The sequence below is a fragment of the Ciconia boyciana genome, chromosome 14 (assembly GCF_034638445.1).
Source record: "Ciconia boyciana chromosome 14, ASM3463844v1, whole genome shotgun sequence".
In the NCBI taxonomy this organism is placed as follows: domain Eukaryota; kingdom Metazoa; phylum Chordata; class Aves; order Ciconiiformes; family Ciconiidae; genus Ciconia; species Ciconia boyciana.
In genome coordinates, this window is record NC_132947.1 from 5,605,515 (window position 1) to 5,677,603 (window position 72,089).

Here is a 72,089-nt window from a genome sequence, read left to right on the forward strand (position 1 = left end):
AGACTGATGCCATAAGTTATTTTCCTACAAATTGTTAAAGAATCTCAATCGATAGCAGGTGTACACCACATGGAACTTCTGGAGACCCATAAAAGTTCCTGTGTTGTTGAGGGGTGAGCTAAGCAACCCACAAATCCACAAACTCTAAAAATCTGAAAAGAATCTCATGTTCAAAAGCAAGAAAGGAGGAGGGGAGGAAAAAAAAAGGCGGGGAGAGGAAGTAAGAATAGATCTTAGAAGAGTTACAGAAAGGTTACAAAACAAAGCCTGAATAATCAGTCTGGAACCACTAACTTCACATAGTTGTACTTCTTTCATTTGCTTTCATAAAAACATCATTAGGCTATTAATTGGAAAGCTGCAAATTTTCCATTTCACCACACTCATGGTGGGCTGAAAGGTTCAGAAACATTATTTTCCTCATCTCTGCAATAATTTGTGATGTAACATCAGTACAGTTGATGCAAATAATTTATTCAAACCTCTGCACTTATAGTACATATGAGCTTCTAACAGTGCATCTCACCTTTCACAGCCTGAACCAGAGCACACCTATTATATATAGCTTTATCATAAAATTATACTGAAAGATAGAAAATCACAAGCAGTATTTCTGTGTCAGAGACCATGAGATGATCTTTCTCCAGCAGATGGTGGTCTGCCTCGCCTATATGCAGAAACTGTTGCATATTTTCACTAGTTCCTTCATTCTATGGCTATGCCTAGACACTGGGAGAGACCAAGAATATGCATACTAGTCTTAAAAGACTTTAGGACTTGACTTTGGCCCCCCTTCTCAGTCATTTAAAAAGCTTTTTGCTGTCTTCAGGATTAGGGGTGAGTCCCATTTTATAATGAAAGAGTATAAATAATTCTATACTGCCATCTACTTTAGAATAATGAATGATAAATGGCTAATGCAGGTAACTTCTGACATAAATAATTGCTGTATAGTCATACTTTTTGATACGTTCATGGTTTTTTATGAAGTAATGGCTGGTATTTAGAGACAGGAACGGGAGGAAGTTCCTGTATTTTTACAAGTGGCAAACTCTCCATGAAAACTGTCTGGTAAAATTCTGTTATTCAACTTCCTGCTCAGATTTAGGCTGAAATGAAATGATGAATTTTGCTTGGTCTAGCTAAACATGAAATCCCTATTTCATGGCAGATAGCTTGCCAGGGGACAAAGAAGCTTTGCACAGCTTTTGCAGATGTCATCCCACATTGTGCTAACAAGACATAAAATACTGTAGTATGTTATTCTCATCATTTAAAGTGGTTCCTTGTTAAAAAGTCCACTTTTCCAAAATACAATACTGTTTTCTCTTAATCTAATTCTCTAAATTGGAATCACTGTGGGCCTGAGCTGCAGTTTGCCTTGCAGTTTGCCATGTGTCAGAGATTCTGCCTGAATAGCCAGAAAGGAAGAAGGGCATGTGTTTTATTCCTTAGTTGCCACAGTTTGCAAATTAATGGAACAACTAGAATTGTCATCAACTTCAATTTTATCTTAATACATCAGTATGTACATACAATGATTGAGGAATGGGCCCATTACCAGTCTGCTGTCTTTCCTAAGAGAGAGTAAATTCCAGCAAACAGGCAGGGGTAGAGAATATAGTATAATTACAAGTGATAAGAACCATGAATCACAGCCCTAAGCAAAGGAGGAGACTGATATTTTAGATAGTGCTTCTGATCTTTCTAATGAAGTGCCTTATGTTCTTTCTATGAAACTTATAATGCTTGTAAGAGTATGCTTCATAGCTTGGAAAATGTATTCAAGACCACTTCATTCTCAGTGGTTCAGAAACACATGCCAATGCAATGACATTTTCAAGTGCAAGAACTTTAACTAGAAGCAAAAGGGTTTATGTAAGCTAATGTGCAGACCTGCTAATCAGAGATGGAAATATAATTCTCACAATATGCCTGGTTTTGATTTCTAATCCAAAAATTCAAACCCAAAACAGATAAACTTCAATAGCAATCCAGAGTCTTTCCAACAGTATTCAGAAAGAGCTAAAAAATATAGCAGATGTTTTCTTGCCTGTCAGTTACTCTGATGCAACTCATAAATCACAACATTTATGCAAATGTTAGTGTGTGTATGGTTATCATTCCAGCAGCTGAAAATGTCAGTATTTCAAGTTAGTTCATGCCTTTCTCAGCACTTCAGAAGTGAGAGGAAATGCCAAAGAGATTCAGTTGAACAAGTATCAGAAGCATCTGCCTAGCAGCATGCTTAATCTTAGATTGTTACATGTGATTAACAAATGCTGCTTTTTATTATTATTTATTATTACTGTTATTTATTTATGGTGCTGCAATGCTCAGGTTCAAAAGGAAGTAAGTAGAATCACAATTTCTACATGCTGAATGGGAATTATTGTCAACACGTAACTGTCACCAAGCATTTGTGTTGCTAAGAAGTCTCTTTGCTTTCCATTTCAGGTGAGGCATCTGTTTTCTTTAGTCAAAGCTTGATGACTTTAGTATACACAGAGCAGTTTGTGTCCCCCAGTGAAGATGAGGAACAGCTGAACTAGGCAGAGGCAGATTTGTTGCCTAGTCATCTGCTAGGCTTCCAGGGATCCTGAACAACCAGTTCCCTTATACCATGTTCCTTACCATTATGACCATTATGGCCAAAGTCCTGGCTAAGAGTAATTTACAGACTTTTTGGAAATTTCTATGCAAAATCCAAAGATTTTTAAAATTTCTTAACATTTATATTTCACAAGAAATTTTTAATTTCCGACCTTTAACTCAGTATGCATCGTTTCTTCCTTTAGGAGAACAAAATTCTCCTGAAGCAGTGAAATGGGTTTCCACATATTTCAGAGCTGATGTGTACTGCGTGTCCTTTATGCCTCTCTCCTCTACAAAGTGGAGAACAAGCAAACCTATGCAATTCTGGATCAGCCTTTCCAAGGTACGACTTTGAACTACTATCTGTGTGGCAACATACAAACCTGAGATTTGTGTGGAAGTGACCCTCTTTTGTAGAGTTCAGTTACCAGTATGATTACTGCAGCCAGGGAGTGGGTGCCTAAAAGTCTGCATGCTCAGTTTTAAAGCATTTTCTAAATTACAGAAGATCTGAGTTTAAGGAAATAGTTTCTTCTTCAGTGTAAGCTATTTGTTCTTTTTCTGTATGCAAAAAAAGAAGATGCTAACACAACTCTCCAGTACCTGGAATTATTCCCTATGGTGAAATTATGATTAGTCAGTGCAACAGATCTGTTACCTGAAGATAATTCCATGTATAATACAGAGCAGCACAAAGCTAATCAAAGCACAGTGTGCTCTTGTCACTTGAAACATACTTTTGATTTCTGCAATGGAAGGAACACACAGCAATCTTTAGGTCAGCCAGTGTTTCTCCCAGAATTTTAAAAGAAAAAAAGTGTAGATCTGCGGATTGGATACTCAGATACTGAAATAGCCTAGATTATTTATGTACTTTGTGTCCACAAAACTACAATCATAAAAGCTCTCCCCCTAAAAGTCGTCTAACTCTTGAAGCAAGTTTTTGCCATTAAATTAACAGAGATAGGCATTTGTTTGTTGAAAAAGACACGAAGTACCAAGTAATCATGAAACAGCCATTCTGAACCAGTGATATCAGTGAAACTTTCCCACAGAAAAAAACTGCCCATTGAATGACTACTACCTTCGAGTCTAACTGGATAGTATGATTTGCCTAAGTCCTGCTGTTCCTCATTTATACTATAGTGAATGTTCAGAATTCAGGCAGACAAATCCAATTGGTTTATTTTAATTTTTATAACATGTGGCCGAGTTTCTCATGCTACGTTATAACTGACCTATGAGCTGCTATTATTTTCTACTTTCCCAGCCACTTAAACACAGTAGATACCTCCAGGGCACTTGAGAGTTTCAGCCAAAACAAAGGGATGAGGGGGTTGCAGCAATCATCTTAGATGCTGTGATTTCAGTATTCAGCAATGTATTTTCTGGCATGCATCCAGGCCGGCAAGGCTCCCAGCAGTCTCCAGTGTTTTCAGACAATCTTAAACTGTATGAGATCCCTGTAAGGACCACTGAGAACAAAGAACATGGAAAGGAAGCAAAATTTAACATCCTCCAAGTGAAACAAAATGTCTCCAGAAGGAAAGATGCTTGGGGGAAATAACAGATATTTCTGTGTATACTTTCATATAAAGCTACTGCAGTAATACTGTGTAGCTCTGTAGATGAAGAGATCATTGGCTGCTCTGAAAGTTGGCTACAACTCTTTCTGTAACAGGCGTATTTTTTAACAGAATAGTTCACAAAAGGTGTACCTCCCATATTATCCCTTCCTTCTCATCCTCATCATTTAAGAAGTAAAACACCTTCTTCAAAGAAGTGCCTGACTTGTTGGTGTTCTGTCATCCTAACCACATGCTCCCTTCACAGAAGCTGTACTTCTTCTGAGTAGCTTTTTGCAGTTAAAATTATTTTCAGAGGAAACAAACTGTTATACTTTATAACCACACCTTTATTTTCCACATCCTCAATTTAGTAGTAGTCCGTGTTTCTAGATACCTAACAGGCTACTGTTATCCAAAAAGAGGTACCTCCATGATCTTGCTAGATCTGGTTTAACCTTCACTTCCCCCCCCACCCCCCAGTCTTATTCTTTAAGTAATACTTGCTAATTTGTGAGGTCCCCAAATTAGTTATAGTTAATTAGTTGTAGCTAAATTAGATAATAAGCTAAGGATTGCACACATCTGCTTCATCATGCAGTTTCACTGACCACATGAGTTCTTTGATTTCTCCCCTACTGGGACTTCATGGTACCCAAGTTAAGTACTGTGAGAGAATCTGACGGCTTTTCATCACTAGTCATCCTCTTCCTGTAGCTGTCAAAAGGACGTTACATGTTTTCTGTTTCCAATATGATCAGAAAAATATCTGAGTTGTTGAGTGAAAAGCTGGGGTACACTTCTTGAGGTAAGCAATATGAAGCAAGCGGAGGGGGGGTATTTTTCCATTAACACCCCAAATACCCAGAGAAGCTGTGTAGAGCTCACCTGTCCTAATAAACTGAGCCCTTGTTTCACAGAAATACCTCTCAAAACAACACTGCTCATGTCCTTCAGTACCTCATACCAATCCTAATCTGCTCCCAGTTTTGTGCCAAGATATATGATTGTTAGTTTAAATAAAGAAATAAAATCCTGTGCAGCATTTTCTGTCTGTGAGGCTCAAACTCCCATAATTCGTTTTTCTTCTTCTGACTGGCAGGGAGTATTATTAGTAAGTGGGCTGGTTCTAACGCAAATACACTGAGGTAAATCGCAAAAGGCAGAGCAGCTGGAAAATATGGATGAAAGGAATCAAATTAAGTGTCAAACTGTAGCTTTTTCAAACTAAAATTCAGAGTACTTATTGCTAGCGTCTGAAGCCACCATACCGGTGCACACAAAGAACACACACTCTAATGCGTCTTTCTACTGCTCCCCACAGTGTGTATAGTTCAAAATCCACTGCTGGTTTAAAAACAAATGAAACAAAAACCTGGGGGAAAATAAACACATGGTGTTACAATTTAAGACTGATGAAAGTGACTGTGGTTTGACAGCCCTCGAGACTGTTTATTCTTAGAATTAGACCAACGTGAGCAGCAGTAGTGAAATTTCAAGGCACTAGCTACTAGTGTGTCTCATCCCTGACCCCGTCTTTCCAGGGCCAGCTCCTGCAGTGACATGGGATTTTAGTCTGCAGAGCCAACTTATTTCAAGTCTTTCTGAAAATACTGCTGTTAAAACATCAATACTGTGAGTACTGTAAATAAGCTTTACAGGAAGACTAAGAGGATGTATTCTACTTTTAGACTGTGGAGGGCATGCAAGCTGTGCACGTTTCAGACAGTAAGACACTGAAAGTGTGAAGTCAGTACACGATTTAAATGTGCAAGAAGAAGAACTATGTTTGAATAACAGGCCTAAAAATCAAATCAGTTTGTCCATGATAAAACATAACAATAACAGCAGAAGCCTGTTACTATGTTCAATAAATCTATTTGAAATACTCTCCATTTGATGTGAAGATTTGTGCAGCTTTTTAACACCAAAGATCCTCCAATTTTTAGGATTAGAGATATTTACAATGTCATTTAAATTTCCATAAAATTTGTAACTAAAAAAAAAAAGGAAAAAGTTAAAAGGAATTGATGGAGATAAGTAAGATTATCTGCTTTATACTACTTTTTTTGACCAGCGAGTATGACCATAGATTCCATAGCTTTAGTTATTTCAATTGTTACTAGCTTGTTAAGATGATTCTTTTTATCCTTCAACAGTCAGGCTGCCTTAGGACATGCAGTGCATACACATAGTCTAATCTTGGTAGCATCCACACATGTAAGACAAATAGATTTCAGTGAACACGTGGATAGTAAAGTCTGCAAAATGCAGGGCAAACTTCATTCAGAAAAAGAAAATCAACTCAACAGACTATTCATTACTTCACTTTTGGCACTTGGTTCTGATGGTTAACCATGCGCACTGTTTAACCGACAGATCAGCTTCCTTAGTTGAACTGCCTGGCTTGCAGCCAATGTTTTATCATCATGCCTTTGGCTACCAGGTATTTTCAGTCTGATCTATTAAGATTATAAGCACATGCTTAATTGTTTTGCCAAACAAGAGATCTTTAGCTGTGTACTTTTATTTCCAGTAATACACGGGACATCATCTATACTTAACTAATGATGAAAATAATTCTCAAAAAATGGGATAACTGTAATACTTTATAATACCACTTAATATCCATAAGGATGAAAAGCACTTTAAATTACATTATGTGGGCTTCTGTTCAACAAAATTCAATCATCAGTGAGATGCAGGTAACAAAAAGATGTTATGAAGGAAAAGTTAGCCAGCAGAGCATACAGTTAAACAAGAGTATCCAATTGGCTGTCTTAAGTCTTTTTCTTTTGTAACAACATCCCAAGGCATCACTTCCTCTCTATATACGAGCAAAACTATGAGTGAAGCGATGATAGGGTACAAACTGTTTCCATTCTAAATTGACTTTCTGATGGTGACATAAGCCAGTAGTGAGCAAAGATCATTAACTGAACATTAACATTAACTGTTAGAGAAGTTATTGTATGTGGAATCAGCTGCTGTTGTCTGTTTAGCTTCCGACAAGTCCTGGACCCCTAACAGACCCACTTGTCAGCACTTTCAGGAAAGACCAAAAAAAAGAAAGTGTATGAAAAGCCTTTCTCACGCCAACAGGTGGTCACATTAGGTCAGGAAAATGGATTTCTACAGGGGAACTCTCTGGAGTCAACCTCGTGCTAAATTTTTATGGCCACTTAGGAACATCTGACTTGCATATGTTACAGAAACAAATTCCTTCTTTAATAAAGTGACAAAACACTACATCCTTGCAGTGTCATCATGTAACCACACACTGTGAAACACACCATATCCTCTACCAATATATCCCACAGAGCAAAGCAACAGACTACAAGTCAGTGCATGCCCTTGTCCTTCCACTGAGGACACAGAACTTGTGCAAGTAGAGAGGATCAGAGCCACAAACACAAAGATCTTAGATCAAATTCTTCCTTTCACTTTGTCCATCCAGTTCTACTAATTCAGAAATTCATGTAATTGGTGGATCATCCTGTAAGCTGGTCTTTATAACATGGTCACAGAAATTCACTTAGTTACTCCTCTTTTGAGCATAATAGCTGATACTGAAATAAGACATATCACCTAGAAAAAAAACCACTTTTGCTTTGATTTGGACACTTCAAGAAATTATTATTTTTGGTGCTTGGTTTGAGTGAGGAAATAACTTTACCATTGTGGATCTATGCTAATTCTCCTTTGAAAGTGTCTGGGTTATTGCTATAAACTCTCATTATACTTTTTTTCATAATTAAAGACCACTTGAGTATCTGATATTGTGTCCTCATGATAGTATCACTTTCTTATAGTTGTCACTTTTTAATCTTTTACTAATCATTCTGAGCATCTCTAAAGCTTCACATGGCAACATTACTGTCATTAATTGAACCGCATTTTGCTGTCGGATGCACAAGCTCAGTTCATACTGAAATACAGGACCCCTTTGAAGAAGTGCAGATCTAAAAGTAGTCTTGCCTATATTTTCTTCTTTAACTTACAGAATTAAGCATCAAGTTGTGGCTGTATTACCTCAGCGGGTACTGTTTAAAAGACAATTCATTCTTTCTTCTTTAAAATGTATCTGTAGCTATAGATCACGAAAAGCATAATTAATGACTTGACAAAAAAAATATATTGCAAACTAATTCCTGAGTAATAAACCTTATCAGTGAGAACAATTTACCATCTTTTAATTATCTTTGTTATGCAACCTTTGTCTACACCACATAATTGCATTATTCTATTCTGACTTACCTGACTTGCTTTAGGTTGTCGTCTCTTCCACTTAAGGCTCTCACTGTTCCCAGCATAAAAGACTCACTATGTCAAAATAACACTGCTGTGCTTAGTGGTCTGGACTAACAGCAGTGGTTCATGGACAAGTATAAAGCAATACTCAAACATGTGTGGAGAGATAATTTATCATGTAACAGTCAGAGGCTGCATGTTCGGCAATTTCGTGCTTTTCTACAGCTGTCACCCAGCTGATCCAAGTGTTTTCTCAGCAAGGATAGGAATAGATCCTCTATCGTCACTCTGCCTCCAACAGTTTCAATAAAAACTTTAACCACTTTTCCAGAAGCGGAGGAGAAATCTTGGCCATGGCCAAGATTTGTTTTGAATATATTACAACAATGCTTAACAGCATCTTCTGTTGGGAAAAGCAGGGAGAAGAAACCAGAGGAGGAAGTAAAGTTTGACTTTGAAGTATGGAGGAGAGAGTAACCTGGAAACAGAAAATATTAAGGAATTGTGATGGGAATAACAAATGATAAAGTGAAGGATGTAAGTCAGGGGAAATAAGAAAGAAAAAAAATAATAAAAAGCAATTGTAGTGTTTGATGTAGGAAATAAAACCAAAAAAGATGTGATGAGTAAATAAGCAGGAAAAAGATCAGAATCAACAGACGTCAGGAAAACTTCTATCTTTAACACCATCTTTCTGGACTCCCATTGTGTGTATGGTCCTCAAAGTTGCATTTGAGCCAAATTTTTTGTAAATATAAAAACTTTCAACAAAATGCGTGCAGCAGCAACATAAAAGCCCTGTTTACAAACAGCCAGGCTGTACAGACCCAGTGGTTACTTCCATTTAAAAGAAGTAGTATAACTTTCTTGGGATATTAAATTGCACAAGCAGTCCTGATTTCTCTCATTTACGTCCAGAAGTCCCTTTTGACTTACTGAGACATTGTTCCAGGTAGGACACTAGGCCAGAATTAGTGCCTGTTCATTCAGATGTGTGACACAAAATCTTAATCCTGCTTCTGTTGCACTGAACATGGTCCTAAATGTCTAATATCTCCATACATACTTATTTCAGTGACTACCTCTGCCCTCATATATAGAAGCATTCTGAAGAAGAATCCTACGATTTTTGAAAATCGAGACTGCGCTCTTTCAACTTAGAGGCAGATTCGTATACCCACCACACCTGTAAACAGAGCTTTTCCTTTCATTGCTCGCCTTGCTGGCTCAGACCAGGCAAGTCTCAAGAAACAGCCAGAGGAGCAGGACAGCAAGGCAGCCCAGATCAGACACCGGGCTCTTCCAGCCAAAGTGCACCACTCTCTAGGCACCGCAGCCAGCTAACTTTGAGAGGACCCCCTTTCTCCAATTCTAATGAGCACTTACAGATTCCAGAAAATGCAGTTCCTACTGGATTAATTCCCCTACTTTCCACCATTATCCACTCACTATTTATCAACCCCAGAGGGCCCGCAGCATCCTGATTCACCTAGTTCCAACAGCATTATTAGGTTATACAGGTTCAAGTCTTTGGAGCACAGTAGCTAAAATGTATCATTCTATGTGAATATTTAATATTCAGATTGAATATTGAAATTTAATATATTCATTCTGTAGCTTGCATAGAAATGTCCACTCAAATGGCATAAAAATTATGTGTGATAAGAATCAGAATCTCCTAGAACTCATGTTGAATCGTCACAGGCTAACCTATACACTGGGCAGTGGGGGTAGACTTTACATATCTAAGAGCTTTGCTGTTATTTTATGTACAACTGACTTCAGTTAAGAAAGCAGAGACTTACAGCCCTAACTGTTTAATACTTGTATTATTATACATACTTCATTGCTAATACTACAGGTATCACGCAAATATCATATATCTTTAATCTCTATTTTTTGTTCTTTCTTTGGTGATGTTTGCACAAAAGTTTCAGGTAGGAAAAAATTCTCAGGATATCCTAAAAAAAAAAAGGGGGGGGGGGGTGTGTTTAAAATTAGCAGAATTCTATTATTCAGTGTGTAGAGGAAAAGGAATGTCCTTCCCCTGTTTTCACTGGTAAGCTCTGACTTAAATATACTGAGTTATAAATATTTGGCTAAAATAATTCTACGTAATCCTGGGGTGTATTAGTGCAGGTATGGAACGCAAAGAATTGAATGACTTGTGTGAATACATGATACTTACAGGTTGGTAGAAGTTAAAAAGACTTGTCATCAGACATGGCCTCTAGCCAGGACACACGCGTGAATTTACAAATTAAGTGCCCTAAACCCCATTTGACTTAACCTATTTTATGGCTACTTTCTGTTTTTCTATTCCTTTTGTTATTTTAATCTGATTAAAAGCTTTGCAATTGATTCAAAAGCAGATCCGAGTTAGTACAAATGCCCCAAACTGTAGTCAGTGGAATACTTGATGGTGTGTGTAGAAGTTCACAGTCATACAGTCCCAAGATCTTTAATTCTTGGAAGAAGATTCTGAAAAGAAATCTGCTTTTAGATTAATCTGATCTCCCAATTATTTTTTAATGAACTGATCACTGTAGTTGCTACAGGACTGAAACCTATTAGCCTATGAAAATATTTTACAAATCCTTAAGACTGTTTTAGTTACTTGGAGCGACAGGATATACACAATGGTCTAGGAAAAGGAGGCCTCTAACCTTTCGGATGTAGGCAAAGTGTCGCTCTTCCTGGATGACTTCTTCTCATGAAGTCCTGTTAGCACCAGACCCTGTTTTCCTGCACACGTGCTCCACCCCCACTGACCTGCGTGAGACTTGGAACTTCCAATTCGTGGGATATGTTACAGTTTCAAGAATTTTTTTTATTACGAGTTGAAACAAAAACTTACATTTGTCATTCCCATAAAACATAATTGTAACAGATGTTCTTTTGTAACATCTTAAATCTGGTATATTGAGGTTTTCACAAATTATTATTTTAATGTCAAAGTATTTTTCCGCATGAACTTTTATCAAAAACAGTAGTTGCACACACACACACTGTTCTTCCTTTCCCAGAAAGGGGTTTATTAGAAACGGATTTCTCCTACAAACTAACTACTTTTTTCCCCGTGCCCAGTTTCGCTCAGGCCACACACGGGACGCGCATGCCGCGTACCGCAGGGTACGCACGTACGGCCGTGGCCCTGTGCGTGCCTGCGTGTGGGTGGCGGGAATTTACCGCGCTGAGGCGACTGGGCCCGCAGGCGTTTGCCCCAGGCTCTCTTGGCTCATCGGCACCCCCGCGCCCCTCCGTCCGGGCCGCCCGGCGGAGCCCGGCAGGTGTCAAGGCGGCGAGGGAGCGGCGCGGCGCGGCCCGCCACACCGCCGGGCTCGCTCCGCTCCCCGGGGCTCGGCAGGCCCCGCAGCACAGCCTGCCCCAGCAGCGCTCCGCCCCGGCGGCGGAGCCCGGGCTACCTGGGGAGCACGGCGGCCTCCGCTCGTCCCCCCCTGACCCCGCCGGGGGACGGCTCCGCCTCCAGCGGGGCCCGCGGCGCCCCCGCCCGGGCTCTCCCCCTGGGGGGGGTCCCCCGGGAACCCCCGCCCGCCAGCGCCCCGCGGCAGAGGCCGGGCCGCCACACAGCCTTCCCGGCGACCCGCGCCGGGCGGCCCCTCGGCTCCCCCTGCCCGCGAGGGTCGCGGGCTTCGCGGCCCGGCCCGCCATTTCGCGCCCCGCCGCCCGCCCGCCCGCACTCGCTCACTCACTCACTCGGGGGTGTTGATCCAGATGATGTCGAGGTGGCAGTAGTAGACGCACTCCTTGTCCTTGTAAGTGTAGCAAGTGCAGCGCCGGGCTCGGCGCCGCAGCGCCCCGCCGTCCACCTTGGCCCTGCCGCCGGCCGGCAGCGCCGCTTCGCTCTCCTCCCGCTCCTTCTGCCCCAGCGCCGCCGAGCGCGGCTCGCCGCCGGCCGGCAGCGGCAGGGAGCGAGGCCGGGGCAGCGCGGACCCTGCACGGCGGGAAGGCAAGAGCAGCGCTCAGCTCCCCCTGCGCCAGCCCGGCGCCCCTGCCCCCGCGCACCCCCCGCCCGGGGAGCGCCCCCCGCCCCCGGGGCCTTACAGCCCCGTCTGTAGCGGGAGCCGAACCCTCACCAGCCCCTGGAAAGTTTCAGCGCTGTTAAAGCACCGTTATGTTTACATTTACTGCAGCGTGGTGGGCTGCACCGGTAGCCCCCGCAGGCTTGGGGTGCATCGCTAGCGAGTGCTTTTGTTTTAAACCTACGTGCGGCCAAATGATGTCTTTGGCGTCTAGTTATTTACCGCGCATCGGGGTGGGCTGTTGCTTACAGCCTTTTGGAAGAAGAAGACAAAAGAAAAAAACACCCCAGCCTTTCTTTGTGTGCATGCATGGAAGTGGCAAAGAAAGAAATAAATTCGTGTTACCTGCAGTCGATGTAATTGTAAGTCCAAAGAGGAACAATAAACCCAGCTCCATGAAACCCAGATCGCACGCTTGTTTAACTGCAGGCAAAGGTGAACCGCGGGGGCGACTGACCCCTTCCAGGAGGAATCACTTCAGGTTGGAGGCAGGGAATGTCCTGGGCTGGCGGCACAGCCTGCTCCCCGGAGTCAGCTCCCGCACGGAGGTGTGATTAGTGGTTCTCCCTTGCAGTTATTTCCCTCCAGCGCAGATTTAGTCCTGAAGGCGAGAGTGTTGTCAAAAGCAGGGAAGATCCATCGCTTGGCTTTTCCCACACACACCTCCCACCCCACCCCCAAATCCCATCAGAAACCGGAGCTGCTGTTTTCCAGCTGCAGACACCTCCCACCCGCGCCCAGCTGCCTGCCTCCCCCTCCCACGGCCCGCGCTTCCCGCCCCGGGCCGCCCCCCGCTTCCCACCCCGCGCAGGTGAAGGGCAGGGGGGAAGCAGCAGCTCCCCAGCGCGGGGGCACGGCCCTTCTGTGGCTGCTAGCGCTGAGCTTAGCCCATCACCTCCCAACGCTCTGATCCTGTGGTTCGGTGCGTAATTCCAGGAGGACAGGGGGAGTGCTTGTGTGACAAAAGTGCGAAGTTTTGACTCAAATCTGGGCTACGGATTTGGGAATTGTCTGGGGCTTTTTTTCCCAGGACTCTGCCAGTTATTTTCCAGGTGAAATTAAGTCACCAATTTATTAATACTTTCTTTTTCCCCAGTTAATTATGAACACCTCTTTGCGGACAAACCTACCTAGAGTGCAAAATTGAAGGTAAAAGAGGATTTCACATTGTGTGAAATACCTGACACTTGTGCCTAGAAAAACACTCCTGTGTGTGGCCCCATTTGCTGTCATAATACCAGCTCTTAGGCGATAATAGGTAAGGGTTAAGGGAATTGGCTATATCTTTTCTTACAGTAGTGTGTGTAATATATCCTGTAATAAGAAACAAGTCATAGATAGCACGTGGAGAAAGGGCAGCAAATTTAATTGTGGATATTTTAAATCAAAACACAATGTTTTACTTAAAGTTTCAGTACAACAGAAAGAGCTGCAGCCAAAATTGCTTTATGTATCATGCCAATTTGACACATTCACTAAAATCTGTTTTGTGAGTAGAGGACTAGTGGCAGGATCACTCAGATTATGTGATCTGAAGGAGGAACACCGTTCTCTACCACATCGCATTCTTCTCCAGCCCTGCCCCCGATTCCAGCTTCTGGTGTGGACTATTCAGTAACAACACTTACAAAAAAATCTCATTAAGATGTCATGTTTTGTCAGTTTGTCAAACCTCGCCTTCTGTCACCTTCTAAAGATTGAGAGTTTTGTGGGAGAACTTAGTTGATCATATTCCCAACTAATAACAAAAGCACGATGGTCATCAAAGACAGGATAATAGCTAGAAAGTTCCTTTTTCTCAAGTTTTGCTGAGACCACGGCTCTCTCTGGAAACTTAAATTGCTTTTGTTTCGCACAGTTTGTGCAAATGACAAGACTTTGCAATATCGAATTGAAATGTCAGAAGCATTAATCATGCCCTATCTCCAAAACCTGGTTAGAAAAGACAAGATTGCAGTAAATTTCTAAGGTTTGTACCCGCTGCAGTGAGTGCAGTTCTTGAGGCCGTAGCTGCAAGTAGCTTGCTCAGGTATTGACATTCAAGCACTGAAACAGAACTGTGAAAGTACCTTGTTGATTTTCGTTCTGCTAATCTTAAATAGTTTCACTGCAGTCGCTAATGTTCTCATGCCTAATGCAGCGGGGGAAAAATAGATTCCATGTAAATTACTGAACTTAGCGCTATATTGAAGTCTATGCTTGATCTAGGAAAGTAAGTGCTTACTTACCTTTAAGGATGAGTAACTGCGGTGACCTGAATGTTTATACAGTTTGCTTGGCTGGATTGTGGGTTTGCGTGTGTTCAAGTCATGCTCTCCAAGCATCAGCAGAGTTACAGTTAGGCTTCACAGTCGTAGAGCTGCTGCTATTTTGAAAAATATTGTGACAAAACATCTCTGAAAAAAGAATGTTTTTGAAGTTATTTCCATTTCTTACATAAGTAGAAAAATTAATTGCTTCAAATCAGGAAGTTCTAGATATTGTACCCTGATACTGTTGGACACAGGATTTATTTTGATAAATGCTTATGATTGCATTTTAACTTATCTGAAAAAGGAAAAAAATAGAGATTTATTGTGCAGTTACTGTTTAACAGAACTCTTCACTGCAGTGAGTAGGAAGTACTGGTTATATGTTGCTGGTGTGATAAGTAACAATGACATGAGTCCAAATTCTGATTTATGAATTTCATTTTCTTCATTGCAACATATTTTTTTTTTGTTAATAATGATGTAAAACTATCATAGTAACAAAAAGTTTAAAATTAATAATATGTAACTGTATCATATATATAGGTTTGTTACGGCAAAAAAAGGTCATGTGTTGTGTTGTGAATTGATTTAACCACGTTTTCCTAAAAAATATTGTTCTGTTTTTTAAAATGATATTTTGAAGGCCTCTTCTACATTGCTCTACTTTTTCTTCTGTGTGCTGTTTAATCTCTGAAAAGCCAGGGGAGGCCATATCAGCACTGATACCGAGTGCTGTGTAAACAAAAGAAGTAATAAAATATATTCTGAAATTAGCTATCAGGGTCCAGAAATTAAGAAGGGCAAGGTTTTGGTCAAATGACCTCATGTAAGCTTTAAAAGAAGATAAGACATAGACTCTACAGGAAGAAAGAGACTCTCATCAAAGGAATTAATACTTCTGGACATTGTGGGCCTGATTCTCATTTACATTGATTCTCCAGTTATTTGTGTCACACATTACCCGATGACTTGAGACCTTTTTGTTTAATAAACATAGCAGTCACAAAACAAGAATGCTGGTTAAGCGAAGAGCAACAAATAAATTGTAAAAATCCAGGGTCCATTTTGAGTTGGGGTAGTAATAAGTGATGTCTGGATATCAGCATCAGTGATGCAAAATGGTTTCGTAAATCTATTTAAGGATTATATTTTCATTTGGTTAAAAAAATAGAGTAGCAGCTATTGAGGTAGCTGGCATAGATCAGAAGCCAGAGATCCAATTCATACTATTTTACAGCTTTTCCTTTAAAACTGTTTTAACTTCGTAGGTTCCTTTTTCTATTTTAATTCCAAGATCTGTAGGGTGGATGGGTACTTTGCAAAAATCTTGAGAGCCCTGGACAAAATGTGTGGAGTTAATCCTTCCCTTTATACCTTCTAATCTTCCCACCTCCACCATACTCCTTCCTGCCCTTGTGCAGGAACAGCACAGCAGTGCTATAGGAGCCAGCTATACTCTCCACGCACAACAGGAATTCCCCTGTGCTAGGGCACTTCCTCATTCTTAGGGCTACCCAAGCAGCTTGAGGAAGACAATCAGCAGATCTGCCCTGTTGCCAGGTGTAAATATTGTATATTTGAGAACTTCTAATTGACTGAAGGGAGAATATATCTTAGAGATGAGGTCAAGGCTGAAGGAGTCCTGGAATGTGAAGCAGCTGAAATAGATGATGTTAAGAAAAGTAAGCTCAGATTCCAGATTTTATATTTGAAGACCCTGGACTGCCATTTCAATTAGGAACATAATCTTGGTTTTGTTTAGTACTTCTCTGCCCCTTGTATCCCTACTTCATAAATACATTCATGTGATTGTGAAGCAATCAGAGACCCTAGCAGTAATTCCACAGCATTTAACCTTCATTATACAGGTGACTACACAAAATAGTTATGACTTATAAAGAAGTTCCAGATGTGTTTAAATAAGGTTGGTTACTGAGAGAAACCACTTAAAAAGCTAACCTTCTAGGATATATTTACACTAGTAATAAAGCCTGTATTTAAAAGGTACGGTAGGGTTTCAGGAGCAGTGGAGAATTTTTTGGCACTGATATCTATTCTTACAGCTTCACAGCAGGCCAAGAGGAAAGCCTGATCAATATAGATATGATTCTAAGTAAAGGCAACCAATCTATTTATTACATTTATAAACAATTCGTATCTCTTTTCCCATTCTCTTGCTTCCTTCTTAATCACAATGTTCTTTAGTGTTATTGAAAGAAAAGGTCATATTAAGCTTCAAACACTGTGTGTTTAATAGTGCACTCTGCATCACTCTCACAAAGCAAGCAACCTAATAGATGGCAGCTGATGTTTGAAAAAATGTGCTGAAATCAGTAGGTTCTCAAGAAAACCTTATCTTCTGGTTATTATTTGTTACTTTTTGCTTGGGTTCTATAGCCAGAAAGCTGAAGTTAATCTTGTCTCCCCTCCTGTTACGGACAGCCCTATTCAGAGCCCTTTGATGTCAGTGCAAAGAATCCCATTTTTAGTGGCCTTTGAACCAGATGTAGTAAAAGGGCAACTGAGCATTTTGTAGGGGTTGCAATTGGGTAACTTGCTTAAAGGAGGAGAGTTCTGTTACCTTTTTCTGTTTTGCCATTCTTTTTATTATTTTTAATATCTATATACCATTAAAAGTAATGTAGATACTTGGTAAACAATGAAGAGGACAAACGCCTCTGCTCTGACCATATTACAGTTTAGTTAGATAAAAGCAAAGTAAAGAAGGAACTGTATGGCTGTTTTTCAGCCTTCATAGCAGTAGAGCAATAGGACACAAATCTAATGATTCCTGCTTGTTTCAGCTATTGTGAAATTTAGGAAGGAGTTTGCATAAGATAACATATCCTGCTGTTGTAATATACTGGAGACAGGGCTCAGATCTCTGGATAAGGAATGCTGCAAAAATCCTAAGTCCTGTCACTACCCACCACTCTCCCCAGGATCTGAACCTGACCTCACTTCCTGGATCCAAACAGTCTCTGTCTTTGTGAAAATAACAGGATTTTAGAGGAAGAGAATTTTCTGTAATTAGTAGGTGAAACAGTTCTTTTCCTTGACATTTATTCAGGTTTGGGCATGTTACTGCACAAAGAGAATTCCATATCAAAATATGATCAATCTGAACACTTCTTGTGTTTGTAAAGAATGGACAGAGAGCTGCCAGCAAATAAGAAGCTAGAGGGGGAGAACTGAGGTGGCTGTCTTGCCAAAAGAATTTAGCACATTTTAAAATGAAGAAGGCAGAGAAGCAGACCCCTTGGGAGGGACAGCTTATTTCTGGAGGTACACTGGCAGGAGGAAGAAAACACGAGTACCAAAGCAAATCAGTTTGGGCAGAAGCCAGTCTGGAGGATGATGAGAAGAGGGAGGGAGTGTGATAATCATTTATTCACCTATATGAAAACCAAACAGGCTGGTCATAACTGCCTTTCTTCTGTGGCAAATCTCTTCAAATTTGTACTTGACAATGTTAGTAAGAAATTAATGTTTCTGGTGCTGCCTTGTAGGATAGTATAGATAAAGGTTCTGCTGCTGTTACCAGCTACTAATGAAGTTACTGTCTCCTTATTGCAACTTCTTGGTAAATGCAATTTTAAATACAAGCACAGGTCTGACCATTTCTTTTTCTGGAGGATCCACAGCTGAGACTCATCAGTCTAGCAACAACCTTGACACTATGTTTGAATGTATAACCTTTCCTCTCCCCGAGTAACTTATCTCTCACTAAGAAAAGACTTTCAGAGAGAAATAAACAAGTGTCTGTCTGTATGAACTAGTAAAGGGAAAATAAAATGAAAAATGAACCTGTATTATTTAAACAGTGTGACATGACAAACTGCAAGTGCTGCTCACACCTAGCCCTCTGAGAGCAGCTTGCTTTGTTGATAAGCTTCGATTGAACCTGAACCTTTAGTTACTGAACCTAGCTTTGTGAATACATTATATTTTGCAATGGCATGATATTATAATCCTCCAGATTTTCTTCAGACCATTTGTTGGGATGAAATCACACAGATGTCTGAACACACAGACAAGGCCAAGTTGGGCACCAGTGTTGTGAGTGATCTAACTCTCAGTCCTCTGGGAGTATTCAAGTCTGATGCAGAGGCTGAGTAGGTTAAATCATTCTAGTACCTAGAAAGACTGTGTGTATGGGGACCAGGGGGCTGTAGCATGAAATCTGGGGTAACAACTGCAGACCATCTGTGCAGATTGTGTGGCCTAGGGCTGGTGCAGGCTTAACTAAACGAGGTTAAGGAAGCTCATGCATTGCCGAAGTGTATGTGCTATGCTCTAACCCTTTCTGCAGTGTATATAGGGTGCACAGCTATTTTTGTACATTCTAAAAATCCATTTAGGTGTGCGTTGCGGGCCTAGCACATCTTATGGCAAAGAGATAATTGCCATTCAGATCCAGATTACCACATCGTTTTCAGCTTGAGATGCTGTTGGTAAATAACAGATGGCACAGATATCCAAGGTAGTCATAGTTATGAAATTCATGTCTGTGGCTATGTTGTGTTTAGTCTGATTTGCTGGAAGAACAAGAGTTGGCAGCATCCTTCTTGATGGTTCAAAAGGAACAGCTCTTTCCAGAAGAGGCAGTAGTCTGCAAAATAAACATACAGAATTACAAAATGAACATAAGTCTAATGTAACATGGGAATTCTTAATCTATTTAGCTGTTCTCATTGACATGATTGTATTTATTCTGGAGGGTCTCGACCTCACATTCAGTTTAATAACATGAGGCTGGGAATAATAGCAATGCAGTACTTTAGACATGGCAGGAGTTCTGTACATTTTGTACATTTAAGTACATATATTATCTTCTCTGTGGTTGAAACATCAGGATAGGAAGAGAGGGAGCGGAAGAGTAAGTGCACCATTCAACCTGCATGTCAGTTTTGAATGCAGCTGATGTAGCTTTTCCCTTTCTCACGTTTTCCACAACTGCATTTCACCCTACCTTATCAGGGTTGGTAAAGCAAGTGCTAGTAAATCAGATTATAAGAAAAGAGTGGGTGCCAAAAGAATGTTCTCCCCTAGCTGTTAGGGCAGAATACTGGGGCATTAACCAAAATGGGACAGGGAAGGTAGCAGTGTTTTGTGGGAAAATAGGAAAGATAATGGGGAAAAAACAATAGGCAAAGGAAGGGGGAAAGAGAAAGTCAATTAACTTGCTTTTCACAGGAGACCCTTTTCTCTATAAAGACAACAAAAGGAAAAAGGAGGAGGAATAAACAAAAAGTTAAAAAATACAATAGGAGACTTAATGGGGGAAGTAGAGAAAAGGAATAAAGAAACAGGGTAGAGGAAGAAAATGAGATGCTAATCTCTTTCCGAGGGTCAAGTATATCCCTCTAACAGTTAGCACAGCTAGGATTTTGCTTCTGCTTTTTGCCTCTGAGTGCTTCTTAAAAGCAAATAGCTAACCAGGCACCAGGCTGTTTAGATTAATTGATTGTCATTTGAGCTTCCTAGGTATTATGCTATTTCCCTGGCGAAAATTCTTCAGCTGCAAACGTTTTCAGGCCATGGTTGTGTTGCTAAGGGCATGGAGAAAAGAGACAATCTGAGATAATTTCTTAGTACAATGTTACTTTTCATATATTTTAGAAGATACATTGTGGTAAGCATTGAATAGAATATTGAGGCAAACTAGAACAAAAGGAAAGTTCAAAAAGCTGTTTTATTGATTGAAGGACTTGATGAGGGAGGGAATGAAGAAGGACTAGAATTTGTACAACTGTGTTAACAGTCTGGCTGCATTCCTTTGTCAGGATTTTTATTGGCTTTCACTTCCAAAGAAACAATGATGCTTTAAGCTGTTCTCTGAAGTCTGGATATACCTTGCTGAACTAATGAGACAGAATGCATCACAGCTTTTAGCAAGGGTTGCACGTGTGTACACACGTTTGTACTAGAAGAACAAAAGAGTTGTGATCGTACTTTTCTCACTCTGAAGTGCAATTGTTTCCATGCCTTTTGAGTTTTGAATAACAGCGCTTCACATGTTAGAAGGGCCATAATGAAATTTATTATCCCTGGCTCTGAAATAATTTATTGTTGTTTTGACATTTTTCTCTTTTACTGTTTTATCTTTTCTCAGACTAGGAATAGAGAACTAGGAGTCAGACTTTCTGCTTTTGATATTTGCAATTTTGCAAGCAAAGATTGACCTAATGTCTATACCAGTTAAAGTTGAAGTTGGACTGGTAGTGACTATCTGTTGTAATGATATATAGCTGAAGAGGACGCAGGAATCGTATGCATTTTGTGATGAATCAGAATCTAGGGGCAAGGATTTTATATGTCCGTCATTAGCATAATAGTGATGGGCAGAAATTCACTGTTTTACTATAATGTAGCTGCAAAAAGGATGATGAAGATTACTATAGGCTGCAGTTAAATAGCATAAAATATGAATTGAGTAATGACTGTTTTTCACTGAATAGTTTTTCACTGAATCTAATAGGTGTCTGGTCAGATAGAGATTCATTCAGATAGCTTTATTTGCCTTTAGGTACTTGGTGAAAAGATGCATGAGTTATTAATAAATTGTAACTAACTGTTGCTTTAATGTATTTGCTTCAAATAGTTTATATTTGGTGTTCTGAAAATACACCAGGACCTTAAAACTTGCAGAATATAATAAAAATGTTAAAAAGAGTTGGCATCGAGCATAAGGAGATGTGAGCAAGCAGAGATAGTTATACTGCTGGAAACTGGCCACCCAAGAAGATCTGGCAGAGAAAGTAAAGTATTAATAGCATTATTAATCTACTGAGTTTTACTGCCACTAAAATAAGTAGAGAAAGCAAGATCAGGGAGGAGAAGTTATGAGGCAGCAACACAAATAACATAACAAATTTACAGTTGTCAGAGGTACGATGTTTGCAGTTCCTGTTACCAAACTGTGAGCATACACAGGGACGGCAGCTATGCCAAATGTCCAGATATTGCAGTTCGCAGTGGGATAAAGGGCATGATGCTGTTTAAACTCGGTATGCTTTTCATATGTAGTAAATCCCCCCTGATTATTTATTACAACAACCAGAGGCTATTTTTCATAGGTTTAGGTGGGAGGGGTTTGAATGCTGAGTTAATTGAATGCATTTCTTCTACTCTCGCTCTGCAGAGTCCTGGTACCATCGCACTGTGCCATTGTTACTTCTCGTGTATTTCTCCAAAAATTAAAAGTCGTTTTCCTGATATTCTGGATAGATCTTTTTCAGACAAACAATTCCTGTAATTTCAGAATGTCTCAACCCATTGAGATTGTCGTTCATGAAAAGTTTGGGTCACAGTTCAAATTGTTTCTGAAAAAACGCTTCTTTCCAATCCAGCACCACTCAAGGCAATGCCACATCAGGCATTGGAAATCTCCATTGCACTTTCTGCATGTATTCACCATCAATGCTTTGGCAGAAACATGTTAACCGTTAACTAAGGGGTATGTTTTATTTCTAATGCATAAAGAAAATTCTGCTCTAAGTCTGTGGTTTTCTACTAAGGTTCAGATTTAGTTGCCAGTTTTCAGTGAACACTTTTCTTTTATTCACTATTTTATTTTGTTGCTCTTGCCTTCCTCACACTCATCATGACTTCACAGCTAAATAATGATCAGTATAAATTTTTCAGTATATACTTTTCAGAGTTAAAGAACAGACTGTAAGAGCATTTGGCTACACAGGCCTCCCTGAAAATGACATGAAGCTATTTTATTTTTTATTTTATTTTAATGTTTGGTTTGTAGCATCAACTTAAAGGGCCAAAACAGAAGAAGGATGTGATTGCTAGATACACTGCATGTGCATATAAAGCAGTTCCTACCTCCTCCATTCTAATTGTTCCTGGTCAAGACAGTAGGTTTGCACAGTTGGAAAACTGAAGGCAGTGATCGGTCAGATGATTTAGAAAAGATTGACTAAAAAAGGAAAATACTGTGAAACAGCTTTGCCTGACATCAGACAGGATAAATAACTGACAGTAACTTTTTTTATACAGAACATGTTCAATATGAGCATTCTCTAGCAGTTCCTCTTTATTACATAAAGTATGATGAAGCCAAGTGCAATTAAATCCAGAAACTGATCCATCCTCTAGAAAATATAGTCTTTCCAGGATATGGCCCAGACTATTCCACATTATGTGGTCTAGCAGAGGAGGGAGAAAAAAACTAACACATTGGTGGTTTCAGATCCTACTATAGATACATTAGGGCTCCTGTAGACGGGTTAAGAAAGGATGCAGATTCCAGGCAAAAGGCCCAAGTAAATACGATACCTGAGACAATAACTTCAACACAGAAGACTGTAATAAAAAATCATATCTGTGGGAAAAAAAAAACATGTATTTTTAAATAAACAGTTGAGACCTATCCACAAAGTTACATGTAGTTAGAATTTCCTAGAAATATGAAAAGCAGAATAGGAAATACTTGTTTGGAAAAAGAGAATAAAACCAGATCAGCAGGAAAATTGAAACTTGGTACATTAGCTGTCAGAGAACCATCATTCACTTTTTGGTTCCTGAGAAGCAGAGGAGGACACAGTGCTTTCCTCTGTTGCTTCAACTTCTTTCCTCTTAGTAAAAATCTGTTTAGTTTGAAAATTCACATCTGTTTTATACAAACTGCATGAGTATTTTAAACTTCAGCTATAAATGCTGTTAAGACATCATTTGCTGCTCACAATATGGTTTATAATTGGGATCACGTGCTCCCTTCTTGAATCGGAACTGAAGCCAGGATTCCCTGTCTCGAGAATTATCTCAGAAATCAGTGACACACTGAGACTCATCATCTGTGAGCTGGGCTCTGTCAAGGGTGACAGACTGCTGGGTGCTACCAGTTACTACATTAGCTCAGAAGGAAGAGGCGTGTGCTGGGAATCCAAAGGTACCAACCTCTAGAGAGAGGGGGAGCTTTGGCATAACAGATTTTATTTTTTTTTTAACTTGTCTGTTTGTAAGTAATTTGTTTTCAAAATCTTCCTTACTTCCCTTTCCCCAAACTAAGTTAAACCCAAGCAAGCATCCTGTTTAAAAGTAAATAAATAAACAAAAAGTCTAGCTATGTAATCAAATCTCAAGTATGTTGCTTATGCAAGTGATCTGAACTAAGTCAGCATGAAAAATCCAGTTCTGGTATTTTATCCCCTTAAGATCTAGGTTTTGGTTTTAAAAAGATCTCTTTTTTTGGTTTGTTTTAGACACCTCTGAAAAACAGTTGCTTTACAGATGTAGTGCCTTTTGAGGTTTCTTTTCTAACCTTCCTCCAATACTGCAGTCTCCTTCTGTCTTTGGGGTATGTATCTAGCCATCTGCTTTTTTCTCTTTCTTTCTGTTTCTCAGGATTACTCATAACCTCTTGGGTATATAAAGCATGTCCAGGTTGCTTTACCATTCAGAAACTGAAGATACAGCAATATAGGAAGCTGAACCAAACCTTTTAGGTTTAATTCTGATAGAAATTTTCCATTATGGTTTAGGAAGTCACCATCTCTTTCTGGTAGTAACTTACAAGCTGGGCAAGTGGTGTTCTTCAGGCCTGTCTATTTAGGTTATAAGCAGTTTGAGGCAAATTCTCCTCGTATTTTGTGCCTCGGTGTTTGTATTTTGACTCTAAGTACAACTGAAGTATAAAATATGTAATGGTAAGTCCCTCTAGTAAGCTCCAGCTTTGATTCATAACTACCACTGAAGATATGCTGATTATTCCCCATCTTAAATAACTACATCTTAAGTAAGCCAAAAAGTTGAAAAAAGCTGCATCTTGCATAAGCTTTAGAATTCTGTTTCAGTGATATTTTGAAAGCTGAATGTTTTGTTTGTGTTAAACATGTTGGGAGATAAAATTCAGTGATCTTACAGAACAAAGACTCTGTATTAGGGCATTTGAAATGTGTGGTTGGTTTTATTTTCCTCTTAATTTTTGTATGCTGGCTGTATTTACATTTTATGCCCAGATGGTTTTCTTTAAAGTCTTAGTATAACTTATATGTAACATCTTGCACCAGCGTTGTTTTCTTGATTTATGCCTCTGTATTTGAATAGTTTGAAAACCTTGTTAGGGCATCTAATGGGGAAACTGCTTTTCTAACACTGTGGATGGCTGTTCTCTGTCAACAGAAAACTGGAAACTTGTGGTTTGTGTGTGAATTGTCGGACAGTATTATGTCTGTCATGCTAGGTTTTTTTTATTTTATCCTTTAAAGAAGCCTAAAACCTTTACCTCCAATTGAAAGAGCGTTCTTTCTTAGCACTTTAATAACTCTGGAATTAAGGATTAAGTAATTTATATTTTTCATAAGGGATCATATTCTTCCAATGTAATAAAATTCCATAGAAGGTGCTAAGGCCTGTATGACTAAGATAAAGATTAAACTTATGTGGTGATACATGTGACATGAACTATTCATGGAAAGAAAATCCAGTGTTAGGTAGAAATAGAAATGCTCATTGAGTAGATAAACAGCCTGCAAATACTACTGGCTATAACCATTCTGTACACAGCATTATCTGAAAGAAAAGGTCGTACAGTAAAGAAATATTTATAGAAAATTTTAAAATTACTCTGCAACCTGATGTGCAAGTCAGATGTCCTGCATTGTAGCAGATAATTTTGTCCTATGAGTAAAAGTACCTGCTTTGCAATGGCAGCCTAAAAAAATAGGATGTATAGAAATCCATAACGTGTTAAATTAAACTAGGAATTGAGGGTATTCTCAAAACAAAATAACACAGGCTTCCTTCTTTCTGCATCTGGGGAGGGCCTGAGGGCTTTTGAGATTACTTAAAAGATGAAGTATAATTGCAAATGAAATTATGCAGCTGGCACAAGGAATTGATTTCTTATCAATTTTGACTAGGCCAGTTATAAAGCGGTTTAGCTGCAATGACTACCAAGTATTTCTGTTCCACTGTTGAACAAAATGGGCTAGTAATATTCACAAACAATGAATTTTACATTTTCTCGTGAAATGTGCTGTTGCCAGAGTTCCATTTCGTTCCCGTTTAGGGGAAAGAAGAGTAGAAAAGCATCTCATTTTTGTATAATGTGAATCTAATAGAAAGTAGGCAGAATACATCAAATTGACTGTAAATGTGCCACCTAAACTGGTGAAGCCTAAGTTACATTGGTAAAGTGAAGATATTAGCTGATTACACCTTGCCAACACATTGAGATCTTTTCAGGGAGGCAGGACTTCTGTGCAATCCCAAAGAGATGAGATCTATTGAAGTAATTATTGGTTATACAGAAAAGTACCTACTTCCTGTCTGAAAATCTTTCCATATACATTTGTTTGCACCTCATACCCCCTTCAGGCAGTGCTTAGAGGAAAATATTATGCTAAATTTACTATGTTGCCAAAACATAATTAGAAAACTTGAAAACAGCAGTTTTTGCTAAATCATGATTTGCAAGTAATGTTCAATTTTGTCAGCCTGCACTCTACATTCAGACTCACTTTCATCTAGAACATACCAGAACATATCAACTCTACAAACAACCAGAAGCGTGATCAGATATGTAGCTTTGAGTGGAAGAACAAGTCTTATTTTCATTGACTACAACATTTATGTTTGCCAGGGTCATAATCCTGCAGACCATCATTAGTAAAGTATAAATTTTTCTGAATTAACCTTATGACTTGATTGATTTAGTGGAAGAATTTAAATCCTTTTAGTCTGATAAAGGACCATTAGGATTTCACTGCTTTTAGGACTTCTTTATATTTCTGCTTTTTAGCAGAATAGCTAGTGTTCTCCAAAAAAAAAAAAAAGACTTGTAGGTTTAGGAACCCTTGGAGCAATCTACTGCTTTCTGGTTGGTTTTTTTTTTTTGGAGTTGAGTGTGTTTAATGCAGACTTGTGGTCTGTTTTAAGTTGTGCTATTCTATGAAGCCTTTGTCTCCCAAATGATGTTAATTCTCCCTGCATTGCATACTTTTGATTTCTCACTTGGTGGAGGAAGGGAAAGTACCTGTGAATACATTTCAGTTCTGTCAGGCTCCTCCTAAGTGCTGCATGCAAATGGCTACTAATATATGCCACTCAGTTCTCTGGGAGACAGAGGAAGGTCTTATCTTGTTGGTCTGATATCACTGTGGTGCTCCAAGTCTCCTCCTGACACTGCTTGTACTGCCACTGAGAGAGGTTTCACAAACCTACACTTTTTCCCATGTGTCTGGGCAGTGTTCTTTCTAATTCATGTTCATGGCTTTCCTTTATTTGCTGCTGATCTCGCTCCTATGCCCATTTTTCAGGCTGTTATCTCTGTTGGTTTTAGCACCTGCTCATCAGCTGATCGCCTGTGCCTCTGCCATCTTTCACAGCAAGGGAGAGCACCAGGTCTCTGATGCTCTCTGCCCTAAAAATGTAGCTCTTCAGCATTAACTCCCTAAACTACATCCACGGCTGAATAAGAGGTTTTTCTGCCTGAACTTTGCTCTGCAACTACATCCAGCCTCCCTTCAGCATCCCATTGCTGTGGCATTCTTGTGCTTCATTTCCTGTCCTGAATTCCTGTGCTCCAGAATGCACTCCAGAGGAAGTGCTCCTGTACTTCCTCTCTTTGATTGCTTGAATAAGAGTTGTCTTCTGGCCGATAGCTATTGCTATCCTTCCTCTAATATTTTTGCCACAATGACCCACAGCCTAGCCATTTCCCTCCTCACCCACTTGAATTTGGAAATAAAGAACCAACAAATTAATTAAAACTCTACCTGACTGGGTTCCCTTGCTGCTTTTTCTTCAGTTCTCTCAAGTATGTTAACTTGGCAAGTGAAGATGGACTTGGTGAATTAGAGATTTTGTGAGTAGACCAGAAACATACTCAGGCCTGAATTGTTGCATTGGAACCAGATTTCAAGGATTTGTTGGAAGTAGTCTGATGGCACGGCTATTCAGTAAATGCTTTGAAATTCCTTTTTTCATCACTTGTGGAAGTTCCAGGGCTTCTCAACAGGGCTTATTGGCTTAGGTGCAGCTCCACATAAGCATGACTAGACTCTGAATTGGTTTACTTGCAGCCAATTGGATATGTCTGTTCTGATCTTCCATGTTTCCAGTATTAACCCGAGTTAAGAGAGTTTGGACAGAGCCAGCTTAGTTCTTCCTGAACCCAAAAGCGTGTAGGAATGTCCACCCAGCATGTAAATGGAGCCAACCAGCATGTAAATGGAGCCAAGGGAAGTGAGAACAATGGAATGAAGTGGAAAGACATGCGGTAGTGAGAAATCAACGTGGTCCTGAAAGCCCCCTCAGAAGACGCAGTACTTGCTGTGAACAGACTAGTTGAGAAAAACTTGCTAAATTTTACGTTTGTTTTTAGTAACAAATGTTTTGGCTGTCTCCAATGAAACTACTTTGTTAAAATATCAAATTGCAGATTTTAGAGCAGTAGAATGCATATAGCGAGACAAAAGAAGAGCAAGCTATAAACATGTTCTGCCATTGGTGTACATATATTAAAGAGACTGTTTTTTTAAGGAAAAGGAACTAGTAAAGTGACTACTGCATGTAACTGCTCTTTTGGCTTTCTTTTCAGAAGATGTTTGAAACAAGGCATGTAGCTTGCTACTGTGTTATCATTTATGTAGAGTATGGGAAATAACTGAAAGATCCATTCATGGGTAATTTAAACATATTCCTTTTTTCAACAAAATTATCTGACACACTTAGAAAGAGGGAATTCAACATCCAAGTTAACTGCCTGTTGGAACGCTAGCCCTGAGTCTTCCCAGAAGAATGTAGAATGAATCTAATTTTTCAGAGGGCAAAGATATTTAAAGCAATACAAGCTATGTAAAGAGCTTAGGGATAGTTGACTAAATAGTTTTCTGTTGACTCAAGCACTCTTTTTCTTATTGTCACGTAGCATGGGATCAAGGGTGGTGGAAATATGCATGTGAGGAAGCATGAAGAAATGGCTCTCTCTCTTTGTATATCTTAGTGGCTTTTTTAGACTTGGCCTTACTGCAACATAGTTACTGTTGCTACAGTCCAATCTGGAATCTTTCCATCAGAAATGCTATTTTGAGTACTGACTTCTAAATGTTTCGTATTTCATTGTTCTGAAATTTGTCACATCTAGAGCTTGGGAGGCAAATTAAATCCCATTTAATTTTAGATGGATACTTTGCTATGCTAAAGACCAGATTTGTTTTTGTTACTTTTTTGGCTTAAGATTTCTATTGATTTCTGAAGTCAGAAACATTATAGAGTTGCAGAGATAGGTAGCACAGTCATCTGAATGGCTCAAGTAACTTGGCGTGGGATGTATGCTTTGCATGTAGAGTAAGACATGTTTTGTTTTTTTAATGCTTGGTATTAGTCTAACTTTGTTTCAGCTGAGCTGAACTAAAAGTACAATGAACACAGTGCTTCTGGAATTCCTATTCATGCAATATGGATGCTTATATATAGATAGCATCAGGCTAACTTGCTACCCATTTTCTTTGTTCCACTTAATCAATAGCAGATCTACATCCTTCAGGTTTGTTTTCGTAAGATGAGTAAAGCACGTCTCTTGCTTGGCATGTGAACCTCAGCCATATCCTGAAGAAATTCCTGGACACATGAAGAGGTTCATGATTGTGAATAGTCAGCATGGATTCATTGCCTTCTCTGATGAAATGACTACATCTATGGATGAGGGGATTGCAGCGGATATTGTCTGCCTTAACTTTAGCAAGACTTTTGACATGGTCTCCCATGGTATCCTTGTCTCCAACTTGGGATGTTAGTGTAGACAGGTGAAATACTAGGTCGATGCAAAAAATGGCTGGACTATTGGGCTCAGACGGTATCAGTTAACAGTTGATATTGTACCTGGAGTCCCATTACCAGTGGAGTTCCTGAGAGCCTGTTCTTGGACCTATCCGTGTAACATCCATATCCCATTTAATGTCTTTATTGATGACCTGGAGAAGGAAATGGAATGCAGCTTGATTAAACTTGCATGACACCAAATTGGAGGGAGCAGTTAATACAAGTGAAGGTAGCGTTGCTGTTTAGAACGACCTGGGTAGCCTGGAGGAATGGACCAACCACAACCTCATTAAATTCAGCAAGGACAAATGCAAAGTCCTGCACCTGGGATGGACTGACCTCACCCAATGGATATCTGGCTGGACAGCAGCTCTTCTGAACAGGATCAGGAGTTCTGGTGGGCTAAACATGAGGCAGCAGTATCCTGGGCTGTGTCAATAGGAAGATAACCAGCAGATTGAGGGAAGTGATTAAGCCCCTTTACTCAGCACTCATTAGACCCTATCCTGATTATTGTGTCCAGTTTTAGGCTCCCCAGTACAAGAGAGATGGTAAACTTGAGCAAGTTTAGTGCAGGGCCACCAAGATGATCTGGAGGCTGGAGCCCATGATCAGTGAGGTGAGGCTGAGATAACGTTCACCCTGGAGAAGAGAAGATGTCTTTGGGTTTGAATACCAGCATGCCAATAGTTCTGAGGCAGTTACCAACTAGATTGAACCAGACTCTTTACTGAGCTGCATGTTGGGACAATGAGACAATAGTCCTAAGTTGAAACAGGAGATTCCAGCTGCATATAAAAGGGGGGAAAAATCATTCTGAGGATAACTACGCATTCGAACAAGTTTCTCAGAATGATTCGTGAATTTCCATTCATAAAGGTTTTCAAAATCTGACTGGACAAAGCCCTTGGGTGCCTTCCAACCTGAATGATTCTATGAAATAAATAACATCTAAGCAAATAAAAGTAATCCAGTCCACTTGTCTCCTCATGGAGGGTTTTATTCTGCCTACAGAAACTACCACGAGAATGTGGATCTTGAATGTTGGTCTACGAAGAAATGTAGTGAGACAGTCATATTTGCTTTATGAGTTTCATCACGCTAGTGTAGATTTGACTTAGTCACTCTGTCTAAAAGCTGTTATCTCTACACAGAGATTTTAGTTGTAAGACTGAAGGAAAGAATCTTAAGGGGAAAATCTGGAAGTTGGAAGAGGAAGAATGGAATCAAGAACATAGTTACATGTCTGAACTGTGACTGACTGATTTCAGATTCAGCAGATAGATACATTTAACCATGAAATCATGGTTTAAGTGATTGCTGCCAGGGTACTTCTTACAATGAGGCTAAATTTCCAATTGTTAACCCTGAACACAATAGTAATATGAATGTTTGCAAACATTTTTCTGCCTTCTGTATTTCTGTATGCAGGTAGAAATTTCTATCTGTATTCCCACTTGCAGAATTTTGATGCATTTTGGGCATAAGTGCACGTGCTCTGAATCTCTTTGCCTAGTGGTTAGTAAATTAGAATACTGCCAAGCATTATTGTTGCTTCCAAAAGCAAAATACCAGCAAATGTGTGTATTTTCAGATCTATCTTAGAAACTCTCTCTTGATCATATTATCCAGGAGGCAAGGATAAGTGGTAAGATTGCTCTCCTTCTGGCCCCAGTTTTTTTGCAGTGTCATTGTAATTAAACCAAGAATGGTGATTTTTTTTTTTTTTTTTTTTTTGGAGGAGCTCTTCTTACACTGTGTGTTCTTGATGAGTACAAAATAGAACATCTGGTAGACAGCACATAAAGGCAATGCAATTGCATTTTAGTAACTGATCCAGCTTGGATAAATTTTCATAATGCATTAGTCACTACTATGTGAATTAGAGTGGAGAGAAACAATGGATGTAGACACTGTGTCTGATTCTGTGAATGACAGGGATATCTAAGAGAAGAACTGCTTGGTCTCATTCTGTGGCAACCTCCTGTGTATAATTATTTTGTACAGTGAGTGGCTGTGTTCTAGCTTCACACTAAATATCCCAGAGGAGGTATTTGTAGATGTAACTGCAGTGGAACATTCTCTGGCTGTATTTTCCTTCTTTTCAGTTTAAATCTTTTTACCGGACTTATTGTTTCCCTGAAATATTTTACCAATTCCTTTCCTTCCTAAAGGGAATTCTTCCTCTGAGCATTTCTAAGCAAGTTCTCCATATTATATGTTTCAGTCAAGCTTTTCTCCTGGTTATATTGGTACATCATCACTGAATTTCATTGGACAACCATGGTGTAATTAAGAGCAGAAGATTGGTTCCTTTAATCTTTCTGCATAGGTAATCTATTTCCCTAATCGGTTTTTTTTCCCTGCTTGGAATTTCTTCAAATTTGTCAACGTCTTCAGAGTAAGGTTATAAGCCATTCTCTTCAGGGTCTCCCAGTTCTAATAGCACCTGAATTCTTTTTGAAGCACAGAACATGTTTCCACAGGCATGTTATTAATTATGGATATTTCCCTAATTCCACTTCTCTGACTGTTTTCAAACAGTTCAAATCTGCCTATCCACATCTGGTACAAATAAAAAAAAGGGTTTGTGTTTCTCATATCAAACATGTAATAATGAACATTTTGCTTTTGTTCTTATTTTAAAATCAAAGTTTGTAAATCCTTTTTATATAATCTCTTAAGCTTTATAATATTGCACAGGATGAGGCAGCTTTTTTATGCTTTACTTAGCTATTTCTACTTTCTTGCTTCTGGACAACTAGTAGTTTGAGGTCTGAGACCTTTGCATCATTTCCCTTTTGAATATTTGCTCAATTTGGAGCTAGCATAAGCCATAATTAGAATCAACAAAGTTATGCAAAGCTTCTTCATAAGAGATGAGTTGAAATAAAAATGGCTCGTGGGCTGCAGAGGCTGTGATGATGTGTTTTATGCCCGTTTTGCCTTCCATTTGAGGAGCTCAATGCAAATTATTCTCTGTAAGCAATGGGAACATTAAGAGGCATTGTAGAGTTAATGGTCAAATTACTTTTTAAGAGGTGTAATTTTCCCTATTCCTCCTTCCAGCCAACACACATAAACGTGTATGTGCACATAGCTATCTAAATTGCTAGTTGTGCCAATCTCGTAATTACATTTGTACATACCGGTTTTGAGATGCAGGCTAACTATTATCTGTTATAGCCCTGGCTTAGCTTCCCAGTAAAGTATTCCTCTTCTCAGACTGTGGTTTCCTAACATAGGTAGGAACAGCCCTGGCTCCCTTTCCCCTCTTCAGTCGCTAACCTAGGTTGCTGCCAGAGCATGCTACGGAAATAAATTTTCTTCTTTTCTTTTTGCATTAACCATTTTGATGGAGAGAGGGAAGTTTCTGCAATGGCTTCTTTTTACAGAGCAGAGGACAACAGCAGCTCATCTGAATGACCCTGTCATACTCCCAGCTGTGTATTTGAGACAAAATGTTTTATTTGGGAATGTACAGTGAAATGAGAAGGATGTTTTCAAGAAAAATCTGAATATGATATGTATAATGAAGAATGATAAATCACAGAAAGATTTTTAGATATAAACACTGACTATAGCTCTATCAGTGTAAAAAGAGTGGGGAGGGCTGTTGATGTGACCTTAATTTTGCCCCACAAATACCTCTGTAATGTGTAAGAGGCTTTGCTTTGCAGAGGTTAAGTGTAATTCAGAAAGAGGCATTGAAGCCTGACTCCATAAAGGCTGAGCTGTCTACGTTTGTCTAGAATGATTGACCTCATCAGCAGTACTACTGAACCTAAGTAGCATTCAAAGACATCTGGAAAACAAGACCACAGTAGGTAATGAAACACAGCAGCTCCCATGGCTTTCATCCAGTTGCTCATTTTGTTAATGGCATAAGAATCTTTGATAAGAATCAGAGTCTAATATATCTGAACTAGCTCACTCTGAAACATTTCCAGTCATTGCTGGATTAAGTATGTTAAGTAATATTATATCCAGTGTTGTACTTAAAATTGCTTGTTTTTTCAGTCAGTGAAACAAAAACATGCTACAAATGCTTATACACAAAACTTGTGATGCTTAAAAAAAACATTTATGGATTAATTAATTGACTGTATTAGAATCACCTTGTTTTGTTTTGTTTTTTAAACCCAAACAATCATTAGGGACTGATAATGAGACTTATCTAGTCTTTTTTTTAAAGCCAAAATAGTCTATACACCCATGGCACAAGAATCCTTTCTGACTATTTTGCAAAGCACCCACAAATATGTTCAAGTGAGTGCATCCCTTGTTTAACCGGCTCTTGTGGTTCCTCTAAACTCAGGTGTTACATAAATACAGAACATATTTAGGCAGTTGTCATGGGTAGTCAATAGGTACATTGACTTTGACTGTCAGAAAGAAAACCACTTTTTTTATATTTAAGTGCTGCTTAAATTTAAGAGAATGGCTTACAAGCAAACTGTGGTAACATTACAGTTCCCTGGAAGACATAGCTTTTAAGTTATGTGCTTCTACGTGACATTTATCTGGTTCCACCAGGACACTTTAAATGTGCTGTTAAAATCTCACAGTATTTTAAAGTCTAAAAAAAATAAAATTGACCTTTTCATCCATGTGACTTTTGTGGAATGCTGATGGTAAATGAAAAATACAGGCCAGGAGTCTTAATCTGCAGCCATAATTCCACACAAATCCTTAAGGTAAAATTAATGGTTTAACAAAGCTACTTAACTACATGAAAATTATTATAATATAAACACTCATGAATGGCAACAAATTTGGTAGTGTAAATAAAACATAGGCAACATACAAAACCAGATAGACATTGCAAGTAATGCAAAACTAATGTGTTTAGGTACCACTCTCTGCGTGTATCAGTAGTGCATGTACAGCCACAGAAGTACTAATTATTTTAGGCATTGTGTTTTGGGCATTGACAAACAAGAATTTATGAATAAAAAATAGGGCTGGAAACAAAGTTTGTTCCAGCCCTAAATAATATTATACCTGTAATAAGAAATACTTGCCTTAACTGTTACTGAAGTACCCAAGCGACAAAGAGTCTAATCTCCCTGGGTTATTTGTTACATGCTTAAATAGGAAGCTTTTCTCAATACCTAGATTATATACTGCAGATTAAGACCGTCATTTCATATCCTCCCAGAATGGATGCGGAAGACAGATGATTGTGATAGTCTTCCCACATTCTTCTACTGAACTTTTTTGTGCATATTCCCTTAATTTTCTTTTCTGATAGCTAGCCAGCTCTTGTTATCTTTTCTCATAAATGATGTATTCAAGGCATATCTTTATATTTGTTGGTGATCTCTGGGCTTGCTCTGGTTGGTTCGCACCCCTCTCATCCACCCTTGTGTGTGAGTTGGGGTTTGATCAGTGAAGTCTCAATAATTAATAAGATCTAATATAAAAGTTTGAAGCAATAAGAAATAGTTTGTTCACATCTAAAGAGAGAAAATCTGAAATATCCACTTCTTTACAGTCTATTTGAGTAGATGTAGGTGTTGAACATAGATCTTACCAGTGATCAGCATTCCTTATTAATTTGCTTCCTCCGATAGAAGGAGGACAAAGTTGATGAAGATGCATTCATGTGCAAAGGAATTTCAGATTTGCTTATAGCAAAGCAGTGATCCATCAGAACTGCTGCTGACTTTGAAGGATAAAGAAAAAGATTTTTCTCTGTGCCTGGTGCCCTCATGTGGCTTTGATGTTCAGCTTCTTGCGAATTAATTAAATACATCACTGCATGGCTGACATTTTTGCTGTGTAAAAGGCAGAGAATAATTTGTCTGGATAGCTTTGTATGTTCTTCTGTGGATACAGCATCTTCTGGAAAGCCAAAATATGCTGTTTGCCATATGGCCAGTTGGACTTGGATATGCAAACTCCTTGAGTTCCCTAACTTAAACGAAGAACATTTCTCACAGTCTTCACACACTGATGTACGTGATTCAGACCTCACTCCTCCGAGGGCTGTTACAGCTAAAAAGATTTGTGCTGGAGTTGCTACCTTCTTTAGTGACACCGTTAAAAATGCCACTGGAGATCTACTGGTGCTTTTAAAGAACTATGATTTTTTGGTTTTCAACTCTAATGTTAGGTCAAATTTTTATACTGTATACTGAGCTAAAATATCAAGGATTACTTCTGTCAGGAAATAGAGTTTAAAATGTACTTTCTCAGCTAACTTAAAATTGTCCTATTTTTCTTCCAGCTACAGCTGCAGTATGACAAAGAAACTTCTATATTTAAGGCTGTAAAATATACACAGGATAAATGTTTCTTTGCACAGCACTTCTGAGTCTCTCTTTAGAATATTTCTAAATTACTGATCTAGAAATTCCACTTTAAAACACAGCATTTAGCCGCAAACATTATGCAAAAAACTTTACATAGCATATTCATTACAAGTCCATAAATTATAATAATAAAACTCTTGCACAAGCAAGAGGTGAATACAGTTGCTGTGGAGGCTGCTGGTGTGGTTTGATGCAATGGCTTTCTTGTACTGTGCTTTCTAAAGGTGCTTGTCAAAGCTTTTCTTTACAGCTGGATCGGATAGATTCAATAGGCATGGAAATTTTCTATTAGCTCTAAAAGAGTATACATTTTTAAGAGACTGCAGAACTTTGAAACATCTGAAATTTTACTTTGTCAAATTTTTTGATGGAATGGCACAAATTGAGAATTCTGATTAAAAATTGAAAAAAAAAATTCTTGTAATCCATACTACTATTAACAAAGGTATATAGGGAGTTTGAAAATGAAGATGGAAAAAGATCTGAAGCTAAAGCAGCTGAAACCAGGCATATGCTTTTTTGTTAGTATGATTATCTAATGAACGTATTCATGCAAGTACCTGCATAACAGCAGTCGTAGAGGCTTTAATAAAGCCTGCCCAACAGTATTGCTGGGAACACTGTGACTTGTGTATCTCTGTAAGCACTGCGTTTCTTTTTCTCCTGCTTTTTATACAGATTCAGAATCCAGCTGTAACTTTGAGTGATGCCATCAGAAAAAAGTTCCAAAACTTTGAATGGTTCAATATTGTGGCAATACTGATGGGATCTCCTCTGCCTCCCTCTTCCCTCTTCTTTTCCTCTTTCTCTCCCAAATTGGAGTTATATTAGTGTACTTCTTTGAATTCACGCTATTTAAATTCTTTGCACCTGGGATTCACTCAAATACCTCTCCAGTTTGTCTTGGAGCACAAATACTGAACAGAGCAAGAAAGATTTCAAGACAGTTTTTTCTTTCATCTTTCTTGTCATTGTAATACCAAACCTAGTGAAACTTGTCATATTAGTGATGTTATCAACATTTTTCTTGCCCATAATCTCACTCAGAAGTTTTCTGAGTAACATAGTTGTTCTGCTAAGGTTTGAGGTAGATGAAGAAATTTAGCATAATTGCTACTAAAAATCATTAAACATTAATATGCTTGAACTATAATACTAGTGCCTGTACTAAGATCTTCCTGTTTCACTTTTATTAAGATAAAATAATTTAACAGTATAAAGAGAAAAATCTAATATAAAAACAATCTACAGCTGCATCATTCTTTTCAGCTGTATCATTCTGAACAAAATAGTTGGTTTTGTACTGTATCTCAGTCAACAAAATATACAATTTGCAGTGCCTTACAATCCTCCATTGTTGATGCCATTCATTCTTCAACTGTATGCCCATGCTTGCTGAGCTCCAAGTACCACGCTTCCCAAGTTAAGGAGGCTGTTTCTTCACCTTATCCCTCTCATTGTCTGGGATGTGGAGATAAAACTGAGGTTTACAGAAGTCTACCATAAGGTGTAGCAAAAGAACAGACTGGTTCACTGTATCTTTGAGCTGCAAATTCTGATCACAACCCAACAGATTAGTAGTAATACAGTTGTTATAAAACCCCAGCACTTGGTAAATGAGAAGTAAAGCAGGAGAATAAAATGCATAATTCCTTAAACTAATATTCCTAGATTTTTTCCTTGCAGTTTTGACTCCAGTTATTGGTGTAATTGGTGTAATATTGTAACATTTTTAGAAAGGGAAAAATATCTTTCATGGTTCATCCTCTATTCTGAAAGAGTAGATTTTTTTCCTAACTTTTTTTTTTTTTTACACATTAGAATTAGGAATTGGTGTAATATTTTCATCATGATTTTTGCTTCCTGTACCAATAATAAATTTATGAACATAATTTGAGGCTAAAGGTGGAGCTCTGTATGGATGACCTCAAGCTTTGTCATGTTCATAAGACATCTGAAAACACAGGAATTGCCTGGGACTTAGCACTTGTTTTATCTCTGTTAGCTGTTTTGGGATCTTTTTGCACATATACATTTATTTTTCTCACGTAGTATACTAGATTCCTTTGTGAGCATGATCTATATAAGCTTACCTGTGCATGATTAAAGTAAAAGCAATTCCAAATATCCCATGTAGGTTAATCCATAAAACCCTATGTATGAGTCACAATGTAAGAACAGTAGAAGTTTAAGTACAGAATTTTACTATAATGTAGAAGTGGAATGTTTTTAATGTTTATCAGTTTAATCAAGCAAGTGAATACACTTGGTCAAATTAAAATATCTAATTATTTATTCACATAGAAACCAGAAAATTTTGGGGTTCGTAGCACAAAACTTTTTGTTAAAAAAAGAAAACAAGCTATGCCATATAGCTTCTTTGCTCTCAATAAAATAGCATCATTGCAGTTAAACTTAAGATTACAATAAAAATGAAACATTCCAGATTACATCGGTTGGAGCACAATGTGATGAATATAATGAGAAAATCCTTGTCAGAAATTTTACCACAAGGAAATATCAATAGCTAACACCCATATTCTCCAACTAGAAATCAAGAATATTTGAGTAGATCTTGGCATAAAAGGCACAAAACACAAAGCAAAGCATGCTTGTGTCATTTGTCACAAAGAAGCATTGACATTTGTGCAACATGGAAAAAGACCAGCATTTTTCCAGACTCTTCCAATATCACGGATACTTAGGGAACAGATCTTCCCCTTAATGCCAGTGTATCCCTCCCAGTACAGATGGCAGTGACTACAAGACGAGAGGAGTATATAGAAGAGAATACATCCATACCCTTCCAGGAAATCTTAGCTCATATATTGAGGTTAGCTCATGTATACTGCCGCTATAGTATTGTTAGTAGTAAATAAATACACTGCAGCTTTTTAATAATACAACCACTGGCAGCTAGCACTTGTGGGAAAAATAGAAGACTGGTAAGAATGTTAACAATGCTGGAAACCCCTCAGAAACACAGGTTTACCTCTTGCATTTAAATGTGTGATGCCAGCTCCCTCTTTGCTTCAGATAAGCTTTTTTTAAAAAGCTTGAGCCCTTGAAAGAAGGGACTCTTCAGAAGAGAATGCTGTCTATTGCACAGAGGAATGGCTTTTCTGATTTTAAGGTGCTTCAGAAATACAGATCAAACATCCGTGGTATTTCCTTCCGTGATGGGCCATCATACAAGCATCTTGTTAGCAGCCTATTTGCTATATTTCTATAACAAGCCTATCTTCATCATCACTGCTAGTGTCATCATACTCAACTCTGGTTTGCTTCCTCATCATCTCTAAACCTCTCTTTTTGTATGTCTTGGAAGGTGTTGCAGAGTAAGTCTTGAACTCAGGGGACCTGAGAGTAATTGGGGACTTTTTAAAGGTAGTAGTAGCTGTTTCGTGTGGCCTTCCGTAGCTGGCTGACTGCAGATGGGTTCCATTCTTGTCTGCACTTCCGTGAAGGTCAAGGATTTTTTGAGAAAAGTTTGCCCGCTCTGTATATGCTATATTGGGTAATTTAGCCCTTGTGACTGACTCAGGAAGAGACTCTGCTTTTGATTTGAATAAGCATGAACATCCAGGCTGGGAACTGGGAGTTGAGTTTTCTTTTGGAGATGAATATGTGTTTTCTTCATTTGGAGATTTCTCCCTTCCTGAGGCCTGGATCACCGCGTCTAATGTTCCAAATCTTTGACTCTCTGACTCTACATTTAGTATGTTTTCCTGGCTTGCTTCTAGATGTAAGGAAAGAGTACCGGTTGTCTCTGAGTTTGTCCTGTCAAGTTGGTCACCTGTACCTGTATTTGTAAGATCAGAAGGGCAAGACCAACAAGAAGATGCCATTGAGTCACTCTGAACGTTTGGCTGCGACTCCCCTGGGACTGACTGCTGAAGCACAAGTGGTGGTGTCACTGAACAGCAGATTTCCACATCACTGCTGACTTGCTGCATGGCTGTATTGACTTTGGATGAAAAGGAATGAGCTGTCATAGGTATTTCCAGAGGAGCTGTAATATTCTGAAAAGAGAAGTTTGTTCTCGTGTGTTCCCTGATTTGCCCAGAAATGTCCTGTAGAAATTGGGGGGGGGGAGAAATTTACATTTAAAATTTTCAATCCAGAGCAATTCCATCCTTTATAAAAGTGCAATGATAACTAAGTTGACTATATCAGTAGAAAACATTTACCTCTGCTATAACTCATATGAACTGAGTAATTAAGCATAATGTCAACCTTTATTTATGCAACTGTGGTTATATTTGCACTCTTTTTTTTTTCCTTACTGCAGACCAAGTTACTCATCCCTCTTTTGATGAGAAAACTCTTTTTTCTCCCAGTGTGTGTGGGAGGTGTAGTAGAGGATGTATTTTTTTCCTCAGGTGTTTTTCTTCTTGGTTAGGTGACAGATCATGCTAATAATTTATGGATGATAGGGGTTAGGGGTTTCAAGCTGCATTCTTACGTACTGTCTAGGATGACGTTCTTTTCATTAAGATATTTTAATATACATATTGCAACGATGTTTGTGCAATGTAAGGGGAAAGGTTTGTGATGAGTCTGTAAGAAACACCACAATGTCTGAGGTGGTGAGATATGTGTAGGAAATAAAATTACTTAGTAAAAAACATTTTAAGGATTAGGTTCCTGAATATGATACTGCTTATGCTACATGAAGAACGAGTGCTCATGCTACATAACAGCAGTCTGGCTCAGTAGCTTTTGTCTTCAAGTGTGGCCAGCAGAAGTCTAGGGAAAAGTATAAGAATTAGGATAACCATGGAATACTCCCAGAAGCTGTGCTGACACTGCATACAACAGCGTTGTTTGCAGCACGAGCAGATGTCTCTAAGGCCCCTTCTAGCTAATGCACCACAGCAGTGCTGGCTTCCACAAAGGGCTAAAGAAGTTCAGTTGTGCCGCTGGATACACGTTCCTCCCACTGCTATGTGGCCATTACTACCCTCCCCACTTCTCTAGTTTCAAGCTCGCTGTCTCTGTCTCAGCATACTCTGTGCTACATCTACTGGCACCTCTGACATCAGTGCTAATCGATCCTCCGACAGCAAGCATGAGAAATACCCTTTTCAATTGATAAAAGTCTAATTGTTCTTTTAAAAAAGCTGATTCTAACATTAGTAACTTTTCATAGTATTTTAACCCCAAAAATACTTTGAACACATTTTTAAACAAAATCTGTGATACAAAATGGTCTCAACTTGAACTTTAAAGCAGCTGAATATAATTCAGGTTTTAATTACCAATATCTTTTTTTCTTTTAATAAACAGTCATATATGAATTAAGGTACAATACCTACTTTTTTATCCATTTTGTCTTTTTGTTTAACATGGTTTAGATTTTCAGTATGGGAAAATATTCCTGAGTTATTCTTTCCTTCTTTTTTCCTTCTGCAAAGTGGCTTGTCTGAGGTGGAACAAGATGTGTCATTTTGCTGGTGTAGGTAATTTTCTATTGAAAAGAGGTTGAAGAAACTTTTACTTTGATTTTTATTCCCCCACATGCTAGAACTTACTAAATTTCTCATCACATCACAATGGTAAAAACTTCTATATTTTTACTATTTTCTGTAAATTTTTATTCTAGGCCTGATACATTTTCTCATTTACTGTATATGTGTTTGGTTTGGGGGTTTTTTTATTGGCCTTTACTGTCCTGCAAAGTAATAGCTGTTCATATCTGCTATGAACAAACACAAGGTATTGTCCCTGCTTCAAAGATAATTGTGGCATAAACATCATTTGCATTAATACCGCTAATTAAAGGCGGGGGGGGTGTAGTCATTGAAACACAGAAAGCAAGTCAACACACCAAACTCATTTCACACTGCAAACATACAGGCTTGTTTCAGAAACTGGTAGAGGTCCATCTTAAAACTGTTTAGGCTTCTAGTGGAAGGTTATTTTGAGTTATTTCTTTTTAAAATGCCCTCCTAATTATCAAATTCACATATGTAAATATGTGTATGAAAATCATTGTGCGTTCAGTTCTGAAAATGTGTGAAATGTTTGTATTTTTACTCGCAGAACATACTGAAGGACAAAAGTGGTTTTGCAGTTCCATGTGGAACAGGTGCATATCAGAGATACTGCTAATGTTCATTCTCTTAAAAAATAAGCATTCAATACATTAAAAAATATTCAAAATACTTACCTTGTACCTTTGATTGAGGAGAATGGCACTTCTTATTAAATTTACAAGGTTGTGACAAAGAGCCCTTTTTCAAAGTATCCGGTGTTCTATTTGGAAAACAGTGCCGCTTGCTTAGTCGGTTAATTTTCAGTTGAGCATATCCATGTACATGCCTTCCTCTGTACCTGCATTGCCAATGGCATTGAAAAGGTAAACAAATATGTGCTATTTAAAAGCAGCCAGAGTAAAATAATACCACATCATCAGGTAAATTTAAGTCCAACAGCAATTTACTGCTGTGAAGGAGATGTTCGTTTATGTAGACTCAAAAAAAAAAAAAAATCAGGATTTTAGGCAAGAGACCTACAATTATTTTATTACATTTTTCCTCAGTAGGATTCTGTAAATCCTTGTTTTGCTAAGAGAAAAGCATTCAGGAATAACAGATCCTTTTTCCTATATCTGGAATTTTGAAACAACATACTTCATAAAGACTTGAATGGCAGAGGAATCACCTGAGACTGCATAGTTGTTGGCTTTTTTACTTTTCATTTCACTTCTTATGTGCTACCTATTCATCATCACTGATGAACAACGTAAGTATTTCAGTTACTTAGAAAACTCATGCTGAATAATCCAATTCTGCTTTGTTTTCTACCCTAGCTAGATCTTTCAGTAACTCTTAATGATTGAAACTAAAGTGCATTGGAAGGTCCCATTCCTATATCGATAGAATCAGGCACTATACACACAGTAATAAGTAAATCTAAAGGACATGCTTTTCAGGTGTTTGGTGTCTTCGAAAAATATATTACATTTAATGATTAATAGCTTGGCCAGTTAGCTACTAATATGTATGACCTGAGCTTTCAGGACCCTGTACTTAATTGAGTCCCTGTACCTCTTTGATATAGCCAAATAAATAAATTCTGAGACCAGCAGAAAAAACAAAACAAAACAAGAAACCACCCAAAAACCAAACCAGAAAAAAGTTCCAGAAGAATGTCACTAGACTGGATAACATAGACCTGAGTCTTCTATTTTTGTTCTTATGATCCTTCAAAATTGCAGTTTGCCAAACTAGACATGGTGATTAAGTTACTGACACGGATTTATCCACAAGGGAGTCACTCTGTCTGATTTTGGTCATGAAATAAAATAAGAGGGATGTAGGCACACAATATGTGTTTCTTATTGAAGCAATTCATCAGACATTCTGCTACCCCACACTGTTGAAAGATTAGAGGCTAAATCTTCCACTTATATGAACTCCCATTAAATATGGAGAAACTGTGCTGATTGATACAATGTGCCTTTGATAGTTTTATACTCAAATTCTTCCTGCTTTTTATTTAAACCAAATGATCCTTTAAACTATAGATGGTTTTGTTAGTTTGAGTTAGAACTTGACATTTATTCTTCTGCATTCTCTTGTGAATACACATTCAAGATATAGATCTTCTGAGGACAAAAGGGTCCTGCACACTGCTTTTAGCTGTAACAGGATTAAAAACTGAAGTATCAAACAAAAGTAAACACTGACAATTTTGACAGATAAGAATAATTTCTAAAGCATAGTGAGGGTCAACTGACCAGTCATCATCTTTCTTTGGTAGATGTCTGCTTTGCTTAGAAAAGTCTGTTCCTGATAGTAGACAGCATATTGATATTTTTTATGGTTTACCTTTATGGAACTGCTGCAATGTGGGAATAGCTCTTTCTGAGAGATTTATTTTTTGCCCTGATTTTGACAAGGTTGAACTTTGGGGATGACACTTTATTTTCTGTGGACTTTTTACACCCATTTTAGCAAAATTATGTCTGTATCTAGGGAAACTGAAAACCATATTCCTTACCATTTTGGGGTGACTTTAATCTTTTTCTGTTTGTGGCTCCTCTTGAGTTTATTTGTTGAGAGTTTTTCCTTTTTGCAAACTACTGTTTTCTTCTTTTGCTCTGAAATATTTTTGAAAGCACCACCAGGAGCTGCTGAGCTTAACTGTTGAGAATATTGGAAAAAAATGAAGTACGTGAAAATTGTGAATTACATTAACTGAGAGATTGGAAATCTACGCTCTTTTTAAGTAGCGCTGAATAGCATAGTAGTTAAATAGCACAACTCTGAATTTTTCCTAGAATTTATCTGTTAGTTTTTTCTAATCACTTTGTCCATCTACTTTGATAAAATAAAATTAAAACGACTCACTGCTTTTGTGGATCTTCTTTCATACGTGTATGTTCTTTCATATTCTTCTTCCTATATAAAAAGTAAGCTTAGTTTTACAGAGCTGTTCTGGGATCTGTACAGATAGACTAGTCTATCTTCACTTACCTAAAAAAGAAAAGCTTTCAAGCCTTAAACACTTTACAGGGTATAAATGCAATTTGGGTTTGTGGACATTTCAGTGTATCTAAATTATGAGAGATCTAGTACACAGTCTGTCTTTGACTCCAAGTATCTCCAAGTATAATAAAGTCTTGACATTAATGGTCTACGTAAGTCCTACTCTAATTCAAATATTCATTTAAAATGAAAAGAGTGGAATAGATGTGCTGTTACAGAAGAATATAAAATACACTCATAAGGGGAAAAATCAAGAAATAGAAATACACTCTTCTCACTAGACAGCATTCCTACTGAAATTCCCAAGTGAAAGAAACTTAAATATTCACACAGAAGTATGTATTTTTCATGCATCAAATGAATATGTAACTTATGTTATAAAAACATAAATTGTAAGTTCTGTATCGATAAATGCCTGTAAATGTCCATAAATATACTTTTGATAATTCTTTTATTTTTCTAATGGGGGGTTCAGCCAATTACAACCTCTTGAGAAAGGAAATAGGATTATTAATATTACCTCCTGCATCTGTTGTCCTTTAGAAAAGGATGAAACCAATGTTTTTAAACTCCTGTTTGTTAAGCCATATGCCACAGTCTTGCTAATATTTTTCATTTTGAAAATAGAAATATCGTATTTTGACAGTGTGCGTTCATTGCTAGATTCCTTGACACAGGTGTGCATGGAGGAATAAGCAGAGTCTGCATTCCCCTTCTGCTCAGCAGGCAGAGGAAGGCTTCTTGTTAAACAACACCAGGTTAATCGAGGTTCAGCGTTTAGTGATGGGAAGGTGCTCTTCATGCTTGATACTGTTAAACTTCCAGAGTAGCAAATCAGATTATTGTGGGGCAGCGCTGGGAATTCTTTACAGTGAGCGGTGAGAGTGTGGCAATAAAAAGTGCCAGAAGAATGGCAGAAGTAAGTGGGGTTGTCTGCTGAGCTCTGAGACGGCTGCGTACCCTGCAGTGTTGATGAAATGTCCTTAAGAATGCATGGACTCCCCCCTCTGTCCTGTCCCATGATGGTTGGCTCTGCGCCATTGCTAGAAGCTGATGTCATTATCAGAGAGTCACTGCCTGAGCAAAGATGATGTAAAACTTTCCTCTCTTCTTTGATGTCAGCTGATATGAAGAAACCACTTGTATACAGAGAAGTAAAGCATATTTTCTTCTTTGGGGTCTGTGTAGAGGAAGTAGTTATGCTCACCCACTTGTCTTCTGTTTGCCTTTGATAATTTAATTTATTTTTGTTCTGTTTGTTTTTCCAAGCATCTCTTATAATATCCTGCTGCCTGAAGTTTTGGTTATAAAAGGTGTTATCTGCTGTGGTTAAGATATCTGTTGTTTCGGAATTGACTGGTGAACAAAATACTGGAGTTTTCCAGTTTGCATGTAGGTTCCATCGTAGCTCTCCTTTGCTGGCCTTTTGTCTCACTTCGAATTTTAAAGGGGACCAAACCAGATCATTAGAATGAGAACTGAGTGATCCGCTGTCGGAAGAGCAGGGGGGGTTGGGTGAGGTGTCTGTCACAGACGTGCAAGGTGTAATCTCCTGTTCTGGTCTAAGCAAAAGAGACAAATCTGAGGCTCTCTTGTCTCGCGGCAGTTTAAGGATATATTTTGGAGAAAAGGCATTTTGTTGTGGGACTGGAGTTAAATGACCAGATTGCAGATGCTGAATTTTAGAAGACACGTCAACAGCACTGTCATTGAAAAGTGGTACTTTTGCTCCTGTTTTCACAAGACATGTTTTGACATCTTTATCTGTTGCATTGTGCAAGGCAAAAGAATTGCAATCACTTCCCCTTAATCCAGGTCCTAAAGATCCCACAAATGAAGCTTTTGACATACCTGCTGACTGTGCAAGAAGGTTAACATCACTGTAATTAAGAGCTTTTGAGGGGAGTTTGATTGTTTTCATATACTCCACATTCTCAGTACCTCCAGTGGATTCATTAATTCCTGTGCTTAATTTTTGCTCCTCTGCTTTACTGGAGAATGTCACTGGTGCTGTGGAAAGACACTGAGTGCTAGTGCAACAGACTCTCTCTGCTTCATTTACTGCGTTGTTTTCACTACTGGGCCTAGAGCAGGACTTTGAAATAATGTTTTGTGTCTTCTCCGCTTCAAATTTCAGCTTTTTTCTTTCTGATGGTAAATTCTGGGATTTCCCTGCAGCTTCTCTGTTATTATTGCAATGGACCCACGGGGGCGTCAGGGCATGCTGGCCAGGTTCCTTATTCCTGCTATGGTTTCCATAATTGCTTGAAGTGCTTTTACAATCTGATTCAAATGTACTGGATTCTTTCCCAGGGCTTGGTTTTTCCCATTTGCCACTCTGTACTGGCAAGCAGTCATCGTTCCTTCTGCTAGTGCTCAGCTGACACTGAGTAGTGTGAAGCCTGAGCTCAGAACTGCTTGGAGCCAGTAATGTGCTGTTGCCACCTGTGTATTTATCTGTGTCAGTGCCACTGAGCTCTTGGGAAGTTTTGCTCATTACGGTATGTGCACTAGCGTCTACTGAATGTGATGTCTCCATTACGTAGGTTACACTGTCTGCAGTTTCCTCGGAGGACACATTCTGTAGAATATGATTACCATTAGTACGGGTTTCTGATTTACTAGTGTTTAAACCTGGTGTCACAAGGGAGGAAAGACTGTCACTTCCAGAGCTCCTGCCACCTCTTTCCTCAGTAATTTCAGTACTGCTGGCTGATTCCTTTGAATCAGGAGTGAAGCTTGTAATATCTGCAATCTTATTCCCCCTTTGTTTAATTTTCTTGGCATTTTGACTGCTTTTCATTTTTTGGTAGATTTTCTTAAACGTTTCATCTCCATACATTTGCCATTTTTCTTGAGAGAACATCTTTAACTTCCTTTGATTGTGTTTCTTATTTTTAGCACTAATTACTTCTCCAGCCCCAAGCTTTTTACTCCCTTGCAACTCCTCTGAGGGAGGAGGATGATCAACCACATTACTTAGTGGCAAATCATCCACTGCTGTTTGTCTGACTAGAGCTCGGGGATGGCTATTAGGAAAATCCACTGAATTTGCAGCAAGATTGTTGCTAGGCAGCAAACTAGCGGTGCCTGTATTTACAGACTGCTTAGTAAGAGAAAGTGGTTTTGAGCAACCTGCTTTGTCATGTACTATTCTTGTGCCCTCCACAAACGGCAAGGAGTTGCTGCGTGTAACAGGCACAGTGTCTATCGTTGTGGAGAACTGGGTGGGGACTGAATGGAAAAACATTGGCTTGCATTTTTCTAGGGGCGCAAAGGTAGATTTTGCTGAACAAAGGGAAAGATTCTTTTTCCTATTTACATCGCAAGTTCTGATGTCAAAATGGAAAGAGTCTTTGTATGTATAAGGCATTGGCAGGTCGATGCTTCCCTGTTTAGAAAGGACAGTTTTTCTGGGCCTAACGTTGTCTAACTGGGTATCATCCACCACACTTTTGTTATGCGAAATAAGTTTCGAAATGTGTTCTTCCAGCCTCTTTTTCTCTAGCATCAAGGCTGTAGCTTTCTCAGCTGCATCTAGCTTTGCACTGCTTCCGGAGGTACACCTTAAGCTGCTGAAGGCAGTTTCATTTTCCGCTTCTGTGCTGCGTTCATAGAGACTATGCAACGGGCTGGAAGATGCCATCTGTTGTTCGGTACTATCAGAGCGTGACAGATACCCTGAGTCAGTGCTCTCACACTTCTTTAGCTTGCAGTCCAATGGCTTGTAATCCCACTGTTTCTCTGAAGAGGTTGCTTGCTGCCTTTGCAACTGAATATGCTTATTGGAGGTTGGAGTTCTTTGCTCCTGTATCTTCTTTCTCTGGCACTGACCATTTGGCAAAGCTCCTGCAGATGATAAACTTTGAGGTTCTCTTTCAGGACCCCCCTGATTAGCCTTTGAACTAAAGGACTGATTCGTTGTTTCTTGATTTTCTGAAGCAAACGATGAATTGCTTGTTGCCGGCAGTGAAAGGTCATTAAGAAGTTTCTTAGTGTCTGTTACAGCACTGGTCTCTGAACTCATTTGTTTCATCTGTATCCCCTTGTCTTCACAGGTGCTACTAAGTGGTTTGCTGCCTTGGTGTGACGTGATGCTCTCTGTTGATTTCTCGTGTTGCTCCAATATGCCACTGTTGTCCGAGTCTGAGGGCAGTCTGGTATTGTTGACATGTGTTTGAGTTCTTCTGTGTTTATACAAATTGCTTTGAGTTTTAAATGCAATACCACAAGTGGTGCATGGAAAGGGCCTCTCTCCTGTGTGAGAGCGAATATGTTTCTCAAGGACACTTGGCTTCAAACAATCTCGTCCACAGTGTTTGCAGATATATTTCCCAGCTTTTTTTGATTTTCCTGGGCTTCCAATAGATGCATTTACACAAGAATTTGGTGACGATAAAACTGGTAAAGTGCTCACTATGTTCAATGTTAGAGTTTGCCCAAGTTGTTTCTGAAAAACTGACTGAGGCTGATCCGTGCCTTCTGGAGGAACAAGTGGGTTCAGGATTAGAGGTATGTTACTGCTGTCTAGATTCACACAGCTCCTGCCAGTCACTAAGTGACTGTTTGGCTGAAAGCATCCTGCCTGGACGGGCTGATAGAGTGGTATGGTAAGGGCTTTTAGATACACAGGCTGAGCTGGTGCTTGTTCCTGTTGAGGAATCACGCTGCCTTGGCTGAGATCTGAAGAACCCTGTGCAGGCTGAAGAGAAGAGGTTGGCACTGGTCGATCTGCTAGTGCAACTGTAAAACCAGACTGCTTCTGTGCCTCCATTTCAAAGGTTATCTGCCATATGCTCATGTATCTGCAAGGGAGGGGAAACAAAACAAGTAGGAATTTTCAGATAGCCAAATAAGCACTTTCAACTGCTGGACTGGGAAAGTCAGCAATTAAGAATATCACAAATCTTATATACAGGCATTATACAGACAATAATTACTTCATTTTCCAATTGATTCATCTTTCATTTCTTAGCTAGGAATTAAAGTTTGGTACAGTGTAAAGAACATTGAACATTGCACTTAAAACCTACAATAAGTACCCAAAGTATTAAAAACAAATCTGAGTATCAGATTTGCAAAAGGAGGCTCTCAGCACCCCAGAAATAATACAATTTTAATTTTCTGGAACAATATTCCCATTACATATTAGTACCATGTTTTGTAATTTAAGAATTTACATTAATAAATGTTAATATAGAAACACAGAACAATTAAGGTTAGCAGGGGCCTCAGGAGGTCTCTAGTCCAAACACCTGCTCAAAGCAGAGTTAGCACTGGGGTCAGATGAGGTTGTTCAGGGTGTTATCCAGTCTGGCTTCGAAAACCTCTGAGGATAAAAACTGCACAGCTTCTTTGGGCAACCTGTTCCAAACACAGGAGATTAAACATGGCTGCATATTATCTGTGTTTACCCAGTTTAAGTGAGCTAAGGCTAAACACATTGCAACAAGTGATGCAAAATGAAAATATGCGAACAAAATGAAACTGATGTCCTGTTTTATAAGTGAGATTTACATAAATATGTACAAAGTAGAAAAGATGGTATCATGGGAAAATAGTGGGATAAATTAAAGCTGTCTTTTGTGTAGCCCAAATTAATTTTGTCTAATTAAAGGCAATATTATGGTATACTGCTTATTTTTAGATGCTTTCAATGCCAGGTGAAAACATTTTGTGGACACAGTTTTTGGAAAAAGTGAACCTATTCATATGAAATCTGTCCAAATATATTCAGGGTTGGTACTGGTCCAGACTACTTATTTTAAGAAAAATTTGTCTTGTCTTTTTTCTTTCTTAGAAACAAACTAGGAAACTATCAAAATAAGCTAGTTGAAAATTAATTTTTGGAAGAGCTGATAGAGGCATCAGCATAACCTCTTGTAATTACAGTTTGGGTGAAATTAGAAGGTGATCTGTGAGTGTTTATTCCAATTCTTATTCAGCTATACTCACAGCTCTGTATCCATTGGCTGTTATGAATAATAGGCTGTTCTTGTGCAAACAGTCATAAAAACCCCATTTGAAATAACATAATCAGTGTTATGTTATATACATAACATAACATAAAATGTGAAATCTGCAATTTGCTGCCTTACTGCATAATCTGTAGTGGTGTACCTTCCTGTACCTTCCTTGGATCATTTTAATAGGTAATCATTACTGGGAAACAGTAAAAAAAATTACTCAAAAATGTTGTTTTAAATTTGGACTGGGTCCATATGAGACACACACTGTTACTGTTACTCAAAGCAAAATCTCTGTTGCATGTAGTTACTGAGAATTTTGCAAATAAGTCACATAAAGGAGAAATGGAAAACTTGATGTCATTGTTTTTGAGTATTCCTCAGTTACTGTAAGAGCAGGTAATAAAGCTGGTAAGTTGATACAAAGTTGGATGGAGGTCCAAGAGAAGTTCTGTTTCTTCACAACTGAAAATGATAGCGTCTCGCTCACGTCACATGAAAACATGGGGAAATAACTTTCTATTAATGATCAAATGGAACAGGTTAAGGTCAGTGAGTTATGTGCTCAGTAATAGATGTAATTAGCATCTCAATAAATAGACTAGGAATTCAGGTAGTTTTCATATTAAATGTATGCACCATTGAAACTGAAAGATAAAGCAACCCTCTTGGTTATCAGGCTTCTGCAAAGGAAAAGGTTTTGCATATTAGGATATTGCCTTTAATCCCACTGGTTATTTCATCCCTATATGTAGCTCACAATGCAACTGTAAATACTTGTCTCCTTGAGCAACAGAAAACTAATGTGCCAAGAACCTGGTACCTACTACTCTGCGCTCCTCACTCTGCACCACTTCTGGAAGTTCTGTTGCTGGCTGGCAACTTATGTTCCGCAGCCAAGGCTTCTTCCAGTTTCTCTCTGATCTGCTTTGCTTATTGCAAGAATTGGAAAAGTGGAGTTAAAAACAGCAATGCAATCCCTGGGATGTGTTCTCTGACTTTCCTTCTGGTCACGAGCAAGGCCATTAGCTTCTCTGCATGCACTACATGCATCAACAAAACTGCTGATGAGCCACTGAAGCAACTGAGTTGCTACCAACTGCAGTGGGTTCAGGGTTAGACCACTTGTGGGAAAGGTATCAGTGCCCGATGGGATTCTTTGTCTTCACCCAAAGATTTCAGTGTAATAAAAATCCCAGAAAACAACCTGTAAAATGAACTGATCTGCGCAGAGCAATGTGTTAGATTTTGCCTTTTCTCCTTTCTCATGAATTTTATAAATCAAACTCAGTTATCAAGCATGGACTTCTCTTGTCCACTTCAGAGATTTCTACATGGACCAATCACTTAAGTCCCTTTGTAATAGAGGTATTGATTATATTGATAAAAGAATGTTAAAAGAATATGGCTTGTTAAAGGAATTATTATCCATATTCTGCAGTGAGGTTAACACTATGGGATAAAAGTGGATTTCTCTAACTTGCAAAGTGAGGTTATAGACATTTCAAGTCCATTTAAGATGGTTCTTAAACTATACAGTCACCTTTATTTCCAGCAATTTAAACACAGCATACAATAAAAACAGCAGCAAGTGATAAGACATGAGCCAATGGTACTCATAAACTAAGCATGCAGTAGTTTTTCCAAAGATGTGAAAATAAAGAAAAGTTGAGGGGAAAAAAATATGCTGCAGAGACAAGACTCAAAGAAGAAAAGTGAAGTCTGAATACAATGTAGCTAGAACATCCAACAAGTACTACATCAGACGAAACAAGTCATAGTATCTATGCTCCCCACCCTCCCCTGGAGAGAAGTGTGGGAATGCGGAATTTGCATTTCCACTCCAATAAGCCTGCTCCAGGGTCACAAACTACGTTCTCTCTTTGAATATCCTCGTGCGCATGCGTAGCTGATGGGCCCTTCAAGGCCAGCCTGTAAGTTAGTAGGACTTGCGGTGGACAGGTGGTTTTCATATGAATCCTGTAGTTCCAAAGTACCAGATTCTCTGTGTAATTTTGCTTATTCTCTTAAGTTTCTGGGGCCCAAAATACAGTGTAATTCTGAGAAGCATTTCAGTGCTCTCTCATGTTCTACAAAGAAAATACTTAAATGATTACAGAAAATGTAAAGGAAAGTTTTAACTAATGCTAAGCAATTAAACTAAATGGTGATACACAATCTCATTACTTTTAAGAGTTTAATAGTACATTTCTACCAGCTGTGGTAGTTTGCTGCTTTTCACAGCAAACAAAAGATACTTTCTTCCTAAGTGAAACTTCTGTGGCTTGTGTTCTACAGTGGCAAATATGATCATACTTTTCACATCTCTCGTTTATGTACAAAAAACCCACTATATTTATTTGTACCTTGACAAAAATAGCTTATCTCAAGCTAATTCTAAAGCAGAAAAACTTCCTTTGTTGATTATCCCCCAGGCTCTGTTACTGAGCATCTACCTGATGTTCTGAGCTCAATTTGTAACTTGTAGCATCAAATGACTAGTGTAACAACTTGATCCTAATTAGATAAGGAAAATTTTCCAATAAATAAAACTAAAAGCAGGATTTGGCCTGTCCAAAATTTTCTAAATTAGTTTCTTAAGCTATCAAAACTACTTAAATACAACTATTTTGTCCCTAGTTTGAATTATACTTTCAGGTACACACCATAGGTAGGTCTGTGGAACACTGAAACGTCAAAAAATGGAGTAGTTTCAGATGACAAATCAGTGTAGCAGAAACTGTCTTATTCTGTATATAAGAATAAGTATAAAGTATTTTAATAAGGAGGGGTGGTATAAAAAACTCATTTTGAACCCAATGTGTTCCCCTTTTCTATATAATTTTTTCCTTAATTCTAAATATATTTTATAAAATGTGCTTCATTTTATCAGCACTGTTATAATAATCTTGTCTTATACAACCAAAAGATTTTTGTCTTCTGCATGGCACATGTAAATGCACTGTCAACTGCCCATCATTATTAATAAAATCATTAAATAAGCATGTAACTACTTATTTCCTGCACTTACATATAATTTTTTGACACACCATTGAGAGGAGCATCATAGTCTCTAAGCAGATGCAGTGCTCAATCCCCTGGCTTGGTCTACAGATGTAATCTGTAGACATGATAGAGTTAGTTTATTTTTGTAACCACACAGAAGCAGCTTTTCAACATTCTGAACATACATAATATACTATATTATACTAGAGTCTTTGCCTTTTTCAAAAGTTTTTGGTGATCCCTACCTTAAATACAATACCAGAGAGCATACAGACGTGGAATCCTCTTTAGTCTGTAAATAATTTTAGCTTACGTACCTTTTATTGAGCCAGGCATTTCACCAAAAGAAGTCTCATTTCTGTCAATACTTGAAGCAAGCAGAAAGAAACGAGGACAAAGACTTGAAACAGATTAGAAGTAGGAAGTTGGTTTTTTCTTTTTTTTTACATTGGTGTCACAGTAACAACCTTCAGAAAACAGGAAGAGATGAAACAGAAGAAAATGAAGTAGCATTTCAATCTCTTCGTATCCTGTATCATTATTCGTGTAGGAACCTATAAACAGAATCAGCTGTCTTCTAAATGTAGGCATTTTGTACACTGCATTAAATTGTATCATTCAGTGAAATACACTGACACAATGGTAGAATTTTTTTCTTTATACCCCTGAAGGTAATTTGCTTATAACTTTAAAGATCTCTCTTAAAATGTGTTGGAAAAGAAAAGAATGGTGGAGAGTAGACACGTGCTACATATGAAATGCTAAACTCATCCACTGTGGGTATTATCCACCAGCTTCTTCTAATGGTGCCCTGTGGTAGGGTAGAAAGCAGTAACCAGGAGGGAAAATACTTCAAGAATGTTAAAAGTGTTTAGGTCCGGTTCAACAAACCTCCCTAAAATTTGTGAAAAGCTGTAGGGAAAACAGGATAGGGGACAGTCAAGAGAAGCAAAAAGATCATTTTGAGTTTAGATTCTGTTTGTGGGTTGGCTTCATAAAGAGTCCTCAGATAAAGCAGTCAGCAGAGCCAAGGCGTCCTGGTAAGGGGACAGCTGTTCTTTATGCAAACACCTGTTAAAAACATGGGCTGGCGTGGCTACTTCCTCCACTGCTAGTAGATTAAGTAAATCCCAAACTGGAATATGCATTCCCTAAAATGTTACAAAATCAGCATACCTGCCCTGTAAAAACTCCTTAGGAACACCATATTTTGGAAGATGCAGCTTTGAATCTGGTTATAACTTACTGCGATGAGCATCTGCTCAATTCAGATAGCTGCAGCCTGTATCTTTGCTGTGGTTTAACCCCAGCCGGCAACTAAGCCCCACCCAGCCGCTCGCTCGCTCCCCCCCAGTGGGATGGGGGAGAGAATTAGAAGAGTAAAAGTGAGAAAACTCGTGGGTTGAGATAAAGACAGTTTAATAGGTAAAGCAAAAGCCACGTGCGCAAGCAAAGCAAAACAAGGAATTCCTTCACTCCTTCCCATGGGCAGGCAGGTGTTCAGCCATCTCCAGGAAAGCAGGGCTCCGTCACGTGGAACGGTGACTTGGGAAGACAAATGCCATCACTCCGAACGTCCCCCCTTCCTCCTTCTTCCCCCAGCTTTCTATGCTGAGCATGACGTCCTATGGTGTGGAATAGCCCTTGGGTCAGTTGGGGTCAGCTGTCCTGGCTGTGCCCCATCCCAGCTCCTTGTGCCCCCCCAGCCCACTCGCTGGTGGGGTGGGGTGAGGAGCAGAAAAGGCCTTGACTCGGTGTCAGCACTGCTCAGCAATAACTAAAACATCCCTGTGTTACCAACACTGTTCCCAGCACAAATCCAAAACACAGCCCCATACGAGCTACTATGAAGAAAATTAACTCTATCCCAGCCAAACCCAGCACAATCTTGTAAATTGGATAGTGGTGAAATATCCACTTTTAGAAAGCTTTAGTAGAAGCTCTTTCTTTTAGTAATTCAGATGATAGACTAATGACGCAGGCGTCAATGGATTTTCATTCCACACAGCTTTATTGATCTTGGAGAGTTTTGCCTGTTGTTTGGCTTCCTTTCAGTTTGTTTCTGGACCCTATTTTAGTAGGCCTCTAATTTTGGAGGTGGAGAAATATTTCTGTCTTATTCTTCCTATCTTGCTTGCCTGTCATTTAGTTATTCAGGGGGCAAAAAAGCTCCTAACAGGGCCTAGTATTGTTGCTTAAAATCCTTCTAGTTTCTATTATACCCTGAAATGCTCCCAGTAATTGGTAATGGCACTGCACATGCTTAAAATCAGTGAATCTAGAAAACTGCTTGACATTGTGAACTGCTTTACAATGACTCATGCTTCGCATCTACAGACTCACTCTGTCCATATGGATAAAACTACATGCAGCAACTAGTTTCAGCTCTGCTGGGAGATACTTTCCTAAAAGAATGGATTCTCACATAGAAGTGAGATGATCTGGAGGATTATTGCATGCTACAGTCAACAAGCTAACGGAGAAAAAAAGATGCACATCTTATAATAGTATACTGGCATGAATCAAATCATACAAACAGATTATTATGGGCACTTTACGTAACCAGTCAAAATTAGTTTCTCTTCAGTTTTATCACATATCTGAAGTCCGTTATATTTTTTTCCACTTTGAGACTGACTATTATTATTTTAAGTTAAGATGATCTTACTTAAAAGGGACACTTATTTTAAACAGTACTAATAATTCCAGCAGCGTGCTGGAACTAGTAACAAGTCTAAAACATATATAAGCTTTTAAAATTCATTATTTAAAACACTCAGTAGCCTATCAAATTCTAAATGCTAAAACTGCAGACTTCTTATCCTGAGAGGCTTAAAGAAGCAATAATTAAATAAAGCAAGTTACAACTAAAGCAAGTGACTGCATGGATGTCTGCCACTATCACACAGGTTTCAGAGCTTAGCAGAATCTTTTGAAGCTTGATCTAAAATCTCTAAATCTTGAATAAGTGACTCTGGAATCAGACTGACTCCACAGCATCTTATGATTCTTCCCATTTATATGGATGAACATATTGCTGTAATGGCTAGAAGTAACTTGAACGATACACTTAATACAGAGGACTAGTATTACACTGCATTAGTTCTATTTGAAATTAAGTAGGGTTTGTTTTCTCTTTTTACCCAATCTATTTTTGGGTGTCACTTCCTAAGCTGGAATCTCTATGCAATATTACTTACATTCATTTAAGTTCAAAACATTATCCTGCTCAGAGAAACCCCATTAACTTCAGTTGGCTCAATATACAGCAAAATATCTATTTTAACTATGTATAAAGGTAAACCTATTGTCAGGTACTACACAGTAGGGAGTATGTGGTGCTATATTGCACTTCCCTCCCAGTTCCTGTCTTAATCAGGATTTGAGGAGATAAACCCACATACCATTGGTAAGCAGTTCTAGGTTCCAAGTGTCTGCGGAAAGGGCTCCTTCCCAGGTGTCTAAAAGCCCGTATCCTTCAAAGATACCTACAGGTTTTTACTCAAAGATGTGATCAAGTGAAAGTAGCAATAAGCATGCTTCCTATACTAATAAGGAAATAGATTTCAAAGATGGTATCAACTACATGTTTTAAAGCATTTCACATACTTAAATGAAAATAAAGTATCTTAGGGGATTGTTAACTATTTTTCTTACGAGGACAATGATGCTGAGAACAGCACGCAATATCTTCCTGTCAGCAGAAGATACAGATACTGGAATTATCACTTCCAGTTGCTAGTCTACCACTGATGGCTAGCACAAGGTGCCAATATTTACAAAGAACTCCCTTGATTGACTAGACAAAACTTCTAGTTAAATATTAGTATAATAAAGTAATAGTGAACCATAGGGTCTGAAATAAGTTTTGTGCACGTACTTTAAACACTGCTTGTTTGATGAAAAAGAATAGTTTATGAGTATACCCTAATTGTGGTGCTTTCTAGACCTCAATTCAAACTAGCAAAATGGAACTGATGCATTTCCTGATTAGCCCAGAAATTACTGTTAACCTTGTTTTACTTAAAAACTATTTCTGCCTTTGCTCTTTTCTCAGTTTGACTTGATACCTTGAAATGCCTCATAACAGAAGTACTGACTTCACCTTTTCACTTGCTTTTAAGGGATGTGTCTGATCTTACAAGACTGCAAGTTCCAATAGCAGTGTGCAGACTGCTCATAACCTTATTAACAAAGTTGAGAGCCTCAGTCCCCTGCCGAATCAGGATGAAAATGTGTAATTCCCTAATCTTCTGAAACCCTCATAATCTTGCAATAATAACATTTCTTGCTCAAATTCTGACATTGGGAAATCTCGCTACTTGTTAAGAAGTCATTGTTCCTGAAGTTTTGCCCTGCTTCATATGTTATGAAAGTACAAAGCAACTACAAAACACACTGATCGGACTTTGAAATTCTTGTACCATAGCCTAAGGACAAATATTTTTGACACTGTACTTCCACAATTGTGTAATATCCGTGAAATTTTTTTATTTTTTTATTTTTGTAAACTCTGTACCAGAATACAGTATTAAAACCTTTTAAGAAGAATGTGATCTGTCATACCTTTCCTTCATTCTAGAATAGCACCAACTGTTTTGATCATTATTAAATATACAATTTTCTATCTTTTTGATTCTCCTTTTCTTGAATATCCATAAATGAAAACATGCAAAAGGCTTCAATCAGTAAGAACATTGTTAGATAAAATATATTTTAGTGTGTAAGTAAACATTGTATTGGCCCTTTTGATCTCTTCATGCAATTTGTATCAGAGAATATTTCCTATTCTACTTCTTACGTTGCTACTTTTCACAGCTCCAGTAATAAGAAATGCTTTCTAGTTTATTATATGTCTTTATTTTAAATTTACACCACTTCTTTCTAAAAAGAAACACATCTAACACATCTGTTGGTTTTGTAACACTGTTGGTGGCTTCACAATGAAAAAAAAATAGGATTGTTAGTGCTTAAAAAAATCTAAAAACCTCAAAGGATTTCCATTCTTTTGTCCTTTCATCAAATTCACTCCTGTGCATTTCCCTTGTTAGGAAAGAGTTAACAACCTCCAGCCAGCAGTCTGTAATCAACAGGTTGCTCTAACAGAAAAATAATAACCCTAATCCATCTTTTAAAGTTTAGGAGGTTGGACTAAATGATGAAAAAATACTGATTAAAACCCTCTTAAAAACAGAAGTGGGGCCAGTACTAAAATCCTCTGTGTTTTAGGAAAAAATCTTTCTCATTGCTAAGTGAAAGAACCATCACATCAAAAAAATTATAACTTTAAAATTTCTGTCTTACCATCTAGAATTGAATTATATCTCTGTCTATATAAAATGATAACAAAACATTTGCTAACCTTTAGGTGGCCAATTCACAGGCAGGTGGAGAGGTTCAGATCTCTCTGGAATAGCGTTGAAACGAAGCATTCTGTTTTCTTTTTTCAGTGTCTTTCTCTTCTCTTTTTTTTAAGCATTTGAAAATTGAAGGGTGGGTGGTGGGGTGTGTGCAAAGAGAGGAGGGGGTGAAGTCAGCCCACGCTTGGTGTGGGAAGAGTTTTAATGGCCGATGCTGGTAATATGGTTTGCCTGCTACAGTGTCTGCACTACTGCAGCTCTGTGTGTGGGCGTAAAGAAATGACACGACTGGGTTTCAAACCATTACACTGAAGATTTGCAAACAGTTAAAAAAAAAAAACACAACCCCATCAGGCACAAATGAAAAATTATTACTTTTTTCCTTTTATCTTTTTCTAAGCTTTGTTTGTTGGGTTTTTTTAACTTAACAAACAGATGTAATCCAGTCAAGTTTCTTCCTCAGCCTCTGAATTAAAAAAGGTAAATTAAGTATTTAGGAAGGTTTTTGAGTTTACCTAGTGTGAAGACTTTGTTAAGATTTTTGCTGCTATTTTTTAATTAACCTACAAGAGCCCATATTCCAAAAGGCATCCAGATTTCCACAGTAAAAGTCTGCACAGGACACCTGTATTTCTGCCTTTGAACATGCTAAATAGGTACCCAAATCTTGGTGGCACCGAGTAGCATGGTACGATAGACATAGCAGCCACTCCACAGCCAGCCAGGTAGGAAATCTTAGACTATGACTATTCCCTTGAATATTCCACAAAACACAGCCAAGAAAAAAAGGGATATCCTGGCAGCCCATTTTTGTTCAGTAGTCTAGCAATGCATCAGGCTTACTGATCCAAATCGGACAGACAACAGGCTTGAACGTTTGTTGTAACTACTGGATATAAAGGAGACCAACAGGAGTGAGACAAAGGGGCTGTTCTCTATAATATCATGGGGAATGAGAGGAAAATGCTATTTAAGCTAAAATATAATTGCTGGCACGAGAGAAGGTGAATATAAATGGTTATGAATACACCGTTGTTGGGAGGGACAGGTGGAAGTTTTTTGTCAGACAAGTGAGAACACTTCTCAAACATATTTTTGCCCACAAAGAGCAAAACGGAGACAAAACAGTTTTAGAAAGGAGCTTGAAAACTTCAAGGAACCTTTATGACTTGGCTGCTCCCTTGGTAAGGGACTAGCACCCTTGAGATGCATATCTTCATGTATGTATGAGAGAAGACATCCAGCTTGAAAATCATGTGCTTGGACGCAAAGCGTATGCATTCTTGAGTGTAATGGTTTAGGTGTGTATTTTTTCAAATATTTAAATGAGCCCCCAATCAACCAGGATTTCTATTGCATTTGGTATTCTGCTGACAAGAAAAGGCAGGGCAACTGGATACCTAGGCAAAGGGGGATGGGAAAGAGAGGAGACACTTCATGACGCCCATATTGCTATTTAGCGCACAGTGTCACTGGCAGTTCTTCACCCCATCTCCTGGCCGCAATGTGAAGCAAGCAGCTGAGAGCTCCCAGTGTGGAGGATCCAGAGCTGAATGCCAAATCAGCAGAATTCAGTGTGTAAGTAAAAACAGCAAGAGTGGACTGGAGGACTTCAGACTACTAATCCCAGCCTTTAACAAAGAATCTGATAGAGGTAGTTAAACAGCGAATCGCACTACAGTGAATGAAAAACGATCTTCAATTCTATATCTATCTGGTAAAACTGTCAAAGATATATTAACACTAATACACAGAAGTACAGGCTGACTTGGTATTAAGTGGGGTCTGGCTACTAGCCACAGTAGAAGCTTAAGTTCTTCTTTCATGTATAAACTAACGGCTGAGGTCAGCTCCAGGAAAATTTTGGCAGAGAAATGTCTGTGGCCTTAGCTGATACAGAAAAGCGCATGTTTAGAGAGAAAAGAAATACGGGTCCCAGCAGGGTTACATTCATGCAGACTGAGTGCAATTGTACAACATGACGTAGATTACAAACTGAAATTGCTTAAATCAATTCAGTAAAACTGGTAATTTTCCTAGCATTGTAATTTTTTTGTGTGTATAGAAGTAAAAAAGACAGATTTTTACCTTTTTTATTACTTTGTCTTTCTCTAAACTCTAAATTAATCTTTGTGTACTGTCTGCTCAATGAAGACACTTTTTGCCCAGTTAAACACTGTGCATTATTAATGAGTAGTATCATTTGAATCTTTTCCTATCATTCATATTTTAAAAAAATGCTAATCACAATTTTCTTGACCCAGTTTGAAAAGTGTAGTAACAAAATACACAGCTTGAAGCAGTAACTCTGACAGGTATATGTTGCTCATTTTTGTCTCAGTATGTCATTGACAGCTATGTATAGTGACTCTGTAGTAGCTGTATTTCCAAGTCAGTGCAGCATTCATCATTTCTGCCATGGTATTGGCCACTTGCTGCAGATAAAGTAACATCTGGAATGTCTAAATGCACCTAATCCTCCTCTGAGGGCTAATCCCCATGAGGAATCATTACATAATATTGCTATCGTTTATCACAAATAACAATATTTCTTCTATAGATGTGAACTCTTAAGTTTGAATGTACAGAAATCATGGTTGCCTACACAACTTTCATTTGACCAAAGGCACATTTCTACCATGGTACTTAACATGATTTTTTTCCCCCAAAGATCACGGCTCTGTAAATTGACAGAATCTTTTAAAACAAGTATTAAAAATCTGGAAAAAACATGAATATAAAAAAATATTCAAAGCAGGGAGAATGAAGGCATTCTAGTAAATTGGACAGCCAACCATTACCCTCATATCAATACTGCATAACAACTACTAAGATTCATATGGCACTTTCGTATATTTTGTCGAGACAGCAAGAACCGCCACCCTGAAGAGGAGTGTAACCTTCACATATTGGTCAGACCATACCAAAAAAAAAGTCCAAGAGAACAGAACTTAAAGACAAAAATGTGCTTAAACAGCAAAAGGGAGAGACACAGCTTCGTTAGAAGCAAACACAGGTCTACTTGCCAAAGAAAAGCCAGTACAAGGAAAAAAAACTAAAACACAAGGCAAAAGTAATAGATCCATAGGGAAAAGACTCAAGGGCTGCTGAGAAAATGCTAAGGCAATCACAAAAATGAAAAGGTTCAGCTGGTTGTGCATACAACCTAAGTGTTTCACTAAGAATTGAATTTCTTCTTTAAAGTGCTTGGGTTATTTTCACACCCCAACAGCAGGGCTGTACATGTAGACACTCACCCGAAGGAAAAAAAAAAAAAACAAAAAAACCAAAAACCTAGCCTCAAACCATCTTCCATTACAATCCCACAGACCTTTTTTCCAAATTTAGATTTAATGTGTTTTAGGTAAGGCTCTAAATGCTGAATCATCATACAGAGTTGATTTGGGGTTTTATTTGGTTTGGTTTTTTAGTATTAATTCAGCATAAGCAGGTCTGGTAAAGGACTGTTTTATGGATTAATTCACAATGATAGTCTACAATCCAAGAAAAAACTAAGACATCTGAGAGAAAAAGCAGATGTGAGTCTAGCTTTGCTTCTAAAGTACCAGGTGATAGGGTGGTAATGAAGAGACCTCCAATTACTCCTCCTCGCTCAAGTCATTCTTTTGCTGACAGTTAAAAGGTTAAAAAGTGGAGGACATTATGGTGCCTCTTCTACAAAACAGATGTTTTGCAGGAGGAATATGAAGGGTATTTCCAGGTCTTTCAGATTGCTGGAGTAATGAGCTGTAGTATTTTCAGTCATATCACATCATAAATATGAGTAATTACAATTATGATGCACTTAAAAGCAATGTAGCTTTCAGAGGAACAGTTGCTTCAACTCAAAAAGTCAGCAAGGTTAGCTGTTTTTTACACATGCACAAACTAGAGTATAGTCATACTAATCTTTCCATCTGTTTCTCATTTGTCATAGAAAAACAGATAACTTCAGAACTTCTGATAGTATTCAGGAATGTTCTAAAAACCACCCGCTACACTAACTTGAATGTACTTTACAGAAAATGAGACTACAATTTGACAGGGTCATTGATCATTTGAACCAACTTTCAGATCAATGTCAAAAACAGTAAAAGGAAGCACCGATAACTAGAACTGTAGAAACAGAGCATCCCCATCACCATGACCCCAGACCAGTACCAGTCACGCAGGTAAACCCATGTTCCACACCATTCGGCCAACTCAACTATATTTTTTTTTATTTTCTCCATAAGCTTTTATGTAGTTTTTTCTCAACATGTTGTCAAGGAAACCCTACATTCTTGTAGCTTAGTATCCAGCTCTTCATTGCTATAGACACAAAACAATTTAGGATTTTGAACTGATTGATATACTTTCCTTCCCACTATGAAGGGATGCTCTTAATACCATAAGCAGGATAGAGTTGAAGGAAGACCTTCTTTTGAAGATTCAGTTCTTCCAAAATGCCTATGGGAAATTTGCCAATTAACTCTTCTATTTATTAATTTTATTAAATTATTTTACATGTCAATATTCTATTATGCTGTATGCTATCCACTGAAAAATAGCCCTGTAATCTTACTGGTGTCCTTTTATTTCCCTCTATCACACTTCCTCTCTTATTTTATTGTCTTTGAACAATGTTTGGTTCCTCTGACAAAAATATTTTTGGATTGTGTGAGAGCTTCCAGCTAAATTTCGAGGGATAATAATGAAGTTAAAGTTGTACACTCCTTGTATCCCTTTCTGTGTCATAATCTTACCTAATATTTACACAGTTTTTCACTGGGAAAAGAGGTACTACATATATACGTACACAGAATTTATGATGCACTCCAGGGAACAACTGCTCTTCAACACCTGGGTGGGAAATAGTAGTGTCCACTCTGCCCATGGTTAGCTTTCTGTAGAGCACACTAGTCACATCCACTCTGCAAAGCACTCGGTCAATCTCAGGGTTGGCACCTACTGTTTACGTCTCATGCCCGTTGCCTGAAAAGTTCTTTCAGCATGCTGTATACAACACTCACCTGCTCCACGCATGCCACAAAAGCGTTCCAGTTCTTATCACAGGCTTTACCATGCCATTTTAATTCTTACCCTCATGAAGATGATCAATGAAACATACAGAATGCCTCATGCTCCTGGATAACTTCAATATAAAGATGGGAACAGATCGTGTGAAAAGAATACCTGTAGCTTCCTGGCAGAGTGAAGTATGTTATTGCACTGGACTTGTATTTCAGTTGTATGTCATGGGAAAAGGTATTTCTGTCATTCTCTCCTTTGGGTTTCATGGAGCTATGCTTTTATCTGTTGTCAAGGAAACACCAGGTTTTTTCCCCCTTGCTCATTAATGTCTGCATTTTTGTTTCCATAGCTACAAAGGAACCTTAGTGTTTTAAAATAGCAGTAATTGGATTACCATGACTTTTTGTAATTTATTGACACCATTAATGGCTCCGATTTTCAAAAGCAGACACCAAAACTGTATCAGCAGTTTTTCAGCTATTAACATTTGTTATCTCCTTGTCCTGAAATACTGGGTACATGCTAAGAAAAGTCTTCAGCATCCAAACACTCACTGCACCCACATTCAGACTCTATACGTGGTACTCTGACTTAAGTCATTGAGTTCTTAACAGGAATGGGCAATCTGTTGTTGTATTTAAATGTGCTTTTCTGTCCATGCTAGTAAGTTATATGCAAAACTGTGGAGATTTAGCCTGTTTGTTCTTCTGTTACAAGTTACTAAAGATCCCTTAAATAACCACAATGAAATGTAACAGTCAACTTTTAATTGGAAGTTTCCCTGACCATGTCTGTACTGAATGAGCATCTATTTGGCACAAGCTGAATTTCCAAACACCTGTCCCAAAATGCCTTCATCTTGGCACAAAATATGAGCTGAAATTACTGAAAATAGTCTGCTTTTTAGTTGTATTAGTTTTAATTTCTGATGGGCACCTGCAAAGAAGTGCAGAGGCTCTATTGTGAATCTGCTACGTGTTAACCCCAACATCTAACATATTACTGATCCTTTGTAAATTTGACCCCAGAACATCTGGGAGAATTTTTACAGCCAAATATCTAGCACACTTTGGATACAGGAACATGGAAAGAGCAGAAAGAATTGAGAGCACCAGTGTTGCTAAGAACTGGTATTACTTAGCAGGGGCATAACTCACGTTTTCTGAAGACAAAAACTGAAACTCATAGACAGGCTGCTCTGCGTGTCTGTCTGTCTGTGTCTGTATGCACACTCCTACCATGCTCAAATTGTCACCATGCCATCTTCTAACACTTCCAGTGTATTTGTTACAATTTACTTGCCTATTTGAAGTGTCTACAAAGCACCATAAATGCATATTCTATACCCTGTCCTTCCTTTCTGGTATCTCCAGTTGCTCCTGTCCTCACACTCAGCATGGCTTGTCCCATATCCCCTAATTAGGAGGCAGCCCCAGTTGTGGCTGCCTGGCCAAGCAGCAGGCCAAACAGAAAGCAGCTGAACTGACCGTATGGACTTCCTACCCGTGGTGTCACCACTCTGGGTTTCTGCACTCTGTCTACTGAGTCCCAGTCAGTAGACTTATACCAGTCCCACAGTATCACTTGATTAAAATTAACCAACAGTTTAAAAAGTTGTAAGAGGAGGCCAGACAGAATTACTAGATAGCACCTATTTCTTTAGAAAAACAAGCTAAAGAGAGTCACCAACCTAAAAAGTTTACAATCTACGTATAAGAAAAAGGTGACAACAAGTGGCTAAACACAGATAAGTATAAACAAGGAAGTCCCTTGAATCTAAAATATTAGTTCCTACTTTTCATAATGGATTTCTGTGCGTCCTTGAGGCTAAGACATTCTATTACCATAGAAACAGTATCCTGTGTCATTGTGGACCTTACTGTAGATGTGTGCTGTTATGGAAACAGTCATCTTAACAGCTGTCCTCATGTTATATATTTCAATTATTGTGTTTGTAAAGATCCATTACTAAGCTATCCTTTCAGGATTCATTTTAATAAAAACTGAGTCTCTGAAGTATTTAGCAATTTAATAAACACCTCAAGGCTGCTCCAAATTAAAAATACAGCATTACAACAAAATGTATATTAAAATTACATTGCCCTTTCAATAATTACCTACCTTTCCAAATCTCTAGCATCTGCAAAGGTTTGGGGGAAAAATGGTCCGTCCACCCCAACAATCATTAGTAAAACTACTTCAGGAAAACAATTTTTTTAAGCCATGTGTTCTGTGCAAGGACTCCTTTGCATACACATCCTACGTGCATGCATGCATGGAAATGAAAGAAAGAACATAAGAAAGTTCAGTGAGAGAATGTGGCTTAGTTGACTGAACTGGAAACTGTGAATTCTGAAATTTTAATCAAAGATTAACCATTCTTTTGTCTTGGGAAAGCCATCTAAGATAGATCTTGAAAAAGATAAATATGAGTTGGAAGCTCAACTCCCACTAATTTTTTCCTAGGCATTGAGTCCTTAGCTGATCCTAGAGCTTTGAGAAAACCTCCTCAACATTTTCATATTTGTAACATCTGAGATACTACTACTTACTTATTTCACTAGAGTTCTGTGGGCATAAGTATTTCTTAATTTTCTTGAATAAAGCCATTGAAGAATCTGTGACACAATTACAAGCTTTTATTTGAGTTAGTGGTCACTCATCACTTAACTTGTCGGAATAGTTTCCTGGCTAATTATATGATTATACTATTTAGTTACTGCAATTTAAGACTGTAAATGCACACTTTTTATCTTTATCTTTTATCTATCTTTTTTTTAATCAAAATCATCTGTACCAAGAAGGTTATATCCTACCTCTTTATTCCTACACAAAATACTAGTGATTATGGCTTGTAATGGGAACATTTCCTAACACTGAAAAACTGAAAAGATATCAACTACAGATAACATTTTCACATATATAATGAAACATCCAAACATAATGAATTCCTTGGTAAAATTCAAGTACCTCCACTGAGCTTCAGGGAAGCAGGAAAACAAAAACTACTCAGAAACATGTCAGTTTTGAAACCTGCTAATTTCCCCTCATAAGGCCAGTGATGCAATGATACCTCAGCAATATTCTTATCATCATTTAAATGGAGTAATGTTTTTGTTATGTCCTTCTAATTTAGACACTTTTTCTTTTCTAAACCAAACTACTAAAGAACATGTTCTTGAATTCAGCTTAAAGAACATTAAAAATTAGTCCATCAAATCTCCACTCCCAAAAAAGGTTTTCAAACTAGAACTCGCTCTGCTCTGTGCACAGGCACGGCTGTCTGCAGTCTGAGAGTGCAGGCACAGACGTGATGAGCTGTCAGGGCTGGCGCAGCTCCTAGGCCAACGCTAAACTCGCAGGAAAACTCTCAGTCAGTGGGAAGCTTGTTGGTATTCCACTTTCGGGATATGTAACAGGCCAATTGAGATGTCAACAAAGAAAATGACTTTTTTTTTCTTTCAAAATATTTACAGCCTCTCTAATATGAGTAAATAAATGTGCCAAAACCTGGAAAATGTTTAAGTAGATTTAAGTCAAGTCAAAAGGAATATCAGTTATTTCCAGGACAAGCAACTGCCAGGTACTTTCACTTTTTTTCCCTTGGAAAATCAATACGGCAAAAATAAAGTACTGAAAAAAAAAATCTTTTTCTTAACACTTTCTTTAACTGCTTAGATTCTGCAAGCTTTGCTGTTTGGGATATGTGTCGTATGTTGTTCTTATATTCACAACTGCCAAAGAGAAGAGTTTGTTATCCAGATTGTTACCTGTGAAAGATTCCATCTTCACAGTGCTGGTATTCCCCGTTGGCTTAGTAAGTAGTCCCTATAAACTGTCAGAGCTCTCAGTGCTTTCTCATATTATTTCTGAAAAGACAGAATAAATTGATGTGCTCAAGTTAACTAACAAAGCTGACAGGTATAATCCCATTTTGTTCATCTTCCAAAAATTGTGAGTGTTTTAGTGAGGCTGACAGTTGTTCTCCTTCTCTCCATTTATAGCCATGTTTTTCAGAAAACAGATTCTCTGATATTTGTTTTTTAGTATTGCAGTTTTTGGAATGCATGCCCGTGCTGACTAGATTCTCTAAGAGGCAACAACAAAATATAGTAATTAAAAAACAGGTGACACACCATACCAATATAGGCCTTAAAAAAAAGCCTACTAGTAGATGAGGTAGGAATTACTTTTTGAAGAAAGCCTTTTCTAAGGGGGCACAGAAGAGATTCAACACCTGAGGTTTGCCCAAGTCTTAATTCTGCAGACACTTTTTTCATGTTTTTGATCCTCACAATTATTTAAATAATCAGATGAATAATTATTGAACTAAAAAGAATATTCATCACTTTTCTAAAGAAGGGTCTTTCTTACAGGTAGCTGTAGTTAACTTTTGTTTAAATCCGTGCAGGTCCTTTCTATGAGTGTTCAGATGGTTTTGAAAGTACTCCTCTAATTTTAAGCATATCAGCAAGGATTAAGATATATATGACACACTGAAATACACATTTATAAAAGGAACAAACACGGATTTTGGAGTAACCAAATTAAATAAGTCTTAGTTTCTTCTGATACTGTGTTGTCTCCAAGTTCTGTGTTTAGTGAAGCTTTGTGGAGGATTTTTATTAATACCATAGTTTTACTTAGAACTTTCCTTGCCTGCTGCTTTCATTGCTAATGTATCTGGCAGGATCAGTCCCTCTTTGAGTCCGTATGTTCAGAGGAGTGTTCAGCTGTTCAGACAGTATTTGTTTTTTCTGTTCCTATGATACTCATACCACTGTACATTTGGGAGCCCCTTACTTAGAAGATACATAGTATGCATATCTTGATGAAAAAGAAAAGCTGCTGTAGCTCCTATACTCTTCATCTTACCTTTTTATAGACCTTGATTTCTAATAATTGCTGATTTACACTATTTTATGTATTTCAGAGAGCTGCTGTATGCTGGGAATTTGTCACCAGTAGAAAGTGTATATAAAAACTATTCTTATTTCTGAGCATGAAAACCATACATTGACACTAACCAAGAAGGTCAAACTCCAATTTTGCCATTTTATTAGTCATGAACCTGCTGGAAAAACAATGCAAATCCTATTTATTTCGTGCAATAGAACTGATATAAATATTATTTACTTGTGCAGCAACTTGAAGTAGTTCTTAAATTACTCAAGTTTAGAGAAAAAAATAAATTGAGGCAGCTAGTAAGAAAGTGCTTTCATGTACACTATGCAAGAACTAGTTATGAAAAATTACATTTAAAATGGTTGTTTTGTGTGAAGACTAGCCACTGTTAAAACTAATTTTTGCAAATATTTATTCCTTTTTAAAATACTTTTAACTTCAGTTTGTGGCTGTTAACATTTTGGACTCTGTACGCATATAACAGAGAACATGTATATATCCTGAAGAGACGGATGGCATTAATCCAAGTTGGCTTAATGATACTACGGTAAGTTTGATGCTTTCTCAGCACTTTGAATTTAACATTTTTTTCATTTATACATGCTGTTTATTCCTTTAATTATTGCTTTTGCTGAAACACTAAGTTGCAGACAGCTTAGTATACAGCTTAGTTTCAGCATCGCATTAAGTGTAGGTAGTATGATGATGAAAAAGCTTTTGTCTCCCAAAGTGCTCTCTAAGTAATCATCACTAATGAAGCTGCACAAATTAATAGTAATAATGGGGGTGGGGGAAGGCCTAGAAGAGTCTGAGTTTCCATGCCTAAATTCCGTATCTAAGAACTGTCGTGTGCACTGAACACTTCCCATCCTTGGTACAGAGTAAGATGTAACAGTATGGAGAAAAACAAGTGTATGGTTTTGCAGGTATACTACATGCACAGGTAGGAGTTAAGGCTGTGATGACATTAACTTGCTACTCTTGCAAAGTGCAACGCTTCGAGTATTGTTCTGTAAATGTATTTGTAACAGCTCATATGTACTTGTAATACTTAATAAATTCTTAGATCCTCTTTAAGTTGTTGCATAAATTTTACTCAAATTTTCTTATTCTGTATGTACCAGGCTTGTACAAGCCTGTTAAATGTGTTTGGCTTTGGATCAGGACAGTTCTAGAGAATGCAGTGGAGTTCTTTCGCAGGACGTCCAAGATTATAAGTTTTCCCACATATTCCTTTCATTTTCCTTAAGTGCTATAATATCTCACAGTTAAGTGTATAAAAAAACATCCATAGCCTGTAGTAAGTGTCAGATAGTGGTTACAGTACAGTGCAGACTCAGGCATTTTATCTAGCTGGACTCTGCCACTTAATTTTGATCACACCATCTCGTTGCCTTTGATTTTGATTTTTATTTTTCCTAAATGGAAATCTATTATTTTTACATTAATGAAGGTTTTATGGAATCTGTTTATTAGTTTAAAATGTTTATTAGAGAATACCATGAAAGAAAATACTTTTGTCCCAACTGTACCTGAAGATTATTCTATGACTTTATTTGCATATAAGACACTTGATTATGTTTCCATCTTAAACTCTCCTATTTGATTAATATTTTTAATTTGTTTTTCTTTTATAGTTTATCCCTTAGGTTGGACGAAATAAACTCATTATAAACCCTCAGAAGACTACTTGGAAAAGATACGTATTTTCGGTGAAGCTACAAACAGGAAACTACCACTGGCCTAATAAGATATCAAAACTTTTAAACTGTCGGAGTGTCTCATCCTCAGAAGGAGAAGGGCCATTTTGTGGTGCAGTTTTTGCCTTTCAGGCTAGCTGTTTCTCTGTGGATTGTCAGTTCCATCCAAACACCAGAATGTCTTCTCAGCTTGGAGTTGGGAATTCCTGCTGTCAAGCCCAGCTGAGAAGGTTGAGACTGAGCTTTAAGTTGCTGTTGCTATTAAAGATCTGAGGACTGTAGTCCCAGAGATGAGGTCTTATGCTCTTGATTGCTGAGACTGGATCCTCGCCCTCCCAAAGAGGTGGCAGATACAATCCCAATACTAATGACAGCATAAATAGACTTAAATCCAGGATCCACCTGTTCTCTGGCTCACAAAACTTTGAACAAAAATGGTTTAATTGCTTGCCTTGACCATAGCTCTGTGGTCAGCCACTGAAAGATGTAGTGTAGCTAGAGGTGTCTCAAGACTGTTTGATCTATAATTGATCTGATAATTATCTCTGTGATAGTTAAGATGTCAGCACTGATGACTAAGTAGCCACTTTCATGCAGTAGTTTGTGTATGAAGAATTCTCAACTTTTATTTCCAGATTGCCGTTTCTTTAAACCACGTCAAAAGATAGCTGATCGAGTACAAGATTTCTGAAACAATGGGCTTTATATAAATTTTGGATACAAGGAGCAAAGTTTGAAGACCATGAGTGAATACGTAACTCTATGTTTGTGATTTAACATGTAATATGTTATGACCACTACCTGTCATCGCTGGTTCTTCAAGGTTTTACATTAGACAGTTGCATTCAACAAATGTTTGATAGCATGGTGTGTTTTTATAAGAAATGTTGTTGTTTTTAGAATTAAACAAGGACCAGATGTAGGGGAGAAGCATGATTATTTCCAAACAACACAAAATTATCAGCAATTTCATATACTTTAAAATATGTGATTTTGTCTTTAATTGTGCTGCTACTATGCTTGCTCATGAGTTGTGGGTGATAACATGTGATTATCATCTGCCTACTTGATCACATGCACATTTGTGATGCTTGCAAGAAAAAAACATTATCTGGCTGGTAACTGTCATATTATGCAGAGTTTAAGAGACTGTTTCCCAGACAACAGAATAGTCATATTGCATCCATGAACTGTACACCGTCATGTATCTGCACTTAAGTCAAACACCCAGTGCCAGCTGCTGCTCCCACTAATGACACGGACAAGATGGAACTGTTTGTATAGCCATAATCAAACTCCCTGAACTATGGAAGTCAAGGAAATTGCACAATTAAAAAAAGAAAAAAAAGAGTCAAAATTCATGGTTCTAATGAGTCATACAGCACATACCTTGTTACAAATTTTGAGTCAGTTTTTAACTTGAAACCAAATCATTCACTAGCCAAAAGCCATTTAAGGACCTTACTACCTGTTTAAGACCGCTGCTGCAAAACATAAATGCAAGTGCACCTGTATAATATGGTATATCACTTCACTATGGCAATTTGAGTATGTTAAAACAAACCACCACAGATAGCAGGTGGAAGACCTAACCTTAAGAGTAGCCAGTATGCTAATGATGAGGCAATGAGATGGCCAGCTGTGTGTGATTGTGTGTACATTTATTTTTTACATTTTGTATGTTGTCAGGTGGGGGAGAAAGCTGATAAGAAAAATAATTATTTGCATTCAAATTATATAAACAGTATTAGAGCCTAGTTAGTGTAGACAGTGTCAGTATCACATGCTTGATAAGGAAGGTATTTGGCCAGTTTTGCGTATGAGGTGACAGTACTCTGAA

General features: G+C 38.2%; 2 protein-coding genes across 4 annotated transcripts in view; both read right to left on the minus strand.

Moving 5' to 3' along the window:
- EDN3 (endothelin 3) overlaps nt 1-13,371 on the minus strand; it is a 17,313-nt gene extending 3,942 nt beyond the window's left edge. Inside the window, exons 1-4 of one of the 3 annotated variants that reach the window (XM_072879414.1) lie at nt 13,350-13,371; nt 12,800-13,055; nt 12,129-12,366; nt 11,078-11,200 (exon numbers count right to left, since the gene is read on the minus strand). In XM_072879414.1, coding sequence (XP_072735515.1) covers nt 11,078-11,200; nt 12,129-12,366; nt 12,800-12,851 — 413 coding nt within the window. In that variant the 5' untranslated portion in view covers nt 12,852-13,055; nt 13,350-13,371. Of the gene's footprint in view, nt 1-11,077; nt 11,201-12,128; nt 12,367-12,799; nt 13,125-13,256 lie in introns of those variants that run through there. The other 2 variants (XM_072879413.1, XM_072879415.1) reach the window with 2 other exon arrangements.
- Nucleotides 13,372-39,022: 25,651 nt separating this feature from the next.
- ZNF831 (zinc finger protein 831) lies at nt 39,023-53,669 on the minus strand. The gene is made up of 6 exons (XM_072879439.1): nt 53,589-53,669; nt 44,820-49,104; nt 43,812-43,954; nt 41,977-42,140; nt 41,123-41,274; nt 39,023-39,877 (listed from the first exon to the last, which is right to left on the minus strand). The coding sequence occupies exons 2-6, from the start codon at nt 49,098-49,100 to the stop codon at nt 39,023-39,025; spliced, it is 5,595 nt and encodes a 1,864-aa protein (XP_072735540.1). The 5' UTR covers nt 49,101-49,104; nt 53,589-53,669.
- Between the last annotated feature and the right edge of the window lie 18,420 nt (nt 53,670-72,089).

Bases quoted from the DNA above. Each gene is read 5' to 3' on its own strand.
- ZNF831 (XM_072879439.1), bottom strand. From the start codon at position 49,100: ATGAGCATATGGCAGATAACCTTTGAAATGGAGGCACAGAAGCAGTCT. The intron at 42,141-43,811 runs GTAAGGAATATG...TTGGCAATGCAG, and splicing joins ATTAAAGTCACCCCAAAATG to GTACAGAGGAAGGCATGTAC. The intron at 39,878-41,122 runs GTAGGTATTGTA...CAATTTCTACAG, and splicing joins AAGACAAAATGGATAAAAAA to GACATTTCTGGGCAAATCAG.